The sequence below is a fragment of the Solenopsis invicta genome, chromosome 1, assembly GCF_016802725.1.
Source record: "Solenopsis invicta isolate M01_SB chromosome 1, UNIL_Sinv_3.0, whole genome shotgun sequence".
Classification (NCBI taxonomy): domain Eukaryota; kingdom Metazoa; phylum Arthropoda; class Insecta; order Hymenoptera; family Formicidae; genus Solenopsis; species Solenopsis invicta.
In genome coordinates this window covers 3,319,555-3,380,502 of record NC_052664.1, presented here as the reverse complement: position 1 = coordinate 3,380,502, position 60,948 = coordinate 3,319,555, and the positions used below count along the sequence as shown (strand labels likewise).

At 38.3% G+C, this 60,948-nt stretch overlaps 1 protein-coding gene and 1 long non-coding RNA gene across 2 annotated transcripts; both read right to left on the bottom strand.

Moving 5' to 3' along the window:
- Window positions 1-18,712: 18,712 nt before the first annotated feature.
- Window positions 18,713-52,136, bottom strand: LOC113003396 (probable cytochrome P450 6a14). Its single transcript, XM_039453714.1, has 3 exons — window positions 50,166-52,136; window positions 21,005-21,220; window positions 18,713-20,347 (listed from the first exon to the last, which is right to left on the bottom strand). Exons 1-3 carry the CDS (start codon window positions 50,197-50,199, stop codon window positions 20,181-20,183), a joined length of 417 nt encoding a protein of 138 aa, XP_039309648.1. The 5' UTR covers window positions 50,200-52,136; the 3' UTR covers window positions 18,713-20,180.
- An 801-nt stretch (window positions 52,137-52,937) lies between these two features.
- LOC113005812 lies at window positions 52,938-60,352 on the bottom strand. Its single transcript, XR_003269612.2, has 4 exons — window positions 59,529-60,352; window positions 56,199-56,341; window positions 55,170-56,114; window positions 52,938-53,831 (listed from the first exon to the last, which is right to left on the bottom strand). It is a non-coding gene; the product is annotated as an uncharacterized LOC113005812 (long non-coding RNA).
- Between the last annotated feature and the right edge of the window lie 596 nt (window positions 60,353-60,948).

Genomic DNA, 60,948 nt, shown 5'->3' with positions numbered 1-60,948 from the left:
AACTCCAACGTGCCCTCCCCACATGAAAGCAATTACTGTAAACCTAATTATAAAAACCATAAGAAAAAGATCCTTTGAAACCTTTAATATAAAAATTATGCCAACAGCAAACGCAGCAACACTTACAGATCTCCAATATAAAACAAAATCAAACCTAACTTAACAATTGGTGACAAAAAGAAAAAATATATATTAAGAACTGTAGTCGGTCAACAAAACATGATCATAACTTTCAGGGATCTTCTTCTAGTGCACTAACAACGATCAGTAACAACGCTTCACTAACACCTCGTCGGTTCGAATAATAATACAACTATAAGCAACAATAATTGGTGACAAATTGAAACAGTTGCTCTACTATCGAACTCATCGCGTTTCACGCTATAAGATCTTTTTACAATAGAATCTGTATAAAATCTCAATTACTGCTACTTAAAATTTACTAAATCACAGGATGAATTTCACCGCTACAATTATTATCGTATTTTTCAACTACTTTTTCAACGTATTTACGAAAAAAAAACGAAAACTTTTTGAACATATTAAAAATCCACACTCATATACACTCTAACGTCGACAACGACTAAACAATGCGGCAGTTGTAGCCCGCATCTTGTAATCTCTGCGCCTCACGCATAAAGATATTCTCACTTTCGAGAATTTCCAGCCCTGATTGTTGTGATGACGTAATTAAAACCTCATCGCAAAAATTATTGCTGTTTAAAACAACAATTTAACTCACGAAATGAGTTCTACCAATATACAAGGCCTTTTCACTATGTATGCATATATCCTTGTATAAACCCCTTTTTGTATATGACCCACATTGCATATATACTAAAACCGAATAATTATAAGAAATTAGTTATAAGCGTTCAAATGCATTCAATTCGATACTTGTTTAGCTATTAGTTACCCTTTACATTCAAAGTTTGCGTGGCCTTAGCCTATACTCCCTCTTGCGTTAAATATTATTCTCGTTAATCACTCTATCTTCTTATATGCTTGTACTTTTTTGTATTCGTACCTCTGCGTTCATTGTACTATCTATAGTAGCATTAGGTACACTATCTAGTCGTCTCGCGCGCTACTACCGATATTTTATTTTTGCGTTATTCCATGCATTAGTTATATCTAATTACTCTAGCAACTATATTTAGTAATATTTTGTACATGCGCTGCAGCCTATGCTTTTTATTTTTATGCGCTTTATATTTCGCAAACCCCTTTTTTTTCCTTTTCCTTTTCGCACTTTCTAGCTTTAGTCAATTGCGCTATCAAATTTATATTTGCACCAACGTTGTAGCTCACAGCGTTAATCATTTTCTTTCTGGTTATGCGCCTTCCATTCATATTTCCTTACACGCTACTTTCTTTTCTCCTTCGCTCATGTTTCCTAAAAACAAACAAGAAAGAAGGGGGGAGCGCTTGCTCAGAAGATTCTTGCCATAATTTGCTTTCAAATACTTACTACCATTAACGCCACAAAAAGAGAGAGAAGTTTTATTTATTAATGGGTTGCGAAATCTGGAGACCTCCGATTTCGCTCCACCCTAACGATGGGGGTGTTACGTCTGGTGCCTAAAATTTCCCCCTAACTTTACGCACCATCCGCATGCATTTGTTAACGTAACTTTAAACCTTATAGAGAAAATTACAGAAACAAATTTCGACACATAGAAATAATGTAACATAAATAACTACATCAAATCTAGAATTATAATAACATCACATAACCGCTCTAAATTTTGTAACATTTTCAATAAAAATATTAACAGAATAATGACAAAATAGTAAACCGGTGATCGCATGATGATTGCGTGTACTAGGTGCTATCGCGTACATGCAAACCTGAGATCACTAGTTAAAGTATAAATTTGATTAAATTGGAAATAATGCGCGGAATGCGATTCACAACGCTCGCGCGCGGTCTCCCCGTGCCTCGCGGCCCCCGCCTGCGTCAACAAGCTCGCGCGCGCGCCGAATCTTAAGATTTATCCAGGCATAAAGAAAAATAGTTTTCTCATATTAGGAATAATAACCTTGCAAACTTCAACGTGCACTCTTGTAGAGCGCCTACTCCACTATCCTATGCACACGCAACTAGAAAAACGAGAAAATTGAGAGCATTATAAACGACCAAAGTATAAAAATCAATTTCACCCAAAATCAATATTGAAATTTAAACTTTTTGGTAACGTAAGGATTCAGAAAAATCGGCATTACCATCCTGTCAAATCAAAATTAATATAGCTCAAGAGTTGTAGCCTACAGGAACTTTTTAAGGATCTCGGAATAATTTTCGTCGCGACACCGGTGCGCGCGGGCGCGCGCTTCTCGCGACTCTCGTATGATAATTTCGTCTATCTTTACGGGACCATTAAAAATAGTAGTTTTAATAAACTTATTAATTTTAATTTAGAAGTCATTTACACTCACTTTCGGCTTGCACTCTGTCGCACTACATTAAAATCCCATAAAAATTACAACCGCTAGAGTCTTCTGAAAATTCAAGATCGATAAAAAAATAGTTCGCGTTGTAAAATTCTAATTCTTTCGCTATGTAACGACTCAGAAAAATCAGCACTACAGTTCTGCTCGCTCAATTCAAAGATCCTTGAGAAATTACATTTTATATTGAATTTTGAAGCTTCAAAATTAATTCTTGATCTCGTATACGATTCCCTCTTGAACTCGCGAGCCGCGCGACACGCGGAGAGTGCGTGATCATTAAAGGGCTTACCTATATTGAAAAACTAACAGAAATCGGAAACCTCTCTTCCTTGGTACCCCTCGTCTACAACCAGATGGTATAAATACGACGCGAAATCGGAAATCACTTCACTTCTATAACTTCTATCGCGTCAGCAATCGGGAAGAGCGCTACCTAGGACAGCCTCCCAACCTGTAGATTGCTGATAAAATAACGGGTGGGTCAATAATTAGTAATTTTCATGGAGAATCTCGGGATGTCTCTCTCCTGACTTCTACCGTTCCGCAAAAACCTCCGCTTTACTCCAATGTCAAAGGCAGCGGCCAGGTAGCGCGCTGAATGAGCCTCGCTCAAACAGCGCCTCCTCGATCCCTGTCGAGACAGAAAAAATCTGTTCCATCCTAAGAACGAGACGCGAGTGCGCGTTTCCAAGCCCGCTCACATAGCGCCTTTGTCGACTTGCTCCTCCAATCTGCACTTCTCTCAAGACTGCTAAATCTATCGAATAAAGGCAGAGACGAGACTTCTCGAATCCTCGATGGAAGATTTCTATCAAGCTCTTATTTTCATAAGTTCCTTCTTAATTCTTTTAGATCGCGTTAAAACACACACACACTCGCACGCGCTCATTCTCTCTCTTTTCTCTTCTTTTACGTTCACAACGGTAAGAAGTTCTATTCGTAGACTCTGGTAGCAAGCCTTCAAAATACAACTTACTATAAATGATATCCGGCAAGACAATCTTAAGGTCCACTCGAGACCTCAACAAGATCGGAAACAAACCGGAGGCACTATAACCTCGCTTTCCAACCCATTTATCTTTGATTAAATTTCCTTCTCTTTCTCAGAATAATTTTGATTATTCGTGCGGTAGTATTAAGACAAAATTATACTTGTAATTACATTATTAGATTCATAAGTAATAAAAGGTTGAAGGCTAAAATCAAGTTCTGACAGTTTCTTTTCTCCCCTTTTCTTTTCACCTTGTACCATGCACCTCTTCCACGTAACAGCCAAACCTCCTCTAACATAACATACAAACATGTACCGCCAAGGATGAAGATGATGTTGGGGAGAAAGGGGAATCCCATGGCTACGAACCAGCGTGTATTACTTTTTATGTTTTCTTATAATAATAATACCGCGGCGATTTCCGCGGCAATTTCCGCGGCGGTTCTCCGCGGCAATTTCCGCGGCGGTTCTCCGCGGCAATTTCCGCGGCGATTTCCGCGGCGGTTCTCCGCGGCGATTTTCGCGGCGGTTCTCCACGGCGTATTTCGCGGGTCCTAACGTGGCTATTTGCGTGCAATTTTCGCGGGGCCCACCGCCGCCGTCCGCGACCGCTGCCGCCGTCCGCGCGCGCACTTACCGCGTCCGTGCGCGAAATCCGCGGACAGAGAAAATAAAAAAATTTCTTTAAAAAAAAACTTACCACCACCGCCACCACCGTTTGTTATTCTTCTCTCTGGTAGTACTCGTCATCGTCATCGTCATCATCATCGTCAGCGTTGTCGTTGTCATTGTCAGTATCATTGTGATCATCCCCAGATAGCAAAACGTGATAACTCAATCTAAAGCAAATCATCGCGCAGATGAAATTGCTTGTTAATTGCTATTACGTTGCCTTTTATTTAATGCCACAAAAATGTTTTAGTCAATTTAGTATTAATATGCTGAGTTTTACTGTCGAGCAGATGTAGAAAAATTATTGAAGTCAATCTGTGTTATTATATTGTGGTAAGTTGTGTTTAGAACTTGCCATTACTATATTTTGAAAATTGTTTATAGCAATCTGCGAGCAACATGACAGCAACATGTGAGCAACAATTCCCATATATAACTTGTAATAAGTATAATGCTGATAAGTTGTTGGAAACTTGCTGGTATTATATTTTAAAAACTATTGCTGGCAAGAACGTAATGGTAAGAGGATACCCCCTTCTGTTGCTTTGCTGACAACTAATATGAATATTTGTGACAAGTTGTCGACAACTTGCAATTATTTGGCTATCTGAGTCGTTGTTCTCATCCTCATTCACAAATAAACTTGTAGAGTTCAGTATTCGGATAGCAATATATCCGGGTAGGAGGGAGAAGAGGTATCTTATTCTCTGGAATAATACACGTATTTCTTGAATTATTTCTGCATACTCTACTTCCCCCTCTTCGTGCATCCCCTGTCTATTATCTGGATTCATTTTTTTCCCGTAATACTTCGCAACACGCACTTTATCACTCTAGATCACAAAAAACTATCAATCGTACGCGTTTTTAATTGCGTGACGGTATAATTGCGACTGACAAAGGGCTCGCTCAGCGAGAGCATCCTCCGTCGCATCGCGTATTTTGACGGCGGCTAATCACAAAGGTATACAATTACATCGAAGACAAAAGATATATGATTACATTGTAGGCGAAGCAAACGCCGCTATTTTGCGCTCGTAATTATATTATAAATTTTTTCTACCTAAGTTTTGTTATTCTTCCTGAATCTAATTGGAAGGCAGTATTCCAATACGTATAACTTTTCAAGTCTCGTAATTTTCTAGCCTACCGTTCGAGAATTATAGAATATTCTTTATTAAAATTATATTTGCCGATGCAGCTCTCAGGCATGGCCTTGCCATGTATTTTGACGGCGGCTAATCACAAAGGTATCGAATTACATCGAAGACGAAGCGTACGCCTTGACTGAATGGTCGCTGTTCTATTGTAATATACCTCATCCCATCTATGTATTTATGCATGTGCATACATGAAAAAAGAATTTCAACGAAACGCATCATTAGCCTTAAACACGTATGGACAGGTTGTTCGTGGCACGCGCCGCTGCAAATATGCACCGCGCGCAAGTCTCCCTCTGATTGACATTTCTAATGTAGAGACACACACTGATACAAATGTAGGGTAAAGACGCCTATTATGGGATAGGCTCCTAATATGAGATAGCGAGGTTTTCGTTAAATTAATAAGCGCATATGATTGATTTTATTATGAACGTATTACTCTTGGAGTGAAACCTATTTAGTAGAAAATTTATTATTAGATCATATGTGCAGTCGTTAATGTTGCGGACGCGATTTTAAAAACCTCGTGATGTCCGCGGACGCCGGCTTCGCTAAGTAAAGCGCAAAGGATGCTGTGTGTGTCAAACGACACGTCGAGATTCAGCCGAGTTGATCGTCAGAGGGACCGTGATGTCAATTGAGCACGGTCGCGCTCTGGCTTACACCGTCGTATCGAGACGAGCACCGAAGTTATCCCTTCAGTCTCAATATCAGCGGGGTCAGAAGGCGTAATCGTCCAAGAAGAACTCTCGAGTTGATGGAGTCAAACACTGATAATTTTATTTAAACCTTACAATGGGTTTTGTTACAAACTTCCGCTTCCGACACTCCGTGGCACTGTGGCGATGGAGCGGTGAGCCGTCGCGCTGCGCTTGAATCAAAAGAGCGGTAATACTCGACCCGTGATTCCGAAGGTTTGATGTCGCTCGTTCTACGGTGCTTCGGTGAATCTCCCGACTATATCGCGCGTACTTCGGTGGTGCCCGAAAATCGGATCGAACAGGCCCCGTTGGAGGGGACGAGATTATTGGCGCGAAATTCTGTCCAAGGGTCAATATTGTTCTGACCTCGGTACTGAGAGATTAACGTGCTATTTTGAAAATAAGCGCGCTTGACATATTAAGCTATGACATCTAATATTTAAACTTACAAACTAGTTGAACGAAAACAAGCTCCAATATTGACACAGTTATGTGTCCGCTTTTCCAGATTTTGAATTACGAACTGCCGGTTTCTCAACAGTTAAGAAAAAAAATTTATGAAATTGGATACTGTTAAGTTTTTTGGAAGTGAGTTTTTAAACTTTATTTATTATATAATAAATAAATATTTGGTAACAAATTCTACATGCAGTAATAGTGTAAGGTCATATTAATAGGAAAATATGAGAGATAATGATTTGCTTAATTGTAAAGATTAGATTTGGTGATCGTGAAACTGCAAGGCGTAGAACTCATAATATGAGATACTCAAGGTACTCCTAAAATGAGGTATAACCTACACTCGCGCCGCAAGCGGCGCAGTTGTAGCTTGTATCTCATATTAAGAGATACAAGCTCTGGCATACGCGCGGTGGAAGATAATAATCGTGATTTGAAGGTATCTATTTAATATTTATATCATAGTTTCATTGTTTTTTTGTTGCTTTAATGTACTCATGTGCTATAAATGATTTATCGCGTTGTTTTGTAAATTTATTGCATATTTTACCGGTTGCATATTTTATAACCTCAAAATGTCAAGTTCTGTATTCTGTCGATGTAAGAATGAAATTATAATTACTAAGTATAATTAAAATTAAAACTTATTATGTCTCTACTTTTATATAATAAAAGTGTTTATATACAAATAAATTTTTCGTTTTTCCTTGGTTTTCTATTATGAGATACTATCTCATATAAGGAAATCTCATATTAGGAACCCTTTTTTTGAAATGGCAAAATTGGCACTTTTGATAAAAAAATTCATATAAAACAAAGTATAGCTATTATCGATTACTGACTTTTTGGTGATGAAACTTAAATATGTTTCCCATAATTTTAACATAAAAATAGAAGTTAATGTTATAAATTTAAAAAGTTACAAGCATTTAAAAAAAGGTATCTCATAATAGGCAACTTTACCCTATATGAATGATCTGGAATATTCTATGGGATCTTCGAGTGGTGGGGATAGATTTTTTCATGCCCCCGCTAGATGATGCAATTATTCGTCAGACAAAAGACAACATATAATAGATATGTAATTAGCGCTCGGACATCAGTAGATGTCTTTGAAGTGTATCGAATCTATCATCGGCGGTCAAAGAAATTTCACTGGATTGAGTTGATCAGTGGCCGGAAATAACAATTCGCTTTTTGGAAACAAAAAGTTTACATCAAGAACAATATCGCGTTCTGCACATACTGTAATTCACGTAAATAAAAAATTTGCGAGTGCTCCGAGACAACGTATAGTACGTGCTAATAATTGAAAATGGAGAACATTGAACGCGAACTGCTCGAGCGATGCTCGCAGATCGCTACTCAAGAGGAGTGTCATGCATGGGTGGAATGATGCGAAGAGTGCCTCGCACATCTCGAAAAATGTTGTAGTAGTGCCAAACGTCCTCGACTCATCGTCGGACATAGACAATCCATAGTGACGAGAATCGCGCGACTAGCGGGTGCAAAAGCGCAATTAGAAAGACGTTTCGTGCACGTTGGAGGTGGTGTGCACGCTAGCACCGATGGTAAAAGATCGCTCATCTGGCGCGAGATTGAGGCCGCGTTTGAGTCACGTATTCTTACGGGTGCTGCCATAAACGCCGATTATATTGAACCGCGGCATTTCTTGGAAGACGCTAGTGATTTGGTGATCAAGCAAGTGCGAGACGCTATCGCGAAACATGGAAATGTGAAGGTGAATACCATATTCAACGGTGAATTTGTAAACATTTGTGACGACCGCGATAATAAAAGTCTTGCAACGAAAAACTATGAACTATACAGAGCGTCAAATTTGCGCGAATGGTACGAGCAGCGTGTAATCGAAGTGATATTAGCGATGCTCGACGAGTTTCAAGAACGCGATAGCGGCTGGGCGTTACACCGAATCCAAAACTTGATGGTGAATATAAACAAGCTTAATCCCATGCACGCGGGATGTTATTTCGAATTGCCGCTGTTGGTAAGTGACCAACGTGCAATACTTAATGTACATTCGAAAGACAATGCTTGCTTCGCGTGGTCGATGACGGCTGCCCTGTATCCCGCCGAAAATCATGCAGAACGGGAATCGTCGTATCCGCATTATACGAGTGTTTTAAAATTTGAATATATACAATTTCCAATGAAAGTAAAAGACATTGGAAAATTTGAACGTTTAAACGGCGTGTCGATGAATGTGTATAGTCGTGAGCTAAAAGGTTGCAACACATTTTCTTCGATTGTTTTCGAAATGTAGACTTGCTCATCAAACGGCGAACGTCATTGGTTCTTGTGGATCCAACCAATTAAGTATCAAACCATCTACCATCAAAAAAAATGTGTTGCTACCTTTTAGCTCACGACTATACACTATCGAATTGGACAAAAAAGAAAAGATAGAATACGTTGTACCGTTACGCCTGACCGAAGATAAGAAGGAGAAACACATCAACCTCTTCTACGTGGAAGATGAACACGATGTCAGCCACGGTCACTTTGCGTGGATTAAGAACCTGTCGCGACTGGTCAGCTCACAGCTAAACAAATACGGACACAAGAAATTCATCTGCGATCGGTAAGTGTAATAATATAAAAAAATTTCACCATTTAAAATTATTGTTTTGTACAAATATATTTCTTTTATTACAGTTGCCTGCATTACTTCCACTCAGAGGAAAAGTTGCAATTGCACAAAACGGAGTGCAAGAAAATAAATGACTGCGCCAACATACTACCGAGAGAGGACCAGAAAAGGCTAGAATTCGACTCATACAACAACAAGGAGCACATCCCGTTTGTAATTTACGCCGATTTGGAGTGCGTATTGAAGAAGATGGAGAACGAAACAGAGAACACGTCGAGTTTCACGTATCAACACCACGAAGTATACAGCATAGCATACTATGTTAAATGCTCGTACGACGACGCGTTATCAATGTATCATTTTTGCCGCGATAAGGACTGCGTCGCGTGGTTCGCAAAAGAATTAGAAAATCTTGCGCACGACATGAAAGCCCGAATATCCGCCAATGTTCCAATGGAACAATTAACTATACAGCAGAAAGAGGCATTTTTAAACGCGACGAATTGTCATATATGCGAAAAACCGTTTATATCAGATAAGGGCCTTACCCGTAACGAGTGGCTTGACAATCGGCGGGTGCGTGATCACTGTCATTTGACCGGCAAGTATCGCGGTTCCGCTTATAATAAATGTAATTTAAATTATAAGAATACGTATGTTATTCCAGTCGTTTTTCACAATTTGAGCGGTTACGACGCGCATTTTATAATAAAAGAAATTTCTACCGCGTTCGAAGGCAAGATCGACCTACTACCGATTAATAAAGAAAAATATGTTTCGTTTACTAAACACGTCACAGCTACCGGCGTAGGAACAAAATTGGGCAAAGTACGAAATTGTATATGATTTTGATTCATCGACTCATATAAATTCCTAAGTGCGAGTCAGTAGAATGCATATGCGGATTCTAACTCTATGATCTCAGGGGCGGTGCGGGGAAGGGGGGAATATTTCGGGTCACGCGGGGGGACCTAACCGGAGATTAGGTCACGCGGGTGGACCAAACCGGTTTTTGGCGGGGGGGAGGGGGTGGGATTAAAACGGTGGCATGCGTGTAAACCTAACCGGTAGTTCTGCGTAATCAATGTTTATATAAACAGTGATAACGATTTGAGGATCATGTTCTTGACCGATGTTTAAATAAATTTGACACCTTTGAAATGTGCCGCGTGCGGGTAAGGGGGGAATATTTCGGGTCTCATGGGGGTCTAACCGGTGACGATGTCACGCGACCGGGGCGGGGCGAGGGGGAATTAAATCTGGGACACGTGTATGAACCTAACCGGTAGTTCTGCGTAATTAATGTTTAAATAAACAGTGATAACGATTCAAGGATCATGTTCTTGACCGACATCTTTGAAATGTGCCGCGTGGAAGCAACTGACCATTTAATGTAAACATGGACCATGTACTTGTCACTCTGTTTACATAAACATAATAAATCACATCGCGAGGAGGTGTGTATAACTGTACTTTTGAAATCAGAAATGTCTGTCATCACGAAGGGGATAAGCGATACGATGGCGAATATTTTGTGGGGTGTGCGCGGCTATTTCTGCGTGGCCCGCCGCCGCCGCTCGCTATCCTCTAATAAATTTTATTTGCGATCTCTCGTTCGCTCGTGCGATCTCTTTCCCTTGCCTTCTCGTTCCCTCTCGCTCTCTCTCTCTCGCTCCCTCTCGCTCTCTCTCTCGTTCGCTCGCTACTCCATGTGCGCTATTTCATTCGCTTGCGCATGCGCTCTCCGACCCCGTTGCAGTTTGACCGAGAAGAGCTTTGTCAAATAACGCTACTCGAATTTTCGTGGTGCGTGAAGGGGATGTGCGGTCTAACGCGGAGTCCGCTGGCGGGATCCGCCAGCACCTACCACCACTCACCACCACCCACCGCCGTTGCTATCCGCTGGCGCTCACGCATGCGCTCTCCCCGTCCCTCGCTCGCTTGCTTGCTCGCTCGATTTTCCCGTACGCGGTAACGGGCATGCTTGCGCGTTCAGTCTCTCCTACCCCACCCCGCTTGTTTCTTTCGCGCGCGCGCTCGCTTTTTTTTGTTCTGTTTTATTTTTCCTATTATGTCTGTATATTATATACACTGTTCGCTTGCGCAAACATATTTATTTAACACATTTTTATTTTTATTCTAATTATTGTTTTTATTTCTATTTCTATTATTATCGTTGTATTTGTTGTTATTAGTTTTTTAAGTTGAACTACTCTCTGATCTGTATCATCTGTATATTCTGCTTGTCCTTAGAGGGTAGGAGTCTCTAGGACTGTAATAAACGCCCAATCAATTAATCAATCTCAGAAACACGTTTCTTCAACGTTTTTTTTCATGTTTCATATAGGTTGTTCATATTTCGTTTAACGTTCTTATACATGTTTCAGTTAATGTTTCACGTACGTCATGTACGTTAGACGTTTCTCCAACCTTTTTTTTCATGTTTCGTTCTTGTACAACGTTGCCGGAACGCAAAAACGTGTCGTGACATGTTCAAGCGATAACGATGATAATGATGATGCAATTATTGAAAAGAGGGGGAAGCTTCCCCTCTTCATCTAGGGAAGGTTCCGATAGCGCACAGTACTATTGCACACAAGCCACTCACAACCACTCATAGCGCTTGAACAGAAGAATATCACTAGACACCAGCCGCTGTGATTGGCTGTGTGCAATAGTACTGTGCGCTATCGGAACCTTCCCTTCATCTATACGTTTTCAATACAACATTAATAACTGCAAACATCACCATTTAACGATCAGTATTGCATCAGTAACTCGTTTGAACAATTTTTGGCATCGCTCTTGAACTACGTACAATGGCAAGCGAAGTATCCGGACGTTTTCCTTATCGAGAATATTTTGAGGAAGAAAGGAAATAAAGTCTACGTTAAATGGCTGGGATTTGATGGATCGCATAATTCGTGGATAAATAAAAGAAACGTTATTTGATTTATATACATATATATTTTGTAATACACCCAAATATTTGTAATAAACATTGTAATGTAGAATCGACTTAAATTAGTAATAAGCATCGCATTAATTGTCTTATAGTAATACAAAATGTTATAAATAAAGTATTAAAAAGTATAAAAATGTATTACGATGTTATACGCCAATGTCCTCAAGGCATGTTTCAGTAGAATCAGGCAAAATGTAACGCTTGTCATCGAACGGGCTGCGAGCAATCTTTTTCTCTTTGATTGTGTGTACATTGTGGAGTTTCGAACGTATACACGCTTGCTGACAAGTCATTTCTATTCCGTCGTGCAAGCAACGCGTATAATCTTCAAACGTTATAGTTCGTTCTACAACTATTCTTGTAACTAGCTATTCTTTACACCTTTCGCCTTTTTTGTATCTTTTTTCCCTTCTACTCTCACCGCATACATTTTTGCTCTTAGCCCTACAAATTCATAATCTTGACGCAATTCTCGTTTTTCCTTAGCCCTGGAACATTCTTATTCGCGAGAGGCATATTATATACGTTTTCCGCGGGGTAATCGCTCGTGTCGTATCTCGCGATATCACGTTTCATATCCATGTACACATCGTCACACTCAATGGCCATCACAAGGCTGTCTGTGTCTGTATAGAGTATCTTACATTTATCTTTATACAATGGTAGCATATAATCGTAGTAAAATTCGTAAAGGCAGATTTTCGAAATGTCGAGAATACACATACCGACATATATAGGTTTGTTAAATTTTACCGAGAGTTTACGCATTTCTATGGCAACCAGATTTTCTGCGAAAACGCTGCGACTATGAAAATTCGGAGCAGAGATTATGGCTTCTGCCCCGTAACGGCCTTCCCATTGTGTTACTAATTTTATATTAATGTGATTACGTACATTTTCCATGGTTTTACCGAAAACTGCATTATTCATTAATTTGTATAAATTTTTCTCCAAATCATTTTTCGCGTTCGTTCGAAATTCTGTATTTAATTCTATATAATTGCGGAGCCAGGTGGATTGAGCAAATTGAAGTACGCGATGTATTTTTACGATGAAGCCCGTGACGTGTGCACTGTTGAAGATTGCGGTAGTGGATGACGTAACGCTTTTTATAATGCACTGTCGCTAGTAATTTCTTCTGCCTTGACCCTTTTTTTTTTTTTTTTTTTTTGATAACGGAGAGGAAATGCGTTACCGCATACCCCTGGCCCCGGGGGGGGGCTGGTGGTTATGTGGTGCTCTTCCCCGCCGACGATGTATCGGCGAGGACATACCCATTAAAACCTCTCCGGGTGTCCTGCCCTGGTCCGTGACTGGGGGGCTCCGGGAACGCGTGCAGCATACGTCCGGAGCCCCCCCGGACCCAGTCGGCCTAGGCCGATTCGACACGCCGGGTGCACCCTAACGTGGGCGTACCCGGCAGGGCTTGTGGGCCTGATCTGCCCTAGGTCGGGGAAAGGGGACACCAGCCCCCCCCTCCCGCCTCTTCCCCTGGTGGTTTGGTGGTAGATCCCGTAGCCCCGGGCCTTTTCGCGCCGCACTGACGGCGGCGCGGTCCTCCTAGCTACCCTGGGGGCGGAGAGGTAGAAACTTCCCTCTCCCCCCTCCCCGGCGAGGCAGAGGGGGGGTACGGCTCCGCGTTACATCGCAGAGTCGTCCCCCCGGACCGTCAGGTCGGATCTGCCTCGCCGGATTCACCATTATTGCGAGGGGCCCCCCTCCCCCACGACTGCGCGTCCCGAAGGCGGGGCCGACATCCGCTGGGGAGGAGGGTCGCCCCCTCTCTGTGTTAGCGCTGTCGCTCTCTTCCTCCTCCCTAATTGTGGGAAGGGAGGGGGCAACGGCAGCTGATCGCCCGCACCCCCGCCGCCTTTTGGCAGACGGGCCACTACGGCCCGAAGGGCGGGGAGGGGCGGGCCTTCTTCTTCTTCGGGGAGGCCGGGAGGGGGAGCAAGGTGGATCATGGCCCCCGTCCTGGCCGCCCCTATCGTCGTTGTTGTCGCCGGGGGGCATGCGTCCCCCCGGCCTCCTCTCCCTAATGGTTTCGGCCTCCTCCTTCTGCCGTATTACTTGCTCGCAGAAGGAGGAGACCGCAACCCAAGCGCTCTCCCTGCGGACCATCTGGCTAATGATGGCCCGCAGGGAGAGATCGTCTCCGATCTCTCTTCTCAGGACTCCGCGCAGCTCCTCCCACGCTGGACAATGTTCCAGCGTGTGCTGCGCGGAGTCCCGTTCGGCGTCGCAATGGTGGCACCGCGTCGTCGGCTCCTTACGTATTCTGCTACTCACCGAAGCAGCCATGCCCGGTGAGCACCTGTGTCGTCCGGTAGGACAAGCCGCCCCAAGGGCAGCCCACCCATTTGTCCAAGTGGGGTAGGACGGCCTCCAAGATCCGAGATCCTGCCGCCGGCGGGTCGTTGGCGAGGCTCTCTCGCCAAGCCCTCATGGCCCGCCGGCGTGCTCTTTCCTCTGCCTTGACCCTGGAGGCTTATCGCTCGAAGGACAAAACGGTAAGTCACTGTGACGATCGTGCAGCTGTCGACTTCCAGTATATATCCGGTGTCTGAGTCAAATGCGATCGTGTTTACATCGAAATTGTCAACGTTTTTGACCCATTTAAATTCACCGTATGGCAACGGTTGACACATTGCCCACCCATAGAGATTATTCACATTATTATACATCAAATAAGTCGACGGTTTTTATGGATCGTACGATTTCATGTACTTATTATTAGCCTTTGCATATCTACCCGAATACTGGGTTAAACCGCCACGAATTCCACGTTCCACGTAATGTAGCATTTCTATGTCCGTAAGCAACTCGCATCTTATACCCGTTTTCTTCAACATTGCATCCCATGTGTAGCCTGGCAATGTATAATAATGCGCAGGGTCCAAACCGTAACTCTGCACGCTTTTATCGCGAAAGTTTTCGAAAATGTCGGCTAATCATAAAACATCCGTTTTCAAATATAAATTGCTGTATTCGCCCAGCGTTTCAATTGCGAACCGTTGCCACACTTTCTCGGTATGAGTGCAATTATGCTCTGATACCGTCTGCCCGCTCAGTGAACTGTAGAAACATTTGCGCGGTGGTAAACGGGTTTCTAAAAGCTTGTCGGCATCATCAAGGTACTCGTACGGAAAAATGCCTTTGCGCGTGAGGAGTTCGAAATCCTCGTTTGACAACTTGGAAAATTCGGAACGAGTAATTTTTAATTGTTCAATACCTAGAAACGACGCCAATTTTTCGAGACTCGCACTTAGGAATTTATATGAGTCGATGAATCAAAATCATATACAATTTCGTACTTTGCCCAATTTTGTTCCTACGCCGGTAGCTGTGACGTGTTTAGTAAACGAAACATATTTTTCTTTATTAATCGATAGTAGGTCGATCTTGCCTTCGAACGCGGTAGAAATTTCTTTTATTATAAAATGTGCGTCGTAACCGCTCAAATTGTGAAAAACGACTGGAATAACATACGTATTCTTATAATTTAAATTACATTTATTATGAGCGGAACCGCAATACTTGCCGGTCAAATGACAGTGATCACGCACCCGCCGATTGTCAAGCCACTCGTTACGGGTAAGGCCCTTATCTGATATAAACGGTTTTTCGCATATATGACAATTCGTCGCGTTTAAAAATGCCTCTTTCTGCTGTATAGTTAATTGTTCCATTGGAACATTGGCGGATATTCGGGCTTTCATGTCGTGCGCAAGATTTTCTAATTCTTTTGCGAACCACGCGACGCAGTCCTTATCGCGGCAAAAACGATACATCGATAACGCGTCGTCGTACGAGCATTTAACATAGTATGCTATGCTGTATACTTCGTGGTGTTGATACGTGAAACTCGACGTGTTCTCTGTTTCGTTCTCCATCTTCTTCAATACGCACTCCAAATCGGCGTAAATTACAAACGGGACGTGCTCCTTGTTGTTGTATGAGTCGAATTCTAGCCATTTCTGGTCCTCTCTCGGTAGTATGTTGGCGCAGTCATTTATTTTCTTGCACTCCGTTTTGTGCGATTGCAACTTTTCCTCTGAGTGGAAGTAATGCAGGCAACTGTAATAAAAGAAATATATTTGTACAAAACAATAATTTTAAATGGTGAAATTTTTTTATATTATTACACTTACCGATCGCAGATGAATTTCTTGTGTCCGTATTTGTTTAGCTGTGAGCTGACCAGTCGCGACAGGTTCTTAATCCACGCAAAGTGACCGTGGCTGACATCGTGTTCATCTTCCACGTAGAAGAGGTTGATGTGTTTCTCGTTCTTATCTTCGGTCAGGAGTAACGGTGCAACGTATTCTATCTTTTCTTTTTTGTCCAATTCGATAGTGTATAGTCGTGAGCTAAAAGGTAGCAACACATTTTTTTTGATGGTAGATGGTTTGATACTTAATTGGTTGGATCCACAAGAACCAATGATGTTCGCCGTTTGATGAGCAAGTCTACATTTCGAAAACAATCGAAGAAAATGTGTTGCAACCTTTTAGCTCACGACTATACACATTCATCGACACGCCGTTTAAACGTTCAAATTTTCCAATGTCTTTTACTTTCATTGGAAATTGTATATATTCAAATTTTAAAACACTCGAATAATGCGGATACGACGATTCCCGTTCTGCATGATTTTCGGCGGGGTTCAGGGCAGCCTGACCCAACCTAACCTAACCGACCACGCGAAGCAAGCATTGTCTTTCGAATGTACATTAAGTATTGCACGTTGGTCACTTACCAACAGCGGCAATTCGAAGTAACATCCCGCGTGCATGGGATTAAGCTTGTTTATATTCACCATCAAGTTTTGGATTCGGTGTAACGCCCAGCCGCTATCGCGTTCTTGAAACTCGTCGAGCATCGCTAATATCACTTCGATTACACGCTGCTCGTACCATTCGCGCAAATTTGACGCTCTGTATAGTTCATAGTTTTTCGTTGCAAGACTTTTATTATCGCGGTCGTCACAAATGTTTACAAATTCACCATTGAATACGGTATTCACCTTCACATTTCCATGTTTCGCGATAGCGTCTCGCACTTGCTTCATCACCAAATCACTAGCGTCTTCCAAGAAATGCCGCGGTTCAATATAATCGGCGTTTATTGCAGCACCCGTAAGAATACGTGACTCAAACGCGGCCTTAATCTCGCGCCAGATGAGCGATCTTTTACCACCGGTGGTAGCGTGCGCACCACCTCCAACGTGCACGAAACGTCTTTCTAATTGCGCTTTTGCACCCGCTAGTCGCGCGATTCTCGTCACTATGGATTGTCTATGTCCGACGGTGAGTCGAGGACGTTTGGCACTACATTTGGTGAATGGAGAACATTTTCATTATTTGTTAATTTTTCAATGTTCGCAAAGTCTTCCGCAAGCGACCGTGCCATTTCAATTTCCGATTTAACGTATTTCTTTTATTTACTCAATATTCTGAAATTCTTTGTTCGGTACCGCTTGTTTATTGATTTCGATTCCGAGTTTCGCCCATAGCTCTGTGTACACACGCTCTGTGCACGTGCCCACAATGCCGGTATTTCGCGGTTCAACAGCAATTTACTTATTTGCGTTTTCTCGGTTTTCGCGCTCAAATTTTCATCAGACTTACTACGCACTTTCAGTGAGCTAATTTTGTCTCAACTCTCTCTTTGCTACGTTTCTTACTCTCTTGTATTTTTAAATTCTTTAATATACTGAGCCAGCCATTAGTCGGTCTGGGCCCATAACCTGTTAAAGATTGGTTACTTTTATTCAAAAAAAATGCGTGGAATGACTCTGCTGTGGAACGGTGGATATTTCTCGTTTTGTTTTAGTAGTGACTCGAGACAATTTTATGTTCACAAAATCTCATATTTATTCTCTAAGGTAACAACACGAATGAGCAATACAAAATTGATTCCACCATCTTCTGACGTGACCGTGACTTTCCTAATATCAAATTATTCAGTACACACGATGTGTTACTGATTGATCGAATCGCGGGTATTTATTACAAAATTGTTACATTAAAAACATGCGAAACAATTGTTCTACTTATCGCTTGCCCTCTCTCTCTGTCTGCCGCTCCGCTTGCTTGCGCCGTTTCGCTCGCACGCCTTTGGTCGACCACACGCAGGGAACGCTCCCGAGAGAAAGGCTGCGGTCCGATTCACGCTCACAGTGCTCACTGTCCTCACGATGCTCATGATCGGTCCGATTCGTTAGCATGCTTAAGGCACGCTGACAACAATAAATGTTTCGGACCACTTGTAAACGCTACTCATAGGACATAACCCAAGTAGCATACCTAGTCTAAATAAAGCTAAAATTATTTTATTTTTTAAAATACTAATAAAGTTTTATAATAAATAGAATTTTTAAAAGTACATTTAATAATTTTCAAAAAATAAGATTATATAGTTACCTAGACAGTATACAATATTTATTTTAAATATTTATGAATATTTATTAAAATATTTTATAAATATTTTTGTGCTCTCAAAGAGCACAAATTTGGAACAAATCATAAATATAATAAATGTTTATATTTTGTTTGTCTCTCTATATTTTAATATTTTATATAATATTTACTGTTAATAAAAAATAAGTATGGAAATATTTTTTTTACTTACCATAAATATTGTATAAAATATTAAAATATAAATTAAATATTTTATACAATATTTATTATAATATTTATAATAAATATTTATGATGTGTTGAATGTAAGATCATAAAAATATTTATCAAATATTTTGACAATTATTTTTATAATATTCACATAATTATTATAAATATTTTATAACTTTTGTGTGCTGTGATGCAATCAACGGTTGCAAAAATATTTTCCGTTATCGAAAAAACACGCCCGAACACATTGACGGTAACAGATTCTACACGCCTAGTCAAAGTGTAAACTTTAAACATATTTCCCGCACAAACGCTCACGCCGACCCACCTTCGAAGCAAGGTCTCCGTGAGCGCGCGACGTCACAAATTCATTACGTTACTTCGCTTACAGAAAACGCTCAAGAAGTGAATTGGATCAACCAGGAGTTCGCTGATAGCGCTGTGAGCGTGAATCGGACCGCAGCTAAAGAGGCCAAGGGATCTTGCAGCGGAAACATCTCCCACCAATACAAGATCGATGCGCCATCTCATCGATCTGTACGACTTGCTCAAGCAAGTCCGCGTAATTCTAACAATGTATAGTTTTATCAACTCAAGCAGAATTATATCTTTCAACAGCCTTCTATTTTTATATGGCAATTTTCATAAAATCTCGCCCAATTGAAGCAAAAATCCTTCAATACCATCAGGAGTTTTGCTACCATCTGATAACACTTTTAATAAATCTTTTCAAAATTCGTTGTCAGATGATTGCTTTCTTGGACCTGAAACAATATAATAAGCAGATTAACATCGATTTATTAGACCTTGCACACAATAAAAGAATATTAGATATTAGGAATAAAAATTAAAATTTTAGAATTAGTTTCCTCAATAAACACTACAGTTGAATGATAAATTATATTTTGTACAATACATTTATGTCTTACGTTTTATTCATATCCATTATGTGTTACGTCTAATAGTCATTAAGAAAACTGATTCTAAAATTTTAATTCCTTTTTTTAATATCTAATATTCCTCTTTTGTGTAGGTCCAAATTGCTTTAATAACTTGTAAAATTACGTAATCTGGTTTTGAAACTGTGTTTCAAGACCAATGCCAAATAGCAAAATGTCGATATTAGGATATCTAGACAATAGCCTAAATTAGTCTTGGGAACTATAATAATCCGATCCTGAGTAAAGTCATATACGCGACATGCATCGCTGGCAAGTACGATGGATCGAACTTGAGAAAATCTTAAATATAAAAAGCATTTATGAATACCGCCCTTAGAAATACAAGTATTAAACGCAGTATTAGTATCGGCATTCTCTTTTTACACATCAAACCTGTTTTCTTTGCGGGGATACAACAGCTACATTATTTATATAAGTATGTGGTGCTTATTATTACATAGAATTTAAACATTGAAACTATATAGACGTTATACAAAAAGTAATTAATCATAATAAGAAGATATAAATGTACTATCACAAAACACACACACATCACAAGACAAAGATAGATACAGTTTACATAAAGAAACTCTTATTTTCGTGGCTCAATAATAAAATATTTGCCGCCTTTTACTTCAAGTCCAATACATTTCTCGCTAAAAATAAATAACTTTTTAGATCGGGGGTAAAATGTAAATTTATATTTTGATAAAAGACACACCAGTCCGACTTTTGTTTGCATTAAGCCAAATTGCGCACCTGAAAATTAATAATTTAATATGTGATACTGGTGAAACATTTTTATAACCGCTTATTCTAGGCTTTGCAAAACTTTATTTTTTACTCTAAATAATTTACTAATTTCTTTCGTAGAAAAATAACATAAAAGTGTTCAAAACAAAATCAACGTCTTATTATTTATATTTTTTAAATATTATTGCGAAATAAAGAAATAGAGAGAAAAAGAGAAGCAATGTTTTCAACGTTTTAATTAAACTTAACTAGTTGAAATAAATATGTTTGATTGAAATTTCTAACTAAAAAATTTGCGTGTTTGATTCAAAAATTGTTTAGCAAAAATAACATCAAACAAAAATTATGCAAATATTTTAATGTAGTTTTATTATTTTTATTATTGTAATTACAATTATCGATTATTTAGATTTTTAGATTTAAAATATAAATATTTATAAAATATTAAAATTAATATTACAAATATTTAGTAAATATTTTATAAATATTGTATGCTATTTGGGATTAAAACTAAAAATTCATGTCCACGCAAGTATCATAAAAGATAGAAATATTGCAATAATAGTAATTTTTAACTAGATATTCACATAAATCAAATATTAATAAATTAATTCATATCCTCAATGCACTTTCGTTTGCCTTCCCCAAATGGTAAAAACGCACACGGATGTCTTTTCTTTTTTTCGTCCTTGCAGAATCTTTCCGGATCAAATTTATCCGGATCTGGATATATCGTCGGATCTCTGTGTATACCAAGAACTAGTATCGTTATTAATGTCCCTTTTGGTACACGTATGTCGATATCTGTTATCGGTAAAACTATTTCTTCCGTACAAATTCGATTTAAGATAGGGACAGATGGATATTTTCGCATAATTTCTGCAATATTAAAAAAAGCATGTAACTCTTCCAAAAGTTCTTACAAGTAATTTATTTAAACTTATATACAATGTGTTCCGAAAATTGTGATACAACCATGGGAGAGGAAAAAATAATTCAATGAGAAGTTATATTTAGCATTTATCACTTTGTTTAAATATGTCATATCATTTATTATAAAGCTTCGTAAGTCAAATATTCATCACCATATTTTTCTAATACTTCATCGATTTCATAGCAAAGTTTATCTTGCATATTTTCATTTTATACCAATTCGAATAAGGCATATGATGCCGTTGCTGATGAGGTTTCAAAGCTAACTATAAAGAACGCAAAACTTTGCGGTTGCTTCTGCCATTGGAAATTTAGTTGCTGTTAAATAAATAAAATTATATATTTCAAATAAAATTAAAGCGTTTTTCTAATTTAGTTTTATTTGCAAAAACTTTAAATTATTTAATAATGTATTTTGTTTAATAATCTTATTTTAAAAAAGAAAAGTAATTTGAGTTGTAAAACTGCACTGTAAGACAAATATGTACATATTTTTAAATCACATAAAAAGTCTATTAATGTAAAAATGCTTTCAATATAATATGCACGCGTATTAACCTTTATCGGGCTTGTTATCATAATTGTCAATGTAGTTATTCTCCATTAATTGCATTAAGTTTACAAAATCTGATAATCCCATTATCTTGCCGATATTCCATATTTTCTCGAAACATCTTCATATAAAAGTTGGTGATGTTTCGGTGCGTGATGGGAATGGAAAAGAATTTCATAATTTGCGGAGCAAACATAAATATGGAAACCCAAATTGAGTTTGCTTTCAAAGTCCTTTTTCCATAAATTTGATACTCATTATTTGGTTCGTTAATACAGTTTGAATTGATACCAAAAGCGGTGGATATTATGACACCAGTTGAATATCTATTGATAAAATTAAGAATTAATTTGTAATAAATTTTATTAAATTTTATGAAATATTAAGAATTGTGCAAAACAATATAAAATTAAATTCATATATACCGACAAAAAATCTAGCTGAAAAGTGAATTGAAAATTTGAAATTGCAGGTAAACAATAAATTGATACGCACGTCATATGTTAAGTAATAGAAAAATAAAAGAAAACAACTAATAGCAAGCAAAAAAGATGTTTAATTTATAGCAAATATAATTTAATCTTAAATGAATTGAGTTTGATCATACGTGTTATACTTATTAACTTTCTTCAACATTTAAATGATGTACAATTTTGATATAATCAATCAAATATTAAAATATAAAGTATAAAAACGCAATATTGATAAAACTAGTTCAGAAACAAACTGATACAATGCGACTAATGTAAAAAGCTATATCAATTCAAATAATTTTAGATAAATATTATATGCAAGAATGAATAAGAAAGGGATTACCCATTAAAGCCAGTAATGAAAATAAGAAAAATTATTTAAACACATATGTAGAAGATATTTTACTTTGAAAACATATCCTTTAATTCTATAGAATCTCTCATCTGTGCTTTATTCTCCAGATAAGTTGCAAAGTTGTTGCCAATTTCCTTTGCAATCTCGAACTGCTCTATCTCGATAGTAGAATGTATAAGCCGGTTCTAACTCGGGGATCGCAGGGGAATGCAGGGAAGGGGGGGAATATTTCGGGTCGCGCGGGGGGACCTAACCGGCGATAAGGTCTCGCGGGTGGACCAAACCGGGTGGAGGAGGGGGAGGGGGGCTGAAAACGGGGTCACACGTGTAAACCTAACCGGTAGTTCTGCGTAATCAATGTTTATATAAACAGAGATAACGATTCGAGGACCATGTTCTTGGCCGATGTTTAAATAAATTTGACACCTTTGAAATGTGTCACGTGGAGGCAACTGGCCATTTAATGTAAACATGGACCATGTACTTGTCACTCTGTTTACATAAACATAATAAATCACACCGCGAGGAGGTGGGTATGACAGTACTTTGAAATCGGAAATGGTTCTGCGTAATCAATGTTTATATAAACAGAGATAACGAGGACCATGTTCTTGACCGACACCTTTGAAATGTGTCGCGTGGAGGCAACTACTGACCATTTAATGTAAACATGGACCATGTACCTGTCACTCTGTTTACATAAACATAATAAATCACACCGCGAGGAGGTGTGTATGACTGTACGTTGAAATCGGAAATGTCTGTCATCACGAGGGGGATAAGCTATACGATGGCAAATATTTTGTGGGGTGTGCGCGGCTATTTCCGCGGGGCCCGCCGCCGCCGCCGCCGCCGCCGCGTGCGTGGAGGGGATGCGCGCTGTCTAACGCGGGGTCCGCTGGGGCGATCCGCCCGCCGCCGCTGGCACCACCACCATCCACCGCTGCTGCCACCCGCTGGCGCTTACGCATTCGCTCTCTCCGTCCCTCGCTCGCTTGCTCGCTCGCTCGATTTTCCCGTACGCGGTAACGGGCATGCTTGCGCGTTTAGTCTCCCCCACCTTGCCACGCTTGTTTCTTTCACGCGCTCGCTCGCTCGCTCGCTCGCTTTTTCCATCCACTCGCTTCTATAGCGCGTTCGCTCGTCGTATGCGACCCATCCCCCCCACCCAGCACCCGCTACCGCCCTGCCGCTATCGCTGTTTTCACGATAATTTTTTAATGAGGGGATTGAAGGAAAGGTGAATAAGTGATAGGAGAAAAAAAATTGGTACATAAATTAAAATTTATATATGTAAAGAAAGCATACTTTCTTCAGTTCGAATCGGCCGCGCTTCTCGTGCTCCGCGCGGCTTCTGATTGATTACCGTTGGATGGAGCGACATGTACGATCACCAGGATGATTGTAGATAGACACGGACACACAGTTGGAGAGAGACAGATAGTCATTACGTTATAAAGCACACGTGCAATTTACAGAGAAACAAAGTTAAGAATAAAGTTAAGAACAAAGTAGTGTGAATAGAGAAGCGGTAATTGTAAACCTTAATTGTCGTTTCTTTGTTTACAGGTAAGATTGTAAATAGTGTAAATAACTATCGTTAAGTAGCGAATAAAATTTCTCTCTTTGTTTACAGAGAAACACACTTTGGTTTAAATCTACCCCGTACAAATAGTTGTCTTATAAAACGACAATTTTTGTTTATAATGTCGAGAAGATTACAGTTCGCACTTCAATATGTGGCATCGCCGAGGGACAAGAAGACAAGTATTATCGCCATAACCTCAATTAGAACAGAGGATGACAAAGAATATGTGTTGCCACAAGAAATGAGGTTTGTAAGCGAACATGAAGATCTGATGAAGACAGATGTTTACAAAAGAGTAAAACAAAGTTTTACTCAAAGAGGTCAAGACAGAACAGTGTGGATTACACTAACAAAAGAAATGGAGCAGACATACTTTGATGAAGAGGGTAATATAATGTTTAACGACTTATATTTAGAACAAATAATAAAAACAGATATAGTAGAATCCACTCAGAAGAAAGAAAGTCAACTTAATCTAAAACACATAGCAGAAAAATTCATGATTGAGAAATTTACATCTAAACACTCAAATGCAAAACAATGGCTGGAGACATTTGAGAAAGAATGTAGAAGGTTTGAAATCAATGAAGATAATACAAAAATCGAAATATTAAGACTATTCCTGGACAAGTCATGTTCAGATTGGCACTCAGCGACCCTCACAATATTGACAGTGGAAGCTGGATGGTCTGAATGGAAAGAAAGATTTCTAGAATCATTTGCAGACAAAGGATGGACTACAGGAATATATGCTATATATTATAGGTATAAAGAAGGTTCACACACATTGAGTGAATATGCTATGAGGAAAGAAAAGCTGCTACTAGATATGGACAAGGACATCAGTTCAAAAACCCTAGTATTGCTCATAGCAGCAGGTTTACCTGAGTTTGTTAGGAATAAGATAGACAAAGAAAATTGTAAGAACTCGACCGAATTATTGCACGAAATCAGAAAATGTGAAAATTTAGGGAATAAAAATAATTTTTACGAAAAAGAAAGAAGATAAATACGACAACAAGAAGAAATTTGAAGGAAAACAGCCATGCAAGAACTGCGAAAGCCTAAATAAAGGCATTAGATATCACCCGGAAGACTCATGCTGGTTTAAAAGGAAAGAAAGAAATGAAGGTAGAGTAATAGGCAGCAACTCAGCCATAGAAGTAAATCTAAACACAGAAGCAAAAAAAAAATAATCACACCATTGATTAAAATAAAAATATTATTAGAAGATAAGTTAGAGATAAAAGGAACATATGATCCAGGTCCCCAAGTTTCCTTAATAAATCCAAAATTAATTAAAATAGAGAAAAAGACAGAAGATGTAAATAAAATATTTTTAAAAACAGTCAATGGTGTGACACATACAAAAGGTTTAGTAACTATAAAAATAAAAATCTTCGACATAGAAGAATACATTGATGTATTCATTACAGAGAGGGATGATTTTGAAGATTTTATCATAGGATTGGATATGATAAAAAAATTCAAATTAATTCAAGATGAAAATCTACAAATATCACAAAAAAAATGATAGTAGATACAAAAAAACAGAAGACTAAAATAGATAATAAAGATAATAAAACTAAACAGTGTTCAATAAACTTTAATGAACACATAGAGACAGATGAATTTCAGATAAAGCTAGAACATCTAGATAATATAAAGAAAATTAAGATAGAAAAACTAATAGAAAAATATAAAACTGTATTTGCGAAAGACAAATACGATATCGGCACAGTAAAGGATTATGAGGCAAGAATTGAATTGATAGTAGACAAATATTGCAGCAAAAGACCATACAGGTGTTCAATAGAAGATAAAAAGGAAATAGAAACACAAGTGGCAAAGCTATTAGAAAAGAATCTAATTGAAGAATCCTACAGTCCACTTGCGGCACCAGTGACACTTGCATATAAAAGAGATGAAGGAAAAAAAAATCGCCTGTGCATTGATTTCAGAGACCTAAACAGGAATATAGTACCACAAGCTCAACCATTTCCACTTATAGACGATCTAATAATTAAAACTAGAAACTGTAAATATTTCACAACACTGGATATACTAGTAAACTCCGCATTTTGGTCAATCCCACTCCGAATCGAAGACAAAAAAAAGACTGGTTTCGTAACGCAAGAAAGACACTATCAATGGACGTGTTTACCATTTGGTCTTAAAACGTCACCGGCAATATTTCAAAGAATCCTGAGCAACATATTAAGGAAACATAAATTAACAGAATTTACAATAAATTATATCGACGACATATTAATTTACTCAACAAATTTTGAAGAACACATCAGACATATAGAGCGGGTATTAGAAGCAATTATAAGAGAAGGATTTAGACTGAAATTCAAAAAATGTTCATTCGCTGCGAATTCAATAAAATACCTAGGACACGTCACAGAAGATAACACAGTAAGACCAATAAAAGATAATCTAATTTCAATCCAGAATTTTCCAACTCCGAAAACTCAAAAAAATATCAGACAATTTTTGGGAAAGATCAATTTTTACCATGAATACATACCAAATAGCTCAATAACGTTAAACCCATTACATAGATTATTAAAAAAAGATATAGAATTTATATGGTCAGAAGAATGTGAGAAATCTTTTACAGAAGTAAAGAAATTATTATGTGCTCAACCAGTTCTAGAAATATTCGATAAGGATTTGTCAATAAAAATTTACACAGATGCATCGCTAGAAGGAATTGGAGCAATACTAAAGCAAGTACAAATATACTGGGCAACAAAATTATCGCAACACTCATTTATATCAAAATTTCGCACAACTTCAAATAATCGTAACTTCGTTAAAAATTATCGTACTTGAAAAAATTTTTTTTTATTTTAAAGCTTAAAGTCTCTACTTTAAGATGCATTTGGCCAATTTTGAATTTCTTCTTTCCTCCTTCCGCCGTCTTTTTAAAAGTAAAGACATGTTTTGTCTCCGAACATTTGCAAAGTTTGACGCACTCCACGGAGTAGGACGAATTTTTTTCGCAAATGTCACAATAATCATCGTAAAATTTGGACTTTTCGCTGCAAATTAAAAAAAAAAAGAGGTTCGTACGATTTTTTTTTTGAGGAGTTAGAATGTATCAAAGTTATGTATGCATTTTGGTCAGTTACCGTCAGCATTAGCATTACCCGATGTGCACCACGGGGAGGTTGCTGGTCGGATTTCGCACATCGTGTGTGTGTGTGTGTGTGTGTGTTACAGCAGAGATGAGGACCCCACGGTTCGTCACTTCCGCAGTATTTTATGACTCCAAACCCTTTCTGCTGTGTGTGTGTGTGTGTGTGTGTGTGTGTTACAGCAGAGATGAGGACCCCACGGTTCGTCACTTCCGCAGTATTTTATGACTCCAAACCCTCTCTGCTGTGTGTGTGTGTGTGTGTGTGTTACAGCAGAGATGAGGACCCCACGGTTCGTCACTTCCGCAGTATTTTATGACTCCAAACCCTCTCTGCTGTGTGTGTGTGTGTGTGTGTGTGCGCGCGCGCGTGCGCGTGTGTGTGTGTTGCATAAAAAATGTGGGTGCTCTCGCATTTAATATGAGGTATTCCCACCTCGTCTTCGAATGACTTCTTGTAAACGGTCATGCATATTAATGCATGACCTAATTGTGGCTTGAGGAATTTCGTGCCATATTTGCTGTAATATTGCTCCTAACTCCTGCAGATTTGTTGGTTGTCTCTCCACATCTCGCAATCTTCTTCCCATCATGTCCCAGACATGTTCAATGGGATTCAAATCCGGGCTCATTGCTGGATGTGGTAACACCTCGATGTTGTCTTCTCTAGCTGACGTTATTCGTCTTCGACCTTGTCCTCTCCTTCGACGAACAACATCAAAACTCTAAACCGTAAACCTATTCCCATTACACTCAAGAAGCAAACGATAGTCGTACAACATCAAAACTCTAAACCGTAAACCTATTCCCATTACACTCAAGAAGCAAACGATAGTCGTAACAATGCCTCGTTTGAACGAAATTCAATGTGCGCAAATCATTGCTCTTTTGGAAGAAGGATTAAATCAAAGTTATGTTGCAAGGAGAATAGTGTTCATCGATCCTCCATCTCTCGAGTTTGGGCTCGTTATCAAGAAACAGGCGGATTTCGTCGAAGGAGAGGACAAGGTCGAAGACGAATAACGTCAGCTAGAGAAGATCGCCGCATCATCAATGAGACAAATCGAAATCCAACAAGAATTGCACGAGTAATTGCAAATACAGTTCTTCCGCACAGATAAATTAGTGCTCAAACGATCAGGAGGCGTTTGCACGAAGGAAATTTGCGGTCGCGAGCTCGTGCTCGAGTGCCAATGTTATCTGTGGCTCATAGACGTGCTCGTTTGCAATATGCACGCACTTATCAGAATTGGATTCTGAGACAGTGGAACAATGTATTGTTCACTGACGAATCACGGTTTTGTCTTTTTCGTTCCGATGGAAGAGTACGTGTTTGGCGTCGTAATGGACAGCGTTTTGAAGAAAACTGCGTCGAGCCTGTTCGAGCGTTTGGTTGTGGCTCTGTCATGGTATGGGGTGGAATATCGATGCATGAACGCACAAATCTTGTCATCATACCACCTCCTGGATTGACAGGAGAACGTTATGTAGAAGAAATTTTGCGTCCTCACATAATACCTATGCGTCGTCAAATGGGGCGCAATTTTATTCTCATGCATGACAACGCTCGCCCACACACTGCCAGGATTGCTCTTAACTTCCTCGAACAAAACAACATCGAGGTGTTACCACATCCAGCAATGAGCCCGGATTTGAATCCCATTGAACATGTCTGGGATATGATGGGAAGAAGATTGCGAGATTGGAGAGACAACCAACAAATCTGCAGGAGTTAGGAGCAATATTACAGCAAATATGGCACGAAATTCCTCAAGCCACAATTAGGTCATGCATTAATATGCATGACCGTTTACAAGAAGTCATTCGAAGACGAGGTGGGAATACCTCATATTAAATGCGAGAGCACCCACATTTTTTATGCAACACACACACACGCGCACGCGCGCGCCACACACACACACACACACACACACAGCAGAGAGGGTTTGGAGTCATAAAATACTGCGGAAGTGACGAACCGTGGGGTCCTCATCTCTGCTGTAACACACACACACACACACACACACGATGTGCGAAATCCGACCAGCAACCTCCCCGTGGTGCACATCGGGTAATGCTAATGCTGACGGTAACTGACCAAAATGCATACATAACTTTAAAACATCCTAACTCCTCAAAAAAAAATCGTACGAACCTCTTTTTTTTTTAATTTGCAGCGAAAAGTCCAAATTTTACGATGATTATTGTGACATTTGCGAAAAAAATTCGTCCTACTCCGTGGAGTGCGTCAAACTTTGCAAATGTTCGGAGACAAAACATGTCTTTACTTTTAAAAAGACGGCGGAAGGAGGAAAGAAGAAATTCAAAATTGGCCAAATGCATCTTAAAGTAGAGACTTTAAGCTTTAAAATAAAAAAAAATTTTTAACGAAGTTACGATTATTTGAAGTTGTGCGAAATTTTGATATAAATGAGTGTTGCGATAATTTTGTTGCCCAGTGTAGATGGACGAGAAAAACCAGTAGCATATTTCTCGAAGAAATTGAATGAGGCTCAAAAAAGGAAAAAAGCAATATATCTGGAGTGCCTGGCAATCAAAGAAGCAGTGAAATACTGGCAACATTGGTTAATTGGAAGAACGTTTGAAGTATACTCACATCACAAACCGCTTGAAAACCTGAACATAAAAGCGAGAACGGACGAAGAATTAGGTGAGTTAACGTATTACCTGTCACAATACACTTTCAAAATAAAATATATACCGGGTAAAGATAACGCTGAAGCGGACTGCTTAAGTCGAAATCCGGTACTAGAACCGACGGAAAACACTGAAGAGGCTCTAACAATAGTAAATATGACACAAATAGACGAAATAAGAACGGACCAAGAAAAGAATGAAATAATACGAAAAATGAAACCAAAACTAATAAAAAAGAATGGAATATTTTATAAGAAAGTAAAAAATAAAGAGAAAATAATCTTGTCAGAAGAATTGAGCATCAAATTGATAAAAGACATACACAAGGAATGGTGCCATACAGGCACTAGACAAACTATGAACAGGATATGTCCCTACTATACATCAAAGAATCTGACAGAAAATATAAAAAAAATATGTAAGAATTGCGACATATGTATAAAAAATAAAACAAGAGGCCAAAGCAAATTTGGATTAATGTCTCACTTGGGACCAACGACTGAACCGTATGAAATAATGTCTATAGACACCATCGGAGGATTTGGAGGACGAAGATCAACAAAAAAATACTTCCATTTATTGGTCGACCATTACACGAGATACGCATTTATTCTAACCTCAAAGACACAAAACGCCACAGATTTCATCAAATTAGTCAAAAACGTGTTAGAAACAGATAAAATTGGGATGATTCTAACGGATCAATATCCGGGAATAAACTCAACAAAATTTAAAGAAATTCTAAAAATAAGAACGTTAAACTAATATTTACAGCAGTTAATGCGCCGTTCTCGAATGGTGGTCTTAACGAGAGACTAAATCAGACTCTAGTTAATAAAATAAGATGTAAAATAAATGAAAAAGAAGAAAAAAAAGCTTGGACAACGGTTGCTAGAGAATGTGTAGATAGATATAACAAGATAGAACACTCAGTCACTGGTTTTGCACCAGAGTACTTATTAAATGGCACGGACACAAGTGTCATACCAGAAGAACTAAAAAGAAAGAGAAACATGATTGGACCAGGGATAGAAAATTAGCTTTGGAAAGATCAATACAATCACATAACTATAATAAAAAACTGTATGACAAAAATAGAAAAAATCAGGAGTACAATGCAAGAGACATGGTATACATAGAAAACGGAAACAAACTAAACAGGAAAAAACTAGACCATCTGAGAATTGGACCATTCGAAATAATAAAAAAAATATCAAACTCCCTATACCAAATCAAAACTAATAAGAAGAAATCAGAAAAAAGTTTATTCCATATATCAAAACTAATACCAACAGAAAAAGAAGACACAGAAGAAGAATAAATAACATATCCAACACAAAAGTACCCCGACAAGTCTTACCCTGGGGGGGGGGGAAGATGTAAAGAAAGCCTACTTTCTTCAATTCGAATCGGCCGCGCTTCTCGTGCTCCGCGCGGCTTCTGATTGATTACCGTTGGATGGAGCGACATGTACGATCACCAGGATGATTGTAGATAGACACGGACACACAGTTGGAGAGAGACAGATAGTCATTACGTAATAAAGCACACGTGCAATTTACAGAGAAACAAAGTTAAGAATAAAGTTAAGAACAAATTAGTGTGAATAGAGAAGCGGTAATTGTAAACCTTAATTGTTGTTTCTTTGTTTACAGGTAAGATTGTAAATAGTGTAAATAACAATCGTTAAGTAGCGAATAAAATTTCTCTCTTTGTTTACAGAGAAACACACTTTGGTTTAAATCTACCCCGTACAAATAGTTGTCTTATATATATGTATTTTGAAAAATTTTACACAAAAACAGAAAAAAACTTTTTGTATTAAAAAATTCTATAATAATTTTTTTCACCAGATCTCCTCCTGGTAGACCCGCTCTCCGAATAATATTTGAAGGTCCCATTGATCCTCCAGGTCCCACTCGTTGCGGACCCACTCTCTTTCATTAAACCACTGGTCCCACTGACGGTACCAGCGCCGATATATCGCATCGGATATATTGATGAATCCTGCTATCTCAATTTGGTCTCGAGAGATGTTCTGAAACAAAAACAGGAAAAAACATTTAATATTACAATTGTACACATAAAATAGTAATTTAAAATTGATATAAATAATAAAACTTACGGGGTGGGGGCTGGTAATCCTTAATTCTAATAAGTGCCTTATCGGCACAACGAGTTGCTCCTCATTATGTACCATCAATCTCTGAAAAAAAATATTAAAAATGTAAAAACATATGTATATATTTTTTCAAAAATGTCAGGGTTTAAAAAGATGAAAAGAACTTACCGCATCCGCCGGATACGTAACTCGAATTACGTGAAATAATGTTTCCATTTTTTCGAAAAACTGAATACTGTTTTTTTAGTCTTTTTCACAAGAAGACTGTCTCACGACTGACTGACTCTCTGACTGCAAGCAGAGGTTTATGCAGTTCCTCCTCTTCAAAAATCTACGTCATATAAACAACTGAAGTATCCCCCGATTACTAATGTAAACTTTCAAAGAAAGAAACTCTTCTATAGTGCTCGCTCGCTCAATTTTCTCGTACATGGTAAAGCGTGTGCTTGCGCGTTTAGTCTCCCCCACCTCGCCACGCTTGTTTCTTTCGCGCGCCTCCTTAATGTCTATTATCTCGCATATTATTTACTAAGAAAATAGGAAACAATGGATAAGGATAGATTTTCAAATACATTTTAAAGAGTTTTTTAAAATCCTTTTTTTATTGTTCATGTAATGCTTCGTTCACAATAGTATCAATAGCGTAAGCTATTAATTCACACTCAATTTGCGAACTCTTATCGTAAAATTTGCGCAATAATTCTGTCGCGTCTGGTTTGTTCATGGTAAAGTTTTGACGCAAAAATGTTACAAAATGTTTAAATTTCTCAGTCGCAGTTGCAATGCTTTGATGCAGCGTATAATACATGTGCTCGACACAATGTTCCAGGTTGAATATAAATAACATAGTTGCAGGTTTTAGGTAAATACAAGCATCGCGCAACGATAATTTAACAATATTTTCATCGCGCAGTTTCACGAGTTGCACGGTAAGGTCATGAATCGGTAACGATGGTGCTTCGGTTGACTGGACGAATCGCTCGAAATCCGCACGTTTATCTAACAGAGCTCTCCACGTTTTATAAGGTAGAACGATCCGGTTGCCGCGTGTATCGCCGAGCGATATCTCCACGGAGCAGGAAACACATCCAACATTGATCGCTACATTAATCCATTTGTAGGAAGTTGATGTTAGCGCAAACCTTCTACCCAAAATACGCGGCGTATACCGCGATTCCAAAGACGTGCTGAAAAAAACGGAGAGATAAGTAAAACGTACAATAAATGTATAAAACGTAATTTAAATATAAAGATACTTACGATCTCTCGCACGCTTCAGTCTGGATTGGAACGTAATAGTTTGCCATTGTTTATACCGAGAGAGAGATGCGTTGTCTCAGAACCGTTCAAACGAGCGACTGATTCAAAACTGATTATAAATTGCGACGTTTGTAGGAGGATTAAAGCTTCTGCAATTGTAAAGGAGTGGGGGATACTTTTCCCCTCTATCAAACAATTTCATCATCATCGTTATCGCTCGAACGTGTCACGACACGTTTTCGCGGTCTGGCAACGTTGTACATGAAACGTGAAACATGACGTACATGAAACATGACGTACATGAAACGTGAAACATGACATACATGAAACGTGACGTACATGAAACATGACGTACATGAAACGTGAAACATGACGTATGTACATGAAACGTAAAACATGACGTACATGAAACATGACGTACATGAAACGTGAAACATGAAAAAACGTTAATCTAAACATGAAAAACGTTAAACTAAACGTGAGAAACATGAAAAAAACGTTGGAGAAACGTAGATGTAATGGAGGGGGAAAAAAAAATGTATCTCGTATATTACATATGTTTATTTTTGCAATTGTGTCCACCAATTGTAAAGTTTGAATACATTTTGTAAAGCACAATGTTTATTCGTACGGTGTTGCCCACATTGAAAAGTATTAGCATCATCTAGATTATTCAGATTATCCACGTCTTCGTAATCCACATCCAGGCTCTCGATGTATGCGTATTCTCGCCGATTGTCCAGAAGTAATTCTCCCAGCCATTCTCGTTTCTCATGTCCTTTGACGTATACAATCTCCTTGTCGTCAGGATTTTCAGCACCCAGTACTGCAGTTGTAATCACTTGTCTCGCTTTCCGGTACGGAACCACCCCGTCGGTGTCCCATCTTAGCCCATGATGCATGGCAGTGAGCCAGGAGGCGCAAGATCTTTCGGATTTCATCAGCCAATCCCATGGCTGGGGGCTGTCAAAGATATAATGCGCGAGAACGTTTCCCCCTCTAAGAGCAGCAAATTCTTTTACGACGAAACCTCTCAATCGTCCAAGGGGGAAACCTTGCAGATCCACGAACGTCGGCACGGACATGTCGCGGTCGAAACGAAGACTGTGGTCTACGTCGATGTATCGTATAATATATATATGCATGGAATTAAGTGATTTTGCGCACAATGTTTGTCAACGGGTTGTACTGAATCACGCGATCGTGTATTATCAAGCAATAGGCACTAGTATTTTCTGGTACGTTATCCTTTGTCTCAAATTCCAATCGCACGTCAACGGTTGCGCTCTTGATTGATTCAACTTGCCGACTACAATCTATTATTATGAAAGGACCGTGACGTATAAAATTTGTCACTGTGAGATTCGGCTCGAGATATTCGTATCCGAGATAAGTTTTGCAGAAACGTGCATACATGTCGTACAGAATAGCCCATCTATTTTTACTAATATCTAAATTCATATCTTCATAAGGATAACTATCAGAGTTCAAGTACAGTTTCACGTTGATTAAATTGCAATGGTCGAATCGGCTCGTCGAATCGGCTCGGACATGACGTTTTTTCGACCGGTTTGCAGAGCAAAGATGACATATCGCGGCTTCTCGAGTTGAGTAGCGGTCTTGATAGCCCACGAGTGCTTGGTCGTACGTTGCAAAAGCGGATACTCGTAAAGATCCCACGAGCGAAAAGCCATGCTGAGGTATCGTCCGCTCTCCAATGTGCGCAGCATCGAAAGTTTATTTATTTCATTCAGTATTACGTGCGGCATTCGCCACTGAATCTTAAACAATACTATCACAGGCTCTACCGCTGAATTGCCTTTTAGGCAATTGTTATCGTTGCGCGCTCGTATCAAGATCAATTCGTGACGAGCGTTGATCACTACTCGACGGTAATCCTCGCAGAATCCCAACAGCACGTAAAGCGGAATGCAAAAGTTGAAGTAGCCATCAGCGGTAGTCAACTGTTCTTCCCAGCCAGCATTTCGCAAAATCACGCTTTTGTCGGATGACAGCGTTACATAGTTTTTGAGTGAGCTAGTTATACCCACGTTTCTATTACGATCAATCTCTACACCGTCGAGTTCATATCTTATCTCATCAAACGTAAACGCAACACAATTATTTCCCAAAACCACGTCACCGCCGACCTCCTCAGGTTTCTTCTTTTTTGTCAGCCTCCCTTCGACATATAGAAAGCTCTCGTACGGCAATGTATACAAATCCTGTTGCTGTATGGGTATTCTTATCTCGTCGCTGTGCGTACGTTGTGTTTGCATACGGCGAATAAGCATGGGTCTCAATCTTGACAATTCGATCGTCAAAGATTGGCTCGTCTCCGATATTTAGAATATCAGTCATTTTTTTCTTTTTTTAATCAAGATTGTCGTACCGCAAATCCCAGTGATTGTAAAAATTTAACGTTTGATACACTGAGCTTCTTTCGCTTCTCAGTTGATCGAGTCGGATTATCAATCGATGATGATGATGATGATGATGATGTCACCGGTCTTGTAAAGAATGCGTTATCTCTCTTTGCTCGCTCAGCTCCACTCAACACAAGCATCTCATGTGTCGCGTTATCGTTTTCGAACGTGCAACCTGACGGTAATTTCCTCCCCTCGAAAATCCAGCAATCGTCCGTTTTGATCGACAATGCGTATGGTAAGATCCGTAACGCTTCGTATGATCACTGGCAAGTAAATGACTGTTGCAGGCCTTTCACTGAGCTTATATCCTGAAGGCACGCTCGGAGAAAATTCATGGATCGTATGCACACGCGCACCGTTATTGTATGCACCTGCGGTGATACTACATTCGACGCGGATAATATTTACGTTCATAATATTAATTGACATGTCCGATTCGTGCCATCTACGTGGATGCAGTATACGCTTCGAGAATCCCAGCAGCGATCCAATGCGGTTGGCTTTGTTAAAGTTTATTTTGTAAGCGCATTTAATTTCACATTTCATCGTGTTATGATTAGCTCGAATCACTATCGCTTCCTCACTGTCATCATTGATCACGCCGATATCGCCGCGGACAACTAGCGTGTCACCGGCATCTGGCGCGTTGCGTCGTGGACGTTTCTGCGAGATTGCGCGTTTCAAAAATTCGTTAATGGCCGGCAACTCGTATGATCCCTCGGGTATCGTAATCTCCACATCGTCTTTGCCGAAATAAAATTTATTATTTGAGGCATTTACGTTCGGTATCGTGTTATAAGTTTCAAAAAGCGTTAAACCGAGTTCGTATTCAGCATCGGTCAAATCTATCGCCGGAGAGTAATTTGCAGCGAGAACACTGCTCTTTCCGCTTAGCGTTAGCGTAAACGACATGATGGAAAAAGCGTTCGACGAATACTGAGACTCTTCGACACCTCATCGATCTTTTTAAAAGTCAACAGTTTGTAAAAATCTCAGGCACATTTGTCCGCAGAAATTTTGATTGTACGTCTGATAGGACGTTTAATTGTACTCTATCGTAACATTGCTTCCGAAATATCGCACCAACTCTCGAGGCGGTCGAAGATTGCCAAAGCTGTCGAAATACACAACGCGGTTGCCCCTCTTTGCGTAAGCCACTCAGTGCGTGCCAGGGCCCGTGGTATCGTCCAAATTAACGATATCGCTCTCGTTTCGACGTACGCCACTCGTCGGTAAAGCATTACGCATGTACACACCTCTAAAATACGGTATGCGCATACGTCTCGCCAGCTGGTTCAATTGCACGTCGGTGGTCACGCCCGCAGGCATTTTTATCGTCTTTTCGACGTTTTTTTTTTCTCTTAGTTGATACGCCCTGTCCGCGTTTATACGGCCCGAGATAAATTCCTCGTCCGTATTTATAAGGTGCCAAGTATAGACCGCGACCTTGTTCCATCGCGCGATTGTGACGTTGCAGTTCTTCAAGTTGACGTCGCGCATCTTTGCGGGCGCTTACCGCTTTCGCTACATTTGCAGCTCCACCGATCAAAGATCCTAGAACGCCCAACATTGGCAGAATCGGTAACATGCCGCCTCGTTTTGCCGACGGAAGTACTCGTTTTTTTTTTTCGTCGTCGTCATTTTCCTCTTTCTCGTCTTTGCCTTCATACCCATGCCGATCTTGGTCTTGGCCTTTATCGCTGCCCAGATGGCTGCAGCGGCGGCTCTCTCGCCCAAAGTCGAGTCTCTCGCGGTAATGCGTTTCCGTGCTGACGCTGCGAGTATATCGTCAGCAGCGTGTCTATCGACGAATTCGTTACTCTTAGAATACGCAATATCGTGTTCGCGGCACGCTGCGTCCAATGGATTTACGCCCGTGTCGCCTCTGGCTAATCGTTTCTTCAGCCGAGTGCCCGGACCGCAAAACTGGTAACCGGGGATATGAAACTCGAAAGGAAGCGCGTTTATCGCTCGATTCAGCAAACTTCCGGTTTTGTTCGACGCTGACATTCGCTGCAATCTTTTATCCTCGGTGCAGGGCCGTCGATGTGCGTACACTGCCAAGGTTGATTATAATGCTCATCGCAGCGACGATAAGTTTGAACTACTGGATCCACCTGTATATGTTTCGGAAGCCGTTCCCAAACGTGGTCGATGTAATTACCGTACACGCGTAACAGTACGACTTTAGGTACATATTGCAACTGCTCAGCGCTTAGGTCCAGAATATCGCTGGGATGTGACAGCGCGAGAAACATTTTTGATACTGAGCTACTCAAGATTTCACACATCTATAAATAGGCCTTCGACGCGTCACGCGAGTTTAGTGTGAAACATGAAATTCGTGCGGCAGTCGCTGACGATACGCGTCACAAACTGCGACGAGAAATTGCGAATGATGGGGGACAACGCGCAGGTGCGGAAACACGATGAAATGCTGCCGAGTACCATCCGCGCAATAATTGCGGGACCATCTTCGTGCGGCAAAACTAATGTTCTGATAAGCCTGCTCGAGAGTCCGCATGGTGTACGTTTCGAGAATGTTTATATTTATTCCAAGTCGCTGCAGCAGCCTAAATATCAATATCTCGAAAATCTGTTGAAATCGATCGATGAAATCGGCTATTTTACGTTCTCCAATAATAGCGACGTTATTCCACCGAGCGAGGCGCTTCCGAATTCAATCTTCGTCTTCGACGACGTTGCGTGCGATGAGCAGGATGCGGTGAGAGAATACTTTTCAATGGGCCGCCATTCGAATGTCGACTGCTTTTATCTTTGTCAAACGTACGCGAGGATACCTAAACATCTGATACGCGATAACGCCAATCTCCTAATTCTGTTTAAACAGGATGGTATCAACCTTAAACACGTTTACAACGATCACGTAAACACCGACATGTCGTACGACAAATTTTGTGCTTTGTGCCGTGCTTGTTGGCAACAAAAGTATGGATTTCTAATGATAGACAAGGACAGCGCGCTTAGTAATGGACGATACAGAAAAGAATTTAACGAGTTCGCGGTACCGCAAAACGATTAGTCATTATCGATACGTCAACGTTGAACGTTAACATGGCGGAAAATAACAAAGATATACGCAAGCGTGAGCAACTCGCGAGGGAGATTGAAAAAACGAGCGATGCGATCCGCAAGAAACATCGCGCTTTAAAAACCGGCAGGATCGAGGAGGAAATTGCAATGGAGAGACGTTTCAAGCCCATCGTCGCACCTCTGAAATTGTCGAGGAATCTCAGCCGATTAAAAGAAAAGAAGAAATCAAGGAAGAAAGAATAATTAAGAAAAGACCGAGCGACGACGATGACGACGATGGTGCATCTTACGAATTGTCGAAAGCAACATCGAGCAAAAAGCAACGTTTTGAACAAGCGTACGATGCAATGGATTCACCAGCGATAACGTCAATACCGCGTACGATGATTGGTCCTGCAACATTAACTAACAAGGCTATCGAGAACGTTTTCGAAACCACAGACGATTCGTTTGGAACGTCTGTTCAACATCAGATGCAAACGTTGGAAGGTCGAAAAACGTTGTCTGAGCATTTTGGCCCGCTCGGTCAAAAGTACATTGGAGATTTCTTCAGCGGTGGTGGAAAAGAGAAAATTATAGACATCGTGTATGGTGTTCGTCTCGACAAGGATGGAATGATGCTTGGTAATAAAAAGTTTGACGTGGACATCAATGATAACATAATTATCGATGGCGTGCGATACGCTGGCACACCCGGTCTTTACGAGTTGATTTTTAAGAGACTCCCCGATGATTTTCTCTATAAGGAGGACGATTTGCAAAAGTACAAGAGCATATTATTGACTACAAACGTACATAGACGTAATTACACCGCGGAGAGTCGACTACGAGGCAACAAAGGATACAAGTATAGATACGTGATCGCACTATTGATGTCAATCGAATCTACACCAAAGAGAACGAATAAATCCGGAAAGGGATTACCTCGCGCTATGATACTAAACGACAACGCGATTGATTACGTGCACTGGGACGATCCCAACGAATTAGTAGATCGTCTACGATTGCTAGACGCTTCACATCGATCGGGCAACGACGCTCACGGCAACGAGATGTTGTCCATCGTGGAAGAACTTCGTGAAGCTGGCATAATTATAAATTAAATCGTATACCCACGAAACGAGTCAGACGAGAGGTTGATTTTGTTTGAGAAGGACGTGCGATAGACGAGCAGCAATGAACGTCGAAAAGACGGTTACGAACGTTTAACGAATGACTTTGAACGATTCTTAAATAAAAATCGGACGTTTCAAGAACGGTTGTCAGACAATTATCGATCGGCTCAGGATCGCTATGAAAAGACACAAGAACGAGTGAAGGATGGTTATCGAATGGCCGTAGATCGAGTCAAGAATGAATATGAAAAATTATCTAATCGACAGAAACCGGAAGACAAAGAAAAGTTATTAAAGGAAGACAGAAAATACTGATAAATGGAGAAAAAACTTTTTTTTTTTAACAAAAGTAGAGGAACTTTGCAATGTCGAAATTATAAATTACATCGTGTAACCGCTAAACGAGTCAGTCGTAATGCAATTCGTTTACGCGCCGAAATATGAGTTCATCGAAGAAAACAATAAGCTCCGAGAGGCAACGAATCGTCGACGAATTACACGCGTCAGATAGACGCAATTTTCCTAGAAGACGTGTTATAATCAAAGGATTCAACGATCTTTGGCAAGCTGATATCGACAAGATGCGTCCCTATTCAAAGTACAATAGAGGTCATAATTACATACTTACCGTTATCTATGCGTTGAGTAAATACGCCTGGGCAGTGCCACTAAAGAGCAAGGCCGGGCGCGAGACGGCTGACGCAATCGCCAAGATAATTCGAGAGAGCGGAAGATGCCCGAAAAATTTACAAACGGATATGGGAAAGGAATTTTATAACGCCGATGTGCAAAAAGTCTTGAAAAAGCATGACATTAATCATTATTCTACATATTCGGTTTTAAAAGCATCGATAATAGAGAGATGGAATCGCACACTTAAGAACGATATGTGGCGTATGTTTACACTTAACGGGTCGCACAAGTGGGTCAACGAGCTGCCGCGTCTGGTGTCTGGTGTCGGATTACAACAACCGCAGGCATCGTACTATCGGCATGCGACCAGTCGACGTTAATTCGGAAGTTGCTGAAAAACTCATGGGCACTGTATACTCTCACATAAAAATCATGGGACCCGCGAAATTCAAAGTAAACAATTCGGTGCGCGTGAGCAAGCACAAAACGACATTCTCTAAGGGGTACACCCCCAATTGGACCACCGAGGTGTTTAAGATCGTTAAAGTACAGCACACTAATCCCGTAACTTATCTCCTGGAAGATTATCGCGGTAAACAAATAGCGGGTGCCTTCTATGAGTACGAGTTGCATCGCACGACTCATCCAAATGTATACCTGGTAGAGAAGATAATAAAGAAGAAAGGAAACAAGGTTTACGTCAAGTGGCTGGGATTCGATGATTCGCACAACTCATGGATAAATAAAAAAAATGTTATTTGATTTATTTCAATTAAATATGTATATATTTTATATCATATTAGCGTTTACAAAATATATAAAATGAATACAAACAATTTTTTAGGTCTTTATTCTTCTTCTATCCTTATTAATACAAAATGTCATATAAAAATTTTTATTAAAAAAAACGTATATCTAAAATTTGAAAAAATATCAAAATATCTTATTCATAAAACGTCAAATATATATTAAGCGTGTAACATATGAAACAATACATAAGATGTATAAAATGAAGCATACAGAATATAAAACAAAGTATAAAGTATGAATAACGTACTTATATAAAATATTACTAGCATATTAAACGTGTAAGAAATATAAAAAAAATGTAATACAATAAAAGATTAAAATGCATAATATTTGTAAAAATGTGAGAACATCTTATGATTATAATTGTATCTGCCAATGTCCCCATGGTAATGTATTTGTTAATGATGATGGAACAAGGTATCTTTTATCATCATATGGCGAGAGCGCCACTTTGGATTCTGAAACCGTAAACACTTGATGCAGCTTCGAACGTATACACGATTGGCTACGAGTTATTTCTATTTCATCGTTCAAACATCGCATATAATCTTCAAAAGTAATAGTTCGCGCTACTACATTGTTTTTCACACCTTTCGTTTTTTTGGTATCCTTTTTACCATCTACTTTGATCGCGTACATCTTTGCTCTAAGCCCTACAAATTCGGTCGTGATCGCACCGTTGTTTTCATCTTTTATTAGACCGAGGACTTTTTTATTCGCGAGAGGCATACCGTACGGGTTGTCGCTGCGGGATAATCGCTTGTATCATATCTCGCTATATCACGTTTCATCGTTGAATAAATATTATCGCACTCGAGGAAATAAACAAGACTATCAGTATCTGAATATAACAATTTGCACTTGTCTTTATATAGCGGAAACATATATTCGTGATGAAATTCGTACAAGCAGATTTTTGATATGTCAAGTATGCACATACCCACATAAATCGGCTTGTTAAACTTCACCTCGAGTTTGCGCAGTTCGACGGCAACTAAATTTTCCGCAAAGACGCTGCAGCTGTGAAAATTTGGTTTAGCGATCATTGCCTCTGCACCGTAACGTCCTTCCCATTTTGTCAATAATTTTACGTCTACGTGATTACGTACGTTTTCCATAGTTTTTCCAAACACGGCGTTGTTCATCAATTTGTACAAATTCTTTTCGAAATCATTTTTTGCGCTCATTCTAAATTTTGTGTTCAATTCTATATAATCGCGAAGCCATGGAGATTGAGCAAACTGTAATACGCGATGAATTTTTGTTACGCGAAGCCATTGCATTGTTGCAAATAACGGTAATGTATCACATACCGCTTTTTATCGTACAACGTTGCGAGAAGTTTTTTCTGCCGTGATCCTGGCGGTTTATCGTGTGTAGGGCAGAAAGGTAAGTCAGTGTGTCGATCGTGCAGACATTGTGGATATGTGAGATCGACTTCTAGCACATACCCAGTGGGCGAATCCGAAGCGATCGCGTTCACGTCAAAATTGTCAACGTTTTCGATCCATTGAAACTCACCGTATGGTAATGGTTGACACATCGCAAAACCATACATATTGTTTATATCAAAATACATTAGATAAGACAATGGTTTCAATGGATCGTAAGAACGCATGTACTTATTATTGGCTTTAGCATATCTACCGGAGCATTGACTCAAACCACCGCGTATACCGCGTTCTATAAATAAGATCATGTCTATATCGGTGAGCAACTCAAATCTTACGCGTGTTAGTTTCAACATTGCATCCCAAGTGTAGCCTGGCAATGTGTAATAATGCGCGGGATCAAGACCATAACTATTAATGCTACTTTCGCGGAAGTTTTGAAAAATATCAGCCAATAATAAGACATCGGTCTTGAGATATAGATCGCTGTATTCACCCAGGGTTTTGATTGAGAACCGCTGCCAAACTTTCTGAACATGAGCATAATCTGTCTGTGATACCGTCTGCTTGGTAAGAGAACTATAAAATGATTCACGCGGTGGCAGTTGCGTTTCATACAGTTTGTCAACATTATCCACGTATTCATATGGAAAGACACCTTTGCGTGTCAACAATTCAAAGTCTTCGTTTGATAACGAGGAAAATTCCGAATGAGAAATTTTTAATTTATCAAGATTTAAAAACGATGCCAATTTGTCAAGACTTGAACTTAAAAACTTGTACGAATCGATGAACCGTAGCCGTATACAATTTCGTGCATTTTTGAAAATGATGTCTTTATCACAAGTATTTTCAACATATTTGGTAAAAGATATATATTTTTCTTTATTTATCGGTAGTAAATCGATTTTGCCTTCAAACGTGGTGGCAATTTCTTTTATGATGAAATGTGCATCGTAACCAGATAAATTATGAAATACGATTGGAATAACGTATGAATTTTTGTAATTTAAATTACAATCTGAATGAGCTGAACCACGGTAAGACCCTGTCAAATGGCAATGATCGCGCACACGTATACTATTCGGTGAAAACGGTTTTTCACAGATATGACAATTCCTCGCGTTACTGTATGCCTCTTGCTGCTCTTTAGTTAATGATTCCATAGGAACATTGGCGGATATTCTAGCTTTCACGCTATGCGCCAGGTTTTCGAGTTCTTTCGCGAACTACACGACGCAATCGTTATCGCGATGAAAGTGATACTCTGACAACGCGTCGTCGTATGAGCACTTAATATAATATGCTATACTAAATACCTCGTGATGATGATACGGGAAATTTGAAGTGTTCTCTGTTTCCGGGTCAATCTTCCGCAGTATACACTCCAAATCTAAATAAACAACAAAGGGTACACGCTCCTTGTTATTGTAATTATCGAATTCAAGCCACTTGTTATCTTCGCTCGGTAGTAGAACGGCGCAGTCGTTTAATTGCTGACAATCCACTTTGTGTGACTGCAACTTTTCTTCTGAGCTGAAGTAATGCAGATAACTATAAAAAATAGAAGACGATTTTTAAAATTAAAACAATTTTTATAAGTGAGAAATATTTTTTTAACAGATTTTATTATTACACTTACCGATCACAGATGAATTTCTTGTGTTCGTTTTTGCTCAGCTGTAAACTGACCAGTCGTGACAGGTTCTTAATCCACGCAAAGTGGCCGAGGCTGTTATCACGTTCATCTTCCAGGTACAGTAGATTGGCATGCTTCTCCTTCTTATCCTTGGTGAGTCTTATCGGGAATACGCCTAGTTTCTTTTCTTTTTTGTCGAATTCGGTATCGTACACATTTACCGACACGTCGTTCAAACGTTCAAATTTTCCAATGTCTTTCACTTTCATTGGAAATTGTATATCGTCAAACTTCAAAACAGTCGAATAATGCGGATATGACGACTCCCGGTCTGCGTTTCTTTCGGCAGGGTACAGAGCGGCCACTACCGACCACGCGAAACACGCATTGTCTTTCGATTGCACATTAATCACGGCACGTTTATTCTTTATTTCCCGCGGCAATTCGATGCAACATCCCGCGTGCATGGGATTATGTTTATTAATGTTTACCGTTAAATTCAGTATTCGCGTAAGAGCCCAACCGCTATCGCGTTCTTGGAACTCGTCGAGCATCGCCAACGTGACATCGATGACACTCTGCTGATACCACTCACGCAAATTTGATGATCGATAAAGTTCATTGTTCTTCGTAGCGATATTTTTAATATTACGTTCATCATGATTATTAACCTATTCACCATTAAATACGGTGTTTACCTTTACACTATCATGTTTCGCGATAGCGTCTTGCACTCGCTCAATCACCAAATCACTGGCGTCCTCCAAAAAATGTCGCGGTTCGATATAATCAATGTTAATAACAGCGCCAGTCACAATGCGATTCTTGAACGCGGTCTCGATCTCGCGCCATACGAGCGATTGCTTATCATCAGCGCCAGTGCTTGCATAATTGCCACCAACGTGCATGAAACGTCTTTCTAATTGCGCTTTTTCACCTTTGAGTCGCGCGATTCTTGACACAAGTGATTGTCTTTTTCCCACGGCGAGTCGAGGACGTTTGGCACTACAATGTTCTTCGAGCTGCGCGAGGTACTCGTCGCATCGTTGCAACCACTCGAAACATTCAGCTAAATTTGCAATCTGCGAGCATTGCTCGAGCAGTTCGCGTTCCACTCGCTCACTATTTTCCATTTTTTCAGTTTTTTAGTACGTATCACACGCTTTCTCGGAGCACTTGCACGTATTTTGTTTACATGATTTGCAAATTCGCTGTACGCTTAGAACGTTACAGTGTCCGTTTATATATTTTAATTCACAAAAATCAGGAGGTATAGCGTATCTCCACCAAGGATCATCCTGCTCTCTATTTCTCTTTTCAACCCACCGATTAAATAAATTAATCACTGCAGGTTCGCGCTTATTGTCGCAGTTCTGTGGTGGTGGTGTATACACGTTTATTGCAAGAAATTTGATGCATTGTCCATGACCAGCTGGAATCGTAATCTGCAGAATGATATCGTATTTAGATATTCTGGTAAATTTTTTTTGCCCACTGGTATTTGTTTAATTGCTTTTCTTCACAATTATCAAACGCGCACAGATGGTCCAGTATGAGCAAATACAATTTTCTTTTCCTGTAGTCTGACAATCTACAAACACGTTCTGAGTTTATAATGACACCTTGTTTCACGGCACGTTCACAAGTCCCGCGTATTCCTAATTCTCGATCGCGAAGGAATTTTATCGACGATACTTGTCGTCGTGGAACATCGGTTTCTTCTTCTTCTTCTTCCGGCATAAACACATTATCGAGAACGTACACGATTTCTTCTAGATCAAAATCTATAAATAGATTTATGTCTATATCAAACACTGCGTCGTCAAACTCCATTTTTGACTGCGTTTAATGTGAACTTCAATATGATCAACCATTTTTTAGAGAGTAACTATTACGACTGATTCGGTGTCCACATCGAGACTGACCGTATAATACATTCGCCAAACTTATAACCGAAACATGAGTTTTGTTTAATCGATCGAAATATTAACGCTTTCCTCTTGCATCATCTAAATATTGTTTCAACGTGTAGCAGCCGGATTATCGGCGCGTATCTTTACTAAGAAAGATACCTTGCACGATTAGACATGACACTGGGTGACAACCGCACACGAAAAAGAGCTCACGTAGACAAATCTAAATATTGTTTCAACGTGCAGCAGCCAAATTATCGGCGCTTATCTTTACTAAGAAAGATACCTTGCACGATTAGACATGCCACTGGGTGGCAACCGCACACGAAAAAGAGCTCATGTAAACAAATCTAAATATTATTTACACGTGTCATTAGAAGCCGGATTATCAGTGCTTCTCTTTACTAAGAAAGATACCTTGCACGATTAGACATGCCACTGGGCGACAACCGCGCATGAAAGAGAGCTCACGTAAACAAATCTAAATAATATTTCAACGCGTTATTAGCACAGCTGAAAGAGCTGTTCAGCGCTTTTCTCTCTCTCTCTTGCATCCACCTTGACCAAAAAATTATTAGAGGATAGTGAGCGTTGGGGGGCGGCGGCGGCGGCGGATCGCCCCAGCGGACCCCGCGTTAGACAGCGCGCATCCCCTCCACGCACGCGGCGGCGGCGGCGGCGGGCCCCGCGGAAATAGCCGCGCACACCCCACAAAATATTCGCCATCGTATAGCTTATCCCCCTCGTGATGACAGACATTTCCGATTTCAAAGTACAGTCATACACACCTCCTCGCGGTGTGATTTATTATGTTTATGTAAACAGAGTGACAGGTACATGGTCCATGTTTACATTAAATGGTCAGTAGTTGCCTCCACGCGACACATTTCAAAGGTGTCGGTCAAGAACATGGTCCTCGAATCGTTATCTCTGTTTATATAAACATTGATTACGCAGAACCATTTCTGATTTCAAAGTACTGTCATACCCACCTCCTCGCGGTGTGATTTATTATGTTTATGTAAACAGAGTGACAAGTACATGGTCCATGTTTACATTAAATGGCCAGTTGCCTCCACGTGACACATTTCAAAGGTGTCAAATTTATTTAAACATCGGCCAAGAACATGGTCCTCGAATCGTTATCTCTGTTTATATAAACATTGATTACGCAGAACTACCGGTTAGGTTTACACGTGTGACCCCGTTTTAAGCCCCCCTCCCCCTCCTCCACCCGGTTTGATCCACCCGCGAGACCTTATCGCCGGTTAGGTCCCCCCGCGCGACCCGAAATATTCCCCCCCTTCCCCGCACCCCCCTGAGATCCCCGAGTTAGAACCGGCTTATACATTCTACTCTCGATCTGCTCTATTTTAACCGGAGTAAATGTGTGTGTTAACTTGGCACGCATATTTTTCCATTTTTGTCCAGACAGCAGAAACAAATGGCCAGTTAATGGATCAATTTTTTCGTTGCAGTAGAATCCACGATCGTGAAACTTGTGAAATTTTGTTATCAACGCGGTCCGAATAAGGTTAAGATCGGCGATCACCAAATTTGGTTTGAAAAACGTATATATACCAAAAGCACCATAATGTTTATATTTCATGTAGATATCTTAAAAAAATATACCTGTTAACAAATTTTCCATTTAATAATTTTGTTTTGTTTCAAGATCATTATATTTAAAGAGATTTTAGTCTCACGTTCAGAATTTCTAAAAACTTTTTAAAGTTTAGATACTTTTAATTAGCTGCGTTTTTTTATGGACACAAAACAAATTATGGTAACGTCATTCGGATCAATGACGTAATTTGGTACAATTAACTTAACACGTTGAGGTCGTTAGGGATCCAAAAGACCTCACGCTAACTTTAAGAGTTCACAGACCATTTAAAGTCAAACAACCTTCTATAAAACTAATTTTTATCTGAAAATATACTTTCTTGAGAATAAACCTCTAAATTTTTGTTGAATTATCTCAAAAATTAAAAATTTTATAAATGTTTTTGTAAAAAAAAGTCAAATTTTGCAGTTTTCTTTTATTTAAATTTTTTTATTATGTTAAATTTATTTGAAAGTACACTATCTTGAAAATACATCCTAAAATTTTTGTTGAATTATTTCAAAAATAAAAAATTTTAAGAATATTTTTGTAAAAAAGTCAAATTTTGCAGTTTTTTTATTTGAATTTTTTCATTATGTTAAAATATAATTGAGGCTGTTCTATAATAAGTTGCAAACGCTCCGTCGCCAGTTGCAAAGAAAGGCAACTAGCGTTATTTCCGGTGGCAACGGACTGTCGCGGTTACGAGAGTTTTTTAACTTTGGCGACAGCAACTGGCGATCGCATCACCAGAGTATAAGAAAGAACAGTAGGTCGACTCCGTCACAAAGCACGGCAAAAGTTGTCCTTCGCGCATGACCAAATCGCACAACCAGCAATATGGCGGTTAAATTCTGATTGAACGATTCCGGAGGATCCCAATTGTCTACAAATCGATTGCCTACAGCGTCGATTGCCAACATCCCAATTGTCTACAAGACAAACTACACACAAGTAATACTGCCTACAGATTAATTGCCTACAGTCTCAATTGCGCACAAGTAAAAAATTGAAGGACAAATGTACGATTGCACACATGTAATATTGCCTACAAGGCGAACTGCACACAAGTAATACTGCCTACAGATCGATTGCCTACAGTCTCAATCGCGCACAAGTAAAAAATTAAAGGACAAATAACTCAAACATGCGACCATCTAAAGTCTAAACGCAATCTGTGATTGGTTAGCTTTAAACTCTTATATCTAGTGATATATGCAAAAGAGATCACTTTTACGCGCTGATGACAAGCGCGTAAAGCACACGAAGAAAGAAATCCTATATTTTAAAAACTATTATTTAAAATAAAGATTTACAAATAATTATTTTACTTCATTTTTCAAGAACTTCTTGCTATAATATTTTGATTACATTGGTTATTTATAGAAAATAATCAATGTATACAAAAAAATAACATTTTATTTTAATGTACTTTGCTATAAAATACTTGCTTCTGACGTTAATTTTTCATTTTTTATTTGTACGCAATAAAGCTTGTATAGATCTGTAGACAGTATTAGTTGTGTGTAGTTCGCCTTGTAGGCAATATTACATGTGTGCATTGTACATTTGTTCTTTAATTTTTTACTTGTGCGCAATTGAGGCTGTAGGCAATCGATCTGTAGGCAGTATTACTTGTGTGTAGTTTGTCTTGTAGGCAATTAGGATGTTGGCAATCGACGCTGTAGGCAATCGATTTATAGGCAATTGAAACCCTCTCGAACGATTCCAGCAATATAGCGTCATTAATTCGACTCAGGTTAAGTTAAACCACTGCGCTCGCAAACGCTATTGGATCCACGCACAACCAGCAACATGGCGATCTTGTAGTCATCAGATAAAAAGTGCCAACACCAAGTCGACCTACTGTTCTTTCTTATATTGTGCTGACGAGCTGATTCGCGCGCGGAAAGTTGATAAATTACATACTTACATGCAAGAATTTTATTAATAATTATCAGACGCCCTGTATATATAGTTCTACTAATCGTATTATTTAATAAGTTTGACAATATTTTTATATTTACATTAATTATAGTATCATAATTTTTATAACTCATAAAAGACGGTTGAGCTGCTATTTGTTCATATTTTTACAATTGTAACAACTATTTTTTTCTTTGAGTATAGATGTTAAAGATACTCACCTACTGGTATTTTTCTAGCAACGATTGCTGCCATATTTCCAATTGGCACAACAGGTTCCGGGAAAAAAACACCTAAGTTATGCCAGAAGTTGAATGCCACGTATTTAAAATAAACCCAAGTAGAACAACAAGTCAAAATGACATCAAAGTGATTCACAATTGTGTCAAAATGACATCAAAATGAATCGTAATTGATTGAAAAGTGAATTTTAATGATTATTTTGCAGTCACTTTGACATTATTTTGACGTCTTGATGACTCCCTGTTCTGCTTGGGAATATACACACAGGTCAAGACGCCGATGAAAATTTTAATTCATGCTATAAATACCATTATGAATCTGAAATAGAATGATACATTTAGAGAATGAAAGAAACAATTTAAGTGCATCAAATGAGCAAAAGTTTTGGAACAGCCGATTAGATAATAAGTTTAAAAATTAATTTCTGCACTTTAAAAACTGTAGGGGAAGGTCGGATAGTATCGGACACATAAGTTTTTTCAGAAATAATTTTTTTTTAAATAAATTTGAACATATTATATGCCATACCAAACTTTATTCTTATACCAAAACACCTCTTGAAACCCATTTTCCTAAAATAAAAACATTAATTGTTTTTTTATACTTTTTATAGGCGTTACATTTTTATCATGCTTGTTTGTAAAGGATTGTATCGGACATGATATAATATGTGAAAAAAGAGTCATTTTTGGTGTGATAAACAATTTCTTATTATTATTATTAGGTGGGGGGGAGTGAGGATAAAGGGAAGGAAAATACTCGTTAGCGTATGCAAATGATGTTGCAGTGGTTGCAGAGGAGGAGACAGGAATGAAAGGGATGATTAAGGCACTGGAAAGTTATATAGAATGAAAAAGATTAAAGGTCAATGTGGAGAAGACGAAAATAATGAGGTGTAAAAGGAGGGCGGGAGACAGAAAAAGATAGTGTGGAAATGGAAAGGAAAAGAAATAGAAGAGGTGAGAAAATACAAATATCTAGGGTATGTAATGATGGCAAATGGAGGTCAGAAAAAACATATAGAGGAGAGAGTTAACAAGGGAGCGGTGGTGATGAGAGAAGTGTGGGGGATAGGAAAGAGGAAGTTTGAAAAGGATTGGTCGAGAAGGATATGGTTGTTTGATAGATTGGTTTGGATGGTAATGAGATATGGAGTGAAGATATGGGGCTGGAAAGAAAGAGAGAAGGTAGAGAGGATACAGGACAGGTTCTTGAAGTGGATTTTGAGGGTTGGGAGGTACACGCCGGGGTACATGATGAGGGAGGAAATGCAGAGGGAAAAGTTGAGGGGGAGGGCAGCGTTGAGAGCATGGAGTTATGAAAAGAAACTGAGAAAGGGAGGAGGAGGAGAGCTGGCGAGGTTGTGTTTGAAATGAGAGACAGGGCAAAGGTAGGAAAAGTGATGGGTAAATGGGAAGAGGGAAGGAGAGATTTTTATGAGGAGAAGAGCTGGAGCCTAATTGAGATAGAAAAGTTGAGAGAGGGGAAAGAGCTGAGGGGGGAAGAAGTAGTGGCTAGAGAGAGTAGGTGACAGGAAGAGGAAAGATGGGAGAAAATTAGAAGCTCTAGATTTAACATATGGTCTGGTAGGATGAAAGGTAAGGGGTTGCCAGAGTACCTAAAGAAGGGATGGAAGGAGCAAAGATGGCAGAAAGTGGCGAAGTATAGGCTGGGAGACGGGATGATGGGGAGTAGATATTGGGAAGGGGATGAAAAAAGGAAGTGTAGGATATGTGGAGGAGGAATGGAAACTTGGGAGCACGTATAGGAGGAATGCACGAATTGGGAAGTTGAAAAGGGATGACAGGAGATGGTGGATGAGGTCTTGGGAGAGGACGGGGTGGGAGAGATTTGGATGAGGAGATTAGAGGAGATGAAGGAGGGAGGAGGGTAGTTGGGTGTGAATGAGAGTGTGAAAGGATGAGAGGAAAATGCGGCGGAAACGAAGGTCCAGAGAATGAGTGTGAAGGTATGGATGGATGAGTGATCTCTCTCTCTCTCTTTCTCTCTCTCTCTCTCTCTCTCTCTCTCTCTCTCTCTCGTGCGTTGTGAAGAATGCGAGGAATAAAATGTTGAAACTTTGTAAACGAAGCGGAGGTCCGCAGTGTACTCCGCAAGGAATAAAGTACCTTATATACAGGGTGTCAGGTAACTGTGGTTTCATGGATTGATAGATCAAGTAAAACTGAGCAGAAAAGTCCTTTACCATTTTTTAATATTTGCCATAGTTAACGAAATAAAAATGAATAAAGTCTGCAAATAAGCGCGTATCACCACGTGCAAGGACCACCCGCCGGTCGCGGAGACGTAAGCAGCCGCGGCTGTAAGCGTGGCGCGGTGCGGTGAGGAGGGAAAAGCAGCTGTAGCTGAGGCCTGCGAGCGGCGCGGCAAGGAGGGAGAAGGCTGCCCCCCAGCTGCCTACGTCTCGGCGACCGGCGGCTGGGCCGTCCTTGCGCGCGGTGATACGCGCTTATTCGCAGACTTTATTAATTTTTTTTTCGTTAACTATGGCAAATATTAAAAAATGGTTAAGGACTTTTCTGCTCAGTTTTACTTGATCTATCAATCCACGAAATCACGGGCGGTATTATAGTTACCTGACACCCTGTATATATATATATATATATATATATATATATATATATATATATATATATATATATATATATATATTACTATTATTATACTATATCATTATTACATATTAAATGTTATTATATATGTATATTATTATTATTATTATTGTAGGATTTGGTTGTTTGAGATTAAAATATTTATTTAAAAAAAACAGTGTACAATACACGTTTATCCTGTGTAATGTGTAGATGTGTGTCGTGTCTCTTTGTTAAGTTATCTTTTCTAACTGCTATATTTTATCTCTTTGTTCGTCCTGTTTGTGTCACGTCGTTCTCTAGAGCGTCCTCTTTTTCCACTGTCGCGGCATCGATATTATCGGTATTATCGTGGAAAGCTACAGCCCCACATTAATATTATTATTTTATATTATTATATAAATAACATAAGTTAATAAATAAAAATGAATTTTCTTAACGTAACAACAAATAAAATAAACAGTCTTTAAAAGTTTAATATTTTAACATTTTTAATATTTTTTTAACATTTTTTTTCTAATAGTTATTTTTTTAATTCTAACTTTTTCTATGGCTTCCTTCATATTCTTTTCGTCCCATATACTATATGACGTAATTTGCTCATATTGCCCTGTAATACAAAAAATGTGAGAATTTAAGTTTTATCACAGTAAAGATTGTCCAATACAATCAGCAATTCATCAGTCCGATACAACCCAAACAGCACGTAACAAAAAATCGGCTGTCACTTGCATATTAGTAAGCATAACAAGATTTATAGCCTACAACTTAAAAGCTAATAAATGTTGTTTCTAACAATAAACTAAAAACTTATTTACACTTACTTTCAGACAAGTCACAACAGCCAGAAATTATCTTCATTGAAAACAGCTATATACAATACAAAATTTATTGTAACTTGTCAACACTACTGCCGTTTGTTCTACTATGGTACTGTTCTACTATGGTTCTACTATGGTTCTACTTCAGAGGCAAATGGTTGGAATAACTTTATCCGATACTACCCGCTGTCTGGTACTACCCGACCTTCTCCTACATCATAAATTAAAATTTGTTATAATATAAATAAAAGTTAAATATATTTATCGTTTGGATCAATATTTAATAATGCAGTGCGTGTATGATTCAATAAACATTGGATATTCTATGTATATAGGGTAAGGTTGCCGACATCGCACCACTTTTGACATAAAGTTTTATACCCAAGCAGAACAACAAGTCAAAATGACATCAAAGTGATTCACAATTGTGTCAAAATGACATCAAAATGAATCGTAATTGATTGAAAAGTGACTTTTAATGATCATTTTGCAGTCACTTTGATATCATTTTGACGTCTTGATGACTCCCTGTTCTGCTTGGGTAACTAAGGAATTATGAGGAATATCTTCAATTTTCTTACGTCAATAAAGTACAACATTTCTTCTTTTAAATTTATTTTTTTCAGAATTTTATGTATTGTCATAAATTTTTAAATGACGATTTTTAAGAAGTTTTTAAATAGTGCGATTTTATAATCTTCTAAATTGCACTTCAGGTTAATATTACTCTTTCTGGAGTAAAACAACACTTTTTCTGCTAGATTTTTTCTTATCGAGCAAAAATGCGTTAGATAAGCATAATTTTATTAATGTTGGAGATAAATACCGTAAACTAAATATAATTTCAGTCAATGTCATCATTTCGATAATTTTTCAATAATATCGTAATAACATTGTTACATTATGGAAATATTGTTACAATGTATGCTTGTATGATTATTATATTTGATTTTACATATGTAGCCACGATCAAAGCAATGGTGCGAAACTAAGACATGGTGCAATTTAAGAGATTAAAGTATTTTGTAAAACTTTATTTATTTAATTTACAAATAAAAATACAAAGTTATTTGAACTTTGCTAATCTAATTTTAATAATATTATAATCATTAGAAATTATCAAAATTTTGATTATTTTTTTTATTTTTTTTGCAATCAAGCTACGAAATGTGTTGAAAAATAGCAGCAAAGTTACCATTTTTCTAAAAATATTAATTACAAAATTTCTATTGATCTTAACGTGTTGAGTTCAATAGAGGATAATGATAGCGTTATGTAGTTATCAAATAATTCTGCAAAAAGTGTACAAGTACTGTAGTTGAATTCATACGCAAGATGGTGCAAATTAGGAGCCGGTGCGATATCGGCAACTTTACCCTACATGTAATGTTCGTAATGTGAAAAAAATATCCTGTATTCGTTATATGTATATACATAGAATATTGAGAAATGTATATATATATTTATGAATATTCATAGAATATCGTATGGATATACGTGGTATGCATATTCATTCAAGATGAAAGCTGGAATAATACATAATACATACGTCATGTACATTTCATGTATGTACACGCATCGGCAAAAATAGTGTCCCTCCGCGCTGGCGCTCGACTGCCGCACACGCGAAGCCGCGCACGTACGTGTTTTGCAAATTAATCGTAAATTAAAATTATTTTCTAATACAGATTATTTTAATAAGTAATTGTTTAAAGAGATTTACAAGTTTTATTAATTAATTAAAATTATGTCTCGACATAAAGTAACAGTCCCATGAATTGAAGCTATATTGCCGTGGTGACATAATTTTAATTTATTATTAAAAATCGTAATTCTATTTACATTATTTTTCAAACGAATCTTCATATCCGATTTCTTTATGCAATTAAAAATTAAAACAGCGCGCGACCAACCGTGGTATCCCGTATACCACCCGTATAGGCGCATAGCAAGGAACACCGAGTTTCTTCAGCACGTCAATTCGTGTCCTCTCTCGACCCAGCGTCGAGCAAAGAAGACAAGGTGTGTAATAGGCACAGTGCTCCTGTAAGTGGAAGCGTTTAGCTAATAGTAAGAGAAAGAAAATGAGATAATCCTCACTGTCCTTGTTTAATGTTGTGCACGTGCATCGAGCTGAGTGGTGCTGAGTGGGTATGGTGTACTTTGCCTCAAATCCTCTCCACTTGACTAAGAAAATCAACAGCGCATGCGCGATTGAACAAGGATGGTGGGGATCATCTCGTTTCCTGTCTCTTTCTATTAGCTTACGCATTCGTGGCGGGCTCTTCTTCGTGTGTGTGCGTGTGTGTGTGTGCGTGCGTGTATGTGCCTGTCTGAGCGAGTATACATACATGTGTGATATTACCTTCTATATTTACACTTTTTGTACATTATATTTCTGTATCTTTATTATTTTTTGCAGATTCTACAGATTCTTTGACAACTTTGGCAGCCTTGCTATTTTTCATATCTTTTTGCTTGGACACATTGGCTTCTAAAATTTGAAATTAATTGTGAGTTTCTTAATAAATTTGTTATTATAAGGCTCCTGATTCATCGTCGTGGCTAAAAATCATACCTTTCTTGCCAGTTGTATCTTTCCTATTTAGGTCACTTATTTTTTTAGATATATAGAGATGTATAGAGATACTTTATTGCACTCTATTTGCGCATCAATTTCAGAAGTCTTTGCAACATTTATCATCCAATACCAAAATATGTCTGTAAATAAATTAATCAAGTATTACGTTTATATGCCATATTTTGAAAAATTACATAAAAATTATTAAAAAATTGTTAGCAGGATACAACAATTACTTTAAATATTTTTGATTTATATTATAATTAGCTTAATTTAAAAATTTTTTACATTTTTGGGAAAAATATATATTTAGCTTGAATTAGATTACACAATTTGTAGATATCGTTATATTTTTTAAGTACAAACATTTGGATTAACCCTTAAATACATAAGTGGGTCTGAGAGACCCCATATGAAGTTTCAAACGCTTTCTATGTAAAAACAGAATAAGATAGGAGGTTCGAACTAAGACGTAAAGAAAGTTTGAAATCTCCTCTTTCGATTGATATGGTTGATCAACTTTTTTGATCAAATAGAATTCGAACGGCACGGCAGCAAAGTTTTTAGGGTCAATGCGACCCATATAGTGTGTAAGTGAAACTTTTTTTGTGAGTATTTTACATAAAAAAACTAGACAAAATACGTTCGAACAGATCGGTTCACGTATGTTACTCACATATACTCTGTCTAAAGTTGGAATACTATGAAATGCTGTAGAAAAGAGAGTTTTTCCAAAATATATCATGAAACACATCAATTTTCAATTTTAGACATGATTTAATCAAAAATACCTCATATTCGTCTTGTTACATGAGTACATTTTTTAATAGAAACGACAATGATATAATTTTTTTTGAAAGTGTGAATCTTTAGCTTTCAAACACCGTATTGTAAAGTCTTTAAAAGTTTTTTGTTACAAAGATATGATTTTTTTTTAAGTAAATTTTTAGATACTCAAAAATATTTCATATTCTCTATACTACATAATTATACTTTTCAAAAAAATGACTTTGCCAATTTTATTTTGAAAATGTGACTCTTTAGCTTTAAAACACCGTATTTGAAAGTTTTTAAAAGTTTTTTGTTGCAAAGATATGATTTTTTTTACGGAAGTGGATTTTTGACCAATTTCTTATTTTTGCTTAATGGTTTTTCCTTTATAACTTTACAATAAATTATTTTTTGGCAATGCTGATTGTGCAGTCACACTCCTGAAATTCTGAACTTTTATTTAAAAAAAAAATCGTTGAAAAATATTGATTGTAATCAAAGTTATAGCTTCTCAAAGTTGAAAAAGTCTCTCAGACCCAAAAATGTGTTCCCGTATTTTACAGGATCGGTGTGTTTAAGGGTTAAAACGTAGTACATAATATGTGTATACCAGGACACATTTTATGTTCTCGTAATGCACACATTTCATGTATATACTATACTGGGTTGCCAGAAAAAGTTCAATGAGTGTAAAAGCAGGATTTGCCAAGATGGATCCAACCCATTAAAACACACCGGGTTTAATGGGTTGGACCCACCTAAAAAAACCATTTAAACCCACTGAAAAAACCAATTATAAAACCTACTCAAAAAATTCAATAAAAATTTAATAATAGTATAAATAAAATATTTAATATAAATGTTTATTTAATATAATTTAATATTATAAATAAAATAAATAATGTATAGTAGAATTGATAAAGAAAAAGAGCACAATAAAACTTAATTTAAATTGACATATTTTGTATTTTGATCCGAATCAATACTTCGTTAGATCATAAAAAACGGTTAACTTTTACAAGTTTCATGGCTTTTTCTAAACAAATATTTCATAGTTTCCACCAGACAAACCTAAAAGTTCAGAGAAATCGTTCAATAGTTGTTGAAGACACAGGTCAAGACAGCAAATTTGAAAAAAAATCGCAGAATCGTCATTTAGATTGCTTGGGTAGTGAGATAAAGGAAAAGCTTTAATCTGAAAATTGACCAAAACGTGTCAAGTCCTGTTTTCGAACATGGCCCAGTAATTGCGCTTCGTGCATTCGCGATCGGTGCTAAACAAATAAATCAAACAAATGAAGAACGTTTTTTGTTTGTTAGCCCGAGATGCTGAAGAGCTCAGATCTCAGTTTCAGTCGAGTAATACTACAGTAAACACTGTCTCGGGTACTTAAAAAGTGTGAACGATTTATAAACTGTACTTAGCCGCACCTTTCAATATAAAGAGTTTTTACTTTTTGTTAAAATTCTACATACCAATATGTTAACAGGACGTGGCAGAAAATGTGCCACTAAATGGACTGAAGTTTTGAAAATAAATGGCGATTCAAAATATAAGTGTAAATATTGCAATGAGCAAATTAATTGCAAAATTGAAAGAATTCGAGCTCATTTACAAAAATGTAGAGCTCGAAATTGCCAAGAAAATAATGCAATCAATAAAGTCTTGGTATTATTTGAAAAATCCCAAACAAAAATGACATCTGTGGAAATAGGCAAAATTGTTTAGAAATTATCATTGCTATAATTAATTTATCTGATTCTTGCAGCTGTATGAAAAATGTTCTTTCTTGTCCAATAATAATATGCAATATGAGGACATTCAACTTTTAATTCAAAACTCTTTGTATAAATTCAAAATTTTATTCTCAAATTTTTCTTTAACTAGCTAAATAAATTTTAAAAGTTATGTAAAAACAAGATTTTTAAGTAAAAATATATTGCAATAAACATATTGTAGTAATATTTTACTTTAATCAATTAAAATATACTTATTTTAAATAAATTTCAAATTTATTGTAATTAACAAGTTCATTTTATTAATAACATTTTATGTTAATTAAATGCATTATTTTTATTATTTACAAATTTTAGCTTTAGGTTTGATGCTATACAATACTTTAATCTATAATTATAAAACATATACCATTAAATTGTAAAATCAAATAGTTGCAATTATCATTTATATCAGTAATAAACAAAAAACATAATAACAAATATTTCATATTCATTTATTTAGAGGAAAACCAAAAACGGATATGCACGATTCACCTCAAATTAAAAAGAAAAGAAATTCAGAACGCAATTACGGATTTTGTTATTAAAATTACAAGCCTTCAACAAATGCAAATCGATCAAAGTATTGCAGAATTCTTTTACACACCAAATCTTCCATTTAATGCTGCACAACTAAAAAGTTTTGAAACAATAATTCAAAATTTACGACCAGGATATAAGCCTCCTTCATCAAAAATGATCGGAGGATAGCTTTTGGATGCCACATATGAAAAAAACCGATCTTAAAGAAAAGTTGTAATCAAAAAGCGTAATACTTACGTTAGATAGCTGGTCAAATGTTCGAAATGATCCCATCCAGGCAATAAGTTTGCATATGGGTAATAAAAGTTTTCTTTTTAATGCTTACAATTCTGGATCAGAGAAGAAAAGATGTGCTGAGGTTGTGGAAGCTACTATAAAAGAATGTGAAAGAAAGTACGACGCAAAGGTTTTTGCCGTAGTTACGGATAATAAAAATAAAATGTTTAAAATGTGGCAAATTTTAAAAGAAAAACAACCAAAGTTGATTGCGTACCCAAGCAGAACAGGAAGTCATCAAGACGTCAAAATGATGTCAAAGTGACTGCAAAATGATCATTAAAAGTCATTTTTCAATTAATTACGATTCATTTTGATGTCATTTTGACACAATTGTGAATCACTTTGATGTCATTTTGACTTGTTCTGCTTGGGGTATGGATGCTCGACACGTCTCTTAAATTTGGTAGAAAAAGATGTAACGCCTCAGACCATACTGCAGAAGATTATTAAAATTCAAAAGTATTTTCGTAATGTACACCAAGCACATGAATGACTCAAGGAAAAAAATGGCCTTATGCCACAAATCCCTAACGAAACCAGATAGAATTCGCATCCAGAATGCGTCAGCACCTTTGTCACAAATTATCACATAAATTACCACAAATATAGAGAATTGCTTTGGAGCATGAAAATGAGTTTGATAATTTGATTGCAAATATTTTAAATAATATAGGAATTTACAGCGAATTGGTATATTTAGAAAAACAACTATCGACAGTCGCATCCAGTGCTTTCCAGCTACGACACAAATCGACACTGTGTAACACAGTGTCCATTAGTGTAAGAGAGAAAATTTTAGTTGTTTCACTCACACTAATGGACACTGTGTTACACAGTGTTGACTTGTGTCGTAGCTGGAAAGCACCCATCAGCATTAAACATTCTGCAGCGGGAGTCAACATCACACAAGGACTTTGATTCTGTCCATGGGGAAATTTTTCAAACTGAGAAGTCACCACTTTCTACATATTTTCAGTTCATGATTAATGAAACAACTAGAGCTTATTGGTTGTTACGTTAATCATAAACTGTAAATATGTAGAAAGATAGCGACTTCTTAGTTTGGAAAATTTCCCCATGGACAGAATCAAAGTCCTTGGGTGTACATATCGGAGGCAGTCAAAGTGTGGTCTAATTTACTAAATGAAGAAGTTTTACAATCATATAAAATCTTTTTTCAAAAACGATTCAATCAAGCGATCACACCGGTTCATTTACTAGCGCATATGATGGATTCGAAATTTAAAACAGCGGCGGGTCCCGATAGCGCACATCCCGATAGCACACAAACCACTCACAGTGGCAGATGCCTAGAGATTTTCTGTAAGTTGGATTAGATAAGTCAAGATGATTGGTTGGTGGGCTATCGGGATGTGCG

Excerpts from the sequence above, each read along its gene's own strand:
- LOC113003396 (XM_039453714.1), bottom strand. The coding sequence starts at position 50,199 with ATGGCAGCAATCGTTGCTAGAAAAATACCAGTAG. Across the intron at positions 21,221-50,165 it reads TGCTAGAAAAATACCAGTAG|AAATTATGCGAAAATATCCA; the intron begins GTGAGTATCTTT and ends TTAATATTGCAG. Across the intron at positions 20,348-21,004 it reads AAAAAAGAAAAGACATCCGT|GTGCGCAATTTGGCTTAATG; the intron begins GTGCGTTTTTAC and ends ATTAATTTTCAG.